General features: G+C 36.9%; 1 protein-coding gene and 1 pseudogene across 5 annotated transcripts; both read right to left on the bottom strand.

The window, feature by feature from the left end:
• Positions 1-1,031: 1,031 nt before the first annotated feature.
• SPAM1 (sperm adhesion molecule 1) lies at positions 1,032-47,205 on the bottom strand. 5 transcript variants are annotated; one of them, NM_003117.5, is made up of 7 exons: positions 47,094-47,205; positions 22,463-22,574; positions 17,922-19,081; positions 17,360-17,449; positions 12,522-12,962; positions 2,150-2,248; positions 1,032-1,439 (listed from the first exon to the last, which is right to left on the bottom strand). In NM_003117.5, exons 3-6 carry the CDS (start codon positions 18,873-18,875, stop codon positions 2,198-2,200), a joined length of 1,536 nt encoding a protein of 511 aa, NP_003108.2. In that variant the 5' UTR covers positions 18,876-19,081; positions 22,463-22,574; positions 47,094-47,205; the 3' UTR covers positions 1,032-1,439; positions 2,150-2,197. The 5 variants fall into 5 exon arrangements, with proteins under 5 accessions (NP_003108.2, NP_001167516.1, NP_001167515.1 ...); NM_001174045.2 differs by lacking the exons at positions 1,032-1,439; positions 2,150-2,248; positions 47,094-47,205 and adding exons at positions 24,658-24,742; positions 46,382-46,591 and having other exon boundaries at positions 12,400-12,962; NM_001174044.2 differs by lacking the exons at positions 1,032-1,439; positions 2,150-2,248 and having other exon boundaries at positions 12,400-12,962; positions 46,915-47,205.
• Positions 39,987-40,314, bottom strand: COX6A1P6 (COX6A1 pseudogene 6; annotated as a pseudogene).
• Positions 47,206-58,061: the final 10,856 nt, after the last annotated feature.

Genomic DNA, 58,061 nt, shown 5'->3' with positions numbered 1-58,061 from the left:
GCCTTCAAAGATGATTTCCTATTTAGCAAGTCCTTTTTGAAATTTAAAATCCATCAATATCTTTGGAATGTTGATAAGTTTCTGTTACATATAAGCCTCACTGGACACTTTGTGAACAAACAAAACACCTGTGGTGCAGAGTAGCACATCTTGGAGTTTCACAGTTTTAGAGGATGAAGTGTCTTTATGCAGTGTGATCTGACTCACTGCTTTCTATGGTCCTGCTTGTCTATAGCAAAGTGTCAACTAATGCTAGGACCTTGAATCATTGCCTTTTGAATATGTTTTCACAGAAAATGAAAGCAGAATATGAACTTTTTTTTTAACAAATCCGTGATATAGAAATATGCAGACAACCCTCAGCATAACTCTTTTTAAAGTACTTCTGCTCAGACAACCCTTAAATTGAAACATGGGCTCTTAATCCTTACTTTGCTGACATCAACAACCTCCCCTTGCTGAAGATGAAACTCAGTGATGTGAAGCCAATGATAGTCTTGAAATATTTTGTTGTTCCCTTGTCACAAGCCCATTGTCTCATCTGTGAGCTTGAACTGATTCTATTTGCTACAACATGCTGTTGTGAGCACAGCTTTTTAGAATGTTACCATCAAAACAGAAAGTCTACAGGAAAGTGAACATACTGCCATCTCAAAAACCATTCTCCAATTTCAGATTTCATTCAAAATAAGGAAGAGGCTGGGTGTGGTGGCTCATACCTGTAATCCCAGCACTTTGGGAGGCCAAGGCGGGTGGATCACTTAAGGTCAGGAGTTCAGGACCAGCCTGGACAACATGGTGAAGCCCCATATCTACTAAAAATACAAAAATTAGCTGGGCGTGGTGGTGCACGCCCCTAATCCCAGCTACTTGGGGTGCTAAGGCAGGAGAATTGCTTGAATCTAGGAGACAGAGGTTGCAGTGAGCCAAGATCATGCCATTGCACTCCAGCCTGGTCAACAAGAGTGAAACTCCATCTCCAAAAAAAAGAAGAAAAAAAAAGATAAGGAAGAGATGCTTTCCCATTGAAATTTATTTTTGAGCAAAACCAAAATTTATTTTTATTTACACGATATGGATTTCTTTTGTCTTCCCCCAATTTTTAAGCATATTGCCTGAAATTATTTTTCCATGCTAAAATTGATGGAAAAGGCATAATTCTTTATAAATGGCATTTTGATCCAATGCAATAAAATAAGCTGTGTACATAATTTTTCTTATAATCTTATATAAATATCTTCTGGAAGAAAATTGATAGGCTTCATCAGATTCCCAAAGCCTCCATGATGTCAAAAAGGTTAAGGATAATACCATGAAAATCTGATTATCTTGAGGGAAGGTCTATCTTTGTAACTTGCCTTCTCCCCACAGCATCTAGGAGAGTGACTGCACTTAATACCCAAGGATGTTGGTGATGATAGTCATGGTTTTTTCATTTCCTAAAGGATATTGATCATGAGACAGAGTTAGCTGAGTAAACAGAAACATATATGGATTTTAATTTTAAAACTGAGTTCAAAACTGTATTCCTTAAAAAGTGAAGGAAGAAAACCTCTTTATTTAATATCTTATGAATTGGAAAAGGAATACCAGACTGGGAGGACGTAGAACAAAAATGTATTTCCTTTGTTTGCTACCACAAAATTATGGAATAGAATATGTTTCTTTACTTGTAATGCATGCATTCATATACTGGATTCATCTAAGTTAAAGTCTTTATTAATTAAAATAAACATTCTAAGGGTACTGATTTTGTTATGGACTGAACTGTGTTCTTTCAAAATTCATATGTTGAAGTTCTTAAACCCTAGTGCCTTACTATAATAATAATAATAATTATTATTATTATTATTTGTAGAGATGGGATCTCACTGTGTTGTCCAGGCTGGCCTTAAACTCCTGGTCTTGAGCAATCCTCCTGTCTTGTCCTCCCAAACTCTGGGATAACAAGCATTAGCCACTGCACCCAGCCTTAAACTCTAGTATCTTAGAATGTGACCTTATTTGAAGACAGGATCTTTAAGAGGTAATTAAGTGAAAATGAGGTCTTTAGAGTATTCTCCAATCCAACATGACTGGTGTCCTTATAAGGGGAAGAAACAAGGTCACAGACAGAAACATATGGAAGACACAAGGAGAAGATAGTCACCTGTAAGCCAAGGGAAGAGGCCTGAAACACATTTTTCCCTCATGACTCTCAGAAGAAACCAATTCTGCTAATACCTTGATCCCAGACTTCCAGCCTCCACTGTAAGAAAACCATAAGAAAATTAATTTCTGTTGTTTAAGCCACCTAGTCTGTGGCACTTTGTTATAGCATCACTAGCAAACTAATGGAGATATACAGAATAAATACCAGGAGACTCCATGTAAAGAAAGTGAACCCGGACTAAAGGACTTAAGGAAACACTAAGCTGGGGCATAGAAGAAGATATAATTTATTAATTCCTACGACCACCACTCTAGGAAAAAGAGAAACCTCTCTTAAAATACAGAGCTAGCTCTGAGGTTCCAAGTTTTCAGTGCCTTCACCATACATCAAAGCTATTAGATATACTATCCAAAACAATCTACAGATTTGATGCAATCCCTATCAAAATACCAATGTCATTTTTCACATAAGTAGAAGAAAAAATCTTAAAATCTGGGTGAGTCAAAAAAAAAAAAGAGCCCAAATAGCCAAAACAATCCTGAGCAAAAGGAACAAAGCTGGAGGCATCACACTACCTGACTTCAAAATACACTACAAGGTTATAGTAACCAAAAGAGAGAGCATGGTATTGGTATAAAAACAGACACATAGACCAACAAAACAGGACAGAGAACCCAGAAATAAATCCATGTTTCTATGGCCAACTGATTTTTGACAAAGGTGCCAAGAACATATATTGGGGAAAAGACACCCTTTTCAATAAATGGTGCTGGGAGAACTGGATACCCATATGCAGAAGAACGAGAATGTACCCCTATCTCTCAACATATACAAAAATCAACTCAAGATATATTAAAGACTCAAACATAAGACCCCAAACTATAAAAATACTAGCATAAAACATAGGGGAAATGCTTCACTACATTGGCCTGGGTACAGAATTTATGGCTAAGACCTCAAAAACACAAGCAACAAAACCAAAAATAGACAAATGGGACTACGTTAAATGAAAGTCTTCTGTACAGCAAAGTCAACAACCAACAGAGTGAAGAGATAACCTGCTGAGTGAGAGAAAATATTTGTAAACAGTTCATCTGGCTAGGGACTAATATCCAGAATATATAAGGAACTCAAACAACTCAACAGTAAAAAACCAAATAATCCCATTTTAAAAATGGGCACTCCAACCTTGGTTTGCATCTTGACCCTAGCCTTTGTTTTCTAGTGGTTTACTTTGGGAAAGTTGGTCAGAGTAAGGTCTCAGTTTCTTCAGATAATAACAGTGTCACCATCACAGGGTATTATGGAGATTAAATGAGAAAATGCCTATAATTTCTTAACACAGGCCTGGCCCAGAGCAAGTAATCAAAAAATATGAGCTGAAATAAAAATAACAACAATGTTAGCATATGGTGCTTACTATGTACCAAGTACTGATCAAAGAGCTTACACATATGAATTCATTTCATTCTCACACAGATGAGGAAACAAAGGCACGGACAAGTTATGTAACCTGCTCAAGCTTACACAGCCAATGAATGATGGGCCTAGAAGTCAAACTCAGGTAGTCTGGCTCTAGAAACCATATTTTCAAACTATTAGACATACTATCTCTCTCTATTATTATCCATTGTTAAAGACACTGCCCTTATCTTTTTCTTGAGCTTTGAAATAACATGGCTTTGAAAAAAAAAATTGTCAAGATACCCTACAGGCACCTCAAATACAACATGCTCAAAACCTAATCCCCCAAACCTGCTTCTCCACCTGTGCTCCTTTCTCAAGACTCGATGACATTGTCCTAACAAGGAACTTAGTGTCAGATTGAGGTTAGGAGGCAAGACTTTACTCCAGACCAGACTGAAGATTGGCTGAAACATGAAAGAGGCACCAAAAGCAATTCTCCATAAGACACGCCTGCCAGCGTCATGACAGTTTTCAATTGCCATGGCAACACCTGGAAGTTGCCTTCTCTTTCCATGCCAATAGCTCAGACGTTACCACCCCTTTTCTAGAAATTTCTGAATAACCTGCTCTCAGTTTGCGTATAATTATAAGTGGGTGTATATATGACTGCAGAACTGCCCCTCAGCAGCTACTCTCAAGCCCTGCTCTGCAGCAGCAGTCATGAAGCTCTAACACTGCCACCTCAGTAAAGCTATTTTCTTCTGCCTCTGGGTCACTCTTGAATTCTTTCCTGAGCAAAGCCAAGAACCTTCCTAGGCTAAGCCCCAATTTTGGGGCTTATCTTCCCTGCAAAAAATTAGGTTCCTTGCTTTCCCTTGACCCTCCCACATCCAATCATCCAAGTATTGATTTCTAATTCTATCCTTTTCTCTCTATCCCTAATACTTTCCTAATTCAAGACTTTATCCTCCCTGGCCTAGATAATGGCAATAGCCTTCTAACTAGTTTTCCTGCCTCCAGACTCAAAGACCCAATTTCTCCACAATGTACTTTCTCTGCAGATTTAAAATACAAATCTGACCATTTCAATCCAGGCTAAAGGATTAACTGCTGTTTCACTAACATCACCCAGAAGACACTTCATATCTGACACCTACCTTTCCAGCCCCAAATCCCATCTCCCACCACATCCCCCTTCCTTCTTGCATTTTAGCAGTCTCCAGAGGCTCTCACACTCTCCCCATCTCTCTCACACACACATGCATACACCCACACATGTGCACACATGCACACACACACGCACATACACCATGCTGTTTCACAAATACTATATTGGAGTCTACTTTTTAAAATTATCAGCATACCTACTAAGAATATATAAAACAATCACAGGGAATATCTAATCACTTAATTTCCTACCCTACCATTTCCCTCACTGACAAAATAACCACAAAATTAATTTACTTGTAGAAAAAAAGTTTAAATCAGTTTTATAAGTACATTTTTAAAATTATCTTTCAAGGACACAGAAGAACTTGCAGACAATCACAAAACAGCAACATTATGCATATAGTGATTTTAGCATTGTAATACCAGATTTATCTGAAATATAAGCTGACTGATTTCCTTCAGGATACGTACTGTGACTAGCACTGTGACTAGCTATTATTTCTGTTTGCTGAAACAAAAAGGCTTCAAGGACACAGAAATGTTACTGTTGAAGAAGCACAGGGGACTTGATGCCATTATCTTACTGCCCCCTGCTGCCATTATTGTATGTTATAAACGAGGCCCAGGAAATTCTAAAGTGATGCAAACTTCTAATAACCTAAGCTTCCTCTTTTCTCAATTGCCAGTGTCTCCTTTAATCCATAAAAGCCATATTGAAAGTATATAAATAATTAACAGACGGCCCTTGATAACCTATTCCCTACGATATAGCACTCAGAAAAAAATTGTATTTTTTTTGCTTCAACCTTCCAGTTCCAGGGTATATGTGCAGGATGTGCAGTTTTGTTACATAGGTAGATGTGTGCCATGGTTGTTTGCTGCACAGATCAATCCATCACCTGGGTATTAAGTCCAGCATCCATTAGCTATTCTTCTTAATGCTCTCCCCCTATACAGGCCCAGTGTGTGTTGTTTTTCCCAGTGTGTCCATGTGTTCTCATTGTTCAGCTCCCATTTGTAAGAAGAACATGTGGTGTTTGGTTTTCTGTTACTGTGTTAGTTTGCTGAGGATAACAGCTTCCAGCTCCATCCATGTCCCTGCAAAGGACATAATCTCATTCTTTTTTATAGCTTCATAGTATTCCATGGTGTATATGTACCACATTTTCTTTATCTAGTCTATCATTGATAGGCATTTAGGTTGATTACGTCTTTGCTATTGTGAATAAGGCTGCAATGAACGTACATGTGCATGTGTCTTTATAATAGAATGATTTATATTCCTTTGGATATATACCCAGTAATGGGATTGCTGGGTCAAATATTATTTCTGTTTCTAGATCTTTGAGGAATAGCCACATTGTCTTTCGCAGTGGTTGAACTAATTTGCACACTCCCCAACAGTGTAAACATGTTCCTTTTTCTCTGCAACCTCACCAGCATCTGTTGTTTCTTGACTTTTTAATAATTGCCATTCTGACTGGTGTGAGCTGGTATCTCATTGTGGTTTTGATTTTCGTTTCTCTAATGATCAGTGATGTTGAGCTTTTTTTCATTTGTTTGTTGGCCACATGAATGTCTTCTTTCAAGAAATATCTGTTCATATCCTTTGCCCACTTCTTAATGGGGTTGTTTGTTTTTTTCTTGTGTATTTGTGTAAGTTCCTTGTAGACTACAGATATTAGATCTTTGTCAGATGGTCAGATTACAAAACTTTTCTCCCATTCTGCTAGGTTGTTCCTTTGATGATAGTTTCTTTTGCTGTTCAGAAGCTCTTTAGTTTAATTAGATCGCACTTGTCAATATTGTTAAAATGGCCATATCGCCCAAAGTAATTTATAGATGCAATGTTATTCCCATTAAACTATCATTGACATTTGTCACAGAATTAGAAAAAACTATTTTAAAATTCACAAGGAATGGAAAAAGAGCCCAAACAGGCAAGACAATCCTAAACAAAAAGAGCGAAGCTGGAGGCAATACCCTATCTGATTTCAAACTATACAACAAGGCTACAGTAACCAAAATAGCATTGCACTGGTACAAAATAAACACATAGATCAATGGAACGGAATAGAGAACTCAGAAATAAGACCACGCATCTGCAGCCATCTGATCTTCAACAAACCTGACAAAAATTAGCAATGGGGAAAGGATTCCCTATTTCATAAATGGTACTGGGAGAACTGGGTAGCCATATGCAGAAAATTGAAACTGGACCCCCTTCCTTATACTTTATACAAAAATTAACTTAAGATGAATTAAAGACTTACATGTAAAACCCAAAACTATAAAAACCCTAGAAGAAAATCTAGACAATACCATTCAGGGCATAGGCAAGGGCAAAGATATCATGACGAAAATGCCAAAAGCGATTGCAACAAAAGAAAAATTCTTCATGATGGATGGATACCCATGGTCAGAAGCTATTCTGAAGCCTGGAGTGAAAAGGAATAGGAACTAGTTCCCTTGTGTTATAATGTTACTTGACTTCACATCCTTGCAGGAGCAGTATTGTATAATGGTGGAATACACAGGCTTGGGAGTCAAAGCCACCCACTCCGATCTTCTTTCAGCCTCTAGGACTTATTAGCTGTCTGACCCAGGGCAAGTCACTTATCTAAGGTGTAGTTATTTCAACTGGAAAAAAAATAATTAAATCAGAAGTTGTATGTAAAGCATATGATTGTTGTATAATAAACAGAAGCTCTTCTTATTTATGAAGAATTGTGAAGTGGTGATTAACAATTTCAGTCAGACTAATTGTCAGCATCATGTGGAAACAGAACATCACTAAAAGTATTTGTCACTAAAGTCAACTCTAACTATTCAAGGATTAAGGTTTCCTACAGGATACAAAAATTATATATTTATTTTTGGCTGCTCAGCCCTTAAAAACATTTGTATAATACATATTACAGTTTTAACAGTTTTTCCTGCTTTTACAAAGTGATAAGCACAGTATATTAAACCCAGAAATGTCTTTACCTCCAGTCTTTAATTAAAACCTAGTAGTGCCGCATGTGGTGGGTCACACTTGTGGTCACACCTGCACTTTCAGCTACTAAGGAGGCTGAGGTGGGAGGATCAGTTGAACTCAGGAGTTTAAGGTTACAATGAGCTATCACCATGCTAGTGCATCCCAGCCTAAGCAACAGAGTCAAATGGCAAGATACCTTGTCTCTTAAAAACTAAAAATTTTTAAAAAGTCAAAAATTTAAAACCTAGCAGAGAAAAATAAAATTATTTATAATGATATAGTCTAAAAATTACATAATTGTATATTTATCCTTTTCCTTATATCTATTATCTAGGATTAGCAAATTAGAATAAAAGAAGTGATATGTGATACATAATAAAAATTATGTATTCCACCTACTACTTTGAGGTTTATTATTAAATATATCCTGTATTGAAATGATTAGAAACCAAATAAATGAGCAAAGTTATATTAGCATAATGTTTTAAACATTTATAGAGTCTAATTACAGATGTAATGCATCAGTGATAATATAAAGACCTTCATGGAGGTCCCAATATTTTTCTGATAATTGACATGTACATCTAATATAGTATTTTTAAAAAATGGCACATAGTGCTTAAATTAGATAATTTGTAGTTTTCAGTCAAATTAAAGATGTTATAAATACATTTTACTTAATATACTGTCTTATAAAATAAAAATATTAAGTCAATTTTATATTTCAAATATAAACCTTAAATCATTTAATAGAGGAAAAATTTTGGAAAATAGATACATTCTCCAAATAAATAATCATTGCTATGTATTGAGCACCTACCATTCTTATAACAAGCACTGTACTAGCTAACTTTTGTTTACTTTCTCTAGTCTTCTAAACAATTGACCTTCTATTTGAGGAAATAAACTCAGAGAGGTTAAGTAAGTTTCCCAAAGTCAGCAGCTTACAAATTGCTAAACTGGGATTAGCTTGCTCTTCTCCCTATATCCTGCTACAAGAATTGGGCTTCCCATGAAAAACTTTTGAATTGGGCTCATGAACTTTTGAATTTTATTTAAATGATATTTCTTATAAAAAAGTAATTTGCCAAAACTTTGTATAGCCTTATGCCCTTATAAAAGCAATGAGAGTCAGCAGATAGATGAATTTGTAATTCCTTGTAACTGATGTACTTTAAAAATATAATGATGATTATCATAGACAAATGCCACATATAAAATATAAAGAGATAAAAAATATCCTTTTTAATGCTAATCTTTGGTTCCTCTTTTCACACTATAATCTATTGGTATCTAAAAAGCCATATCTTAAATTTTAGAAATGGCAACAGTCTACTAAAATCGAATTTAAGTATAAATGAGAAAACAAAGTTTACTCTGAAAAAAAATAAAAGATACCCATAATAAACTATGAAAAAAATGTCAACATTACTGATTAGAAACCAAGTTAAAACAAGATGTCATTTTCACCTATCAGGTGAACAATGACTGCAGAATTGTATAAAGACCAGTGTTGTTCATCTCTATTAGTGAGATCATTAATTGGAACAAAATTTTTTGAAAGATAATTTTGCAATATCTATCTAAATTAAAATGTATATACCCTTCACATCAGCAATTCCATTTCATCCTGGCAAAAGTATGCCAAGGTATATATGTACATGATATTAACTATAAAATTTTTGGTCGAGAAAAAAGTTTCCATAAAATAAATATTCACTAACAAGAACTTTCCTTTAAAATTGTCATATAGTGGTATCATGGCATGATGTGGTCAGTACAAAAATGTACTGATATGGACAAACACCCAAAATATATTGCTATATGGAAAGCAAGTTATCAAAAATTATGGCACCAGAGCCCAATGTGTTATTTGTGTATATATACACACACATTTGCTTCCATATTATTAGCAAATTTACAGAATTATGTACAAAAAAACTGAAACCAGAAGTTGCCACTTGTAGAAGGAAGACACAAGGAAACTTCTAGTTTTCCACTTAGTATTATTTCATAATGAGCAGCAATGACTTTATAGAATAAAAAAAAATTTTACAACTCAAAATTGATCAAAGACTTAAATGTTAAGACCTGAAGCTATAAAACTACTGGAAGAAAATATTGAGAAAACATTACAGGACATTGGTCAAGGCAAAGATTTTATGGGTAAAACTATGAAAGTACAGGTAACAAAAACAAAAATAGGCAAATGGGACTATAACAAACTAAAAAGCTTCTGCATGGCAAAGGAAAAGCAATGAACAGAGTAAAGCAAAAATCTGTAGAATGGGAGAAAATATTTGGAAACTATGCATCTGACAATTGATTAATATATAAAATATACAAGGAACTCAAACAATTCAACAGCAAAAAACAACCTAATCAAAAAATTGCTGAAGGATCTGAGTAGACAGCTGTCAAAACATACAAGTGACCAAGGGGTCTATGAAAAAAATACTCATCTTTACTAATCATCAGGGAAACGCAAATCAAAACCACAATAAGATATCCTTCACCCCAGTTAGAATTGCTGTTATCAAAAGACAAAAAACAGCAAGCACTGGCAAGGATGTGGGAAAAGGGAACTCTTGGTGAGAATGTAAATTAGTCCAGCCATTATGAAAAACAGTATGGAGGTTTCTTAGAAAACTAAAAATAGAACTACCATAGTGATATGCTTTGGCTGTGAGCCCACTCAAATCTCATCTTGATTTGTAGCTCCCATAATTCCCACGTGTTGTGGGAGGGATCGAGTGGGAGATAATTGAATCACGGTGACAGATTTCCCCCCTACTGTTCTCGTGGTAGTGAATAAGTCTCTCAAGACCTGATGATTTCATAAGGGGTTTCCCCTTTCCCTTGTCTCTCATTGTCTCTTGCTGCTACCATGTAAGAAGTGGCTTTCGCCTTTCACCATGATTGTGAGACCTCCCCAGCCATGCGGAACTAAGAATCCATTAAACTTCTTTTCCTTTATAAATTACCTAGTCTTGGATATGTCTTAATCAGCAGCGTGAAAATGGACTAATACACATAGGATACAGCAATACATATAGGATACAGCAAAGGAAAAAAATCAGTATATATCAAAGAGATATCTGCATCCCGTGTTTATTGCAGCACTATTCACAATGGCCAAGGTATGGAGTCAGTCTAAATGTCCATCAACAGATGAATGGATTAAAAAAATGTGGTGTATATACACAACGGAATACTACTCAGTCATAAGAAAAATGGAGTCATTTTGTTTGTTGCAACAACATGGATGGAACTAGAGGCCATTATCTTATGGGAAATAAGGCAAGCACAGAAAGACAAGCATCTCATGTTCTCACTCATATGTGAGAGCTAAAAAAATTGAAATCACAGAGAGAGGAATTATTGTTATGATTATTAGAGAGTAGGAAGGATGGGAGGAGAGAAGGATAGGGAGAGGCCAGATAATGGGTACAATACAGCTAAAGGGGAGGAATAAATCCTAGTGTTCTATAGCACTGGGGGGTGACTATAATTAGCAATAACATTGCATATGTTCAAAAAGCTAGAAGAGAGAATCTTACATGTTCCCAACACAAAGAAATGTTTGAGGTACTGGTTATCCTTATTACCATGATCATTACACATTGTATGCATGTATCAAAATATTACTCTCTACCCCATAAATATGTACAATTAGTACATGTCAACTAAAATTAAAAGAGAAAAAAATAAAAAAGATTTTAAGATAACATAATGTAAAAGACTATACAAGTGGTTCAATTTTAAAAACTTCAACCTTAAAAATGTATAATAATTTTTTTAATTTTTAAAAAATGCATAATAATAATTTGAATTATTTTTATTGCTTTTTAGAGCTCAGTCTCATTTCAGATATTAAACAAAGCTTAAACATAAAGAAATGAGATCTGTAACAAGTAAAACATTTTCCTTTTTTTTCACGGAAAATGTAATGCCGCAAAAAAATTAAGATCCTAATGACTTGTGCCATAATTTGAGAGTACCTAGCCGAATGGATTTGGAATATGTGGTTTCATCTCTTTTTGTTTCTAGGGGGGTATGGGGAAAGGAAGGAGGCGGTAGTAATATTTGTACAGGTCAGACTAGGTAAGGAATTTAGGTACAACTGCTCTGCGCTTTAAAAGAGAGTCGAAGGTTAATTGTATACACTGAAAGTATTCCTTTCGATCCTGTGCAAATTAGAGTCTTCAGTGGCACCAGAGAAAGCAAAAAAATACTAATTCTTTTCCCTTATCTCTTCCCTCCTTTTGTTTTCTTCTTTTCCACCCAAACTTTTTCCTTCTCCCTCTCTCTCTTGATTCTGAGCAGAGGAGAAATAGAAATATCCAAGCACTCTACATGTTACTGATGGCTTGTATTGAAAGGGTTTTCACTTTCGAGTTCTTAAACATTCTATATCAAGTTTTATTTTATCAAAATGTCAGTATCTTGTGCAGAATGATAGTGTTAAAACAATCCTGGCAGTTTTGCAAGTGAAACAGATAATATGAGTTTCTGTACTCTAAACTGCAGAATTTACATAAGCTATTGACTCCTGGAATACAAATCCCTGAACTCATGGTTGAGAATTCATACAATATAGCAGTGTTTGTCAAGTTCAAAGAAAATCGTCATTTCCTAGGTATAGTTATTCAGAAAGAACTTTCCAAAAATGATCTTTCAACAAGAGCTGTTCTTTTCAAAGATTTAATTAGTCGAAAAAGCACACTTTAAGATGGACATATTGTTCATTTCAGCTAACCTGCGCAATTACAAACTCGCTACAGAAGAAATGATAAGAAACAAAATACTAACAATGAACATTGTGGCAGATAGTGTGGAGGGTGAAGCATTGTAGAAAATTTGAGGTTCTTCTGTCTCCATGGGAGGTTTTAGAAAAGCATCTATACAGACACCATCAGCAATACACACATCAACAGCATCAGTGTCTTTTACATCAGCTTTCTCCTTACAACTCAAGGTGCTATAACAGCTGCAATAAAATTTTTCAGAAAATTGCTCCAGGTCTTCAAGTGTCGGTTTTCCACGTACTGTGAACTTTCCACCTTTCTCAAGTTGAATAGCAAAATTATCTGGGTTGAGGTGAAGATAGTCACTTGAATTCCAGTTTTTCCTTATACACACTCCTTGCTCCTGGCAAAGCACTTGGCTACACATTTTGGCTGCTAGTGTGACGTTGATTATGTAAGGATTCAGTATAGTCTCCATGTAATTGTCTAGGAGCAAGCAAGATTTCTGTAAAATTATTATAAGACAGTCAGAATATCAAAGGACAAGTTAGTTCAAATGCGAATTAATTTAGTGTATTAAGCAATTTTTTTACAGAAGAATGAAAACCAGAGATAGCAAGAAGTAGAAGATAATTTCTTTTTTACCTTAACCAACAAGATTATTCCAACTGCTTTTTGTAAGACTTATAAGTTTCACATGCCACTTCATTCCACTGAATAATTGACTAATTGAGGCTTAGTATTCCTTACCCTTGCTCGTCCTCTGTAATTCATAACATAATCAGGGGATAGAATGCTACAGCTGTTAAAGTGTGTTAGAGTATGTTCTCTAGGACATTTGCCCTGATTGGAGTCCCAGTTCCATTGGTGACTAGCTGTAGGAACTTGGGAATTTCTTAAGCTTTCTAAGTCTTAGTTTCCTATCTGGGTGACTTTGGGCAAATTGATTAACTTGATTATGCTTCAGCTTTACCATCTGGAAAATAAGGATAATTATGATGCCTACCTCATAAAGTTGTTATAAAAATAGATAAAAAAGAAAAATACATATAAATGTGCTTAACACAGGGGCCTACCATATCTTCAGTTGACCCTCAATAAATTATAAATAAATGTAAGAAGCACCACATTTGTCAGACAATTTTTTTTTTTTTCCTGAGACAAAGTCTTACTCTGTTGCCCAGGCTGGAGTACAGTGGTGCAGTCTTGGCTCACTGCACCTTTGATCTCCTGGGTTCAAGCAATCCTCCTGCCTTGGCCCCCTGAGTAGCTGGAACTATAGGCACATGCCACGAGATCTGTCTAATTTTGGTTTTCTTTTGTGGTAGAAGTGAGGTCTTACTATGTTGCCCAGGCTGGTCTTGAACTCTTGGGCTCAAGCAATCCTCCCACCCCATCCTTCCACAGTGTTGGGATTACAGGCATGATCCACCATGCCTCACCTGCCAGACAAGTTTAAATAGCATGGAAAAGGATGGCTTATAAATTGCTGGCTCGAATACATTAAACGGGTTCAACTGACTATACTTTCTATTAAATGTTATATATAGTCAAGTTATGGGTAAATAATGACAACTCTTTTACAAATTTGGCAGAGTATGAGCGATGACTAACTAAAATGATTCATCTTCATCTTGAGACTGGTATGTTCTAAACCCTGGACACTGTCCTTTGAGAAATATTGAAGTTGATCACTTTTTTTCATAATCAACAGTTCCATTGAGTGAGGTGGTTGTGCTAATACTTTATCAGGCCAAAGGAAGTGGCAGTGGTAGATATGCAGGCATGTGAAGGAATCTTGGCAGCTTCCATCTGAATATATTTCTTTTCATCTTCCTTGAGATGATGCCATCTATTGTTGGCAGAATAACTGATACCCAAAAATGTCTGCATCCTAATTCCCTGGAACCTGTGACAATGTGAACTTATGTGACAAAAGAGACTTTGCAGATGTGATTAAGGAATGGATCTTCAGAAGGGGAGATTATCCTGAATTATCAAGATGGACTCAATGTAATTACATGAGTCCTTGAAAGTATAGAAACTTTTCAAGCAGGGTTAGAAAGATAAACTGAAGGAAGGAGAGATTCAAAGTGTAAGAGAGATTCAACCCACCTTGGCTGACTTTAAGAAAGAAGAGGGCCATGAGCTAAGGAATGTACTGGCCTCTAAAAGCTGGAAATAGCCATTTGCCAGTAGCCAGCCAGATAATGGGGATCTCATTGCTATAAGCACAAGAAAGTGAATCTGCCAACAACCCAAATGAGAAAGTATCTTCTCCTAGAAAGGAATTCAGCCCTGCTGTCACTTTGATTTTATTCCATTGAAACCCATATTGGACTTCTTCTGATCTGAGAACTACAAGATAACAAATTTCTTCTGTTTTTTTAACCCACTAAGTCTGTTGTAATTTTTATGAAAGCAATAGAAAACTAATACACCATCCATCTTCGTAACAATCCAATATTTTTGAATGGTGTTTTGAATGAAATTCAACTTCTTCTCTTGACTTGTGCACAGTGTGACATTGTATAACCCTTGCTTCCTCTTGTACAACCTTCCCACATCCATTCTACCTTAGATATAGTAGCTATTTCACTAGCACGGCAGGTTCATTTCAAACTGCATTTACTGTTCCCACTGCTTGGAATGGTCTTTCCTCTAATTTTTAACACAATTGACTTCATCTTGTCATTCTGATGGCAGCTTTAAATTAGACAATGCCCTTCTCTGATAACTTCCTTGTTAAACTCTCCATATCTCTGTTTAAATTCTCTGTATAGCACTTACCATATCAAATATGTCTCTTACTTGTGTACTTTTTAAGTACTCATAAGTTCCAAGAGTACATAGACTTTGTCAATATTCTTCAACACTATGTTCCCAATATAAGGGACATGAGAATTTATACCAAGTTCAAATAACATTGCAGTTGCTTTCTCAACTCCACAGAGACAAGGGTTACACAAAGAGTAGTAAAAGGATGAGAATGGCTTGAGAATCATTAACCTGCATACTTTGTAGTCTATGGAAATACATTAAAATTGGCTCTCTAATAGGTAAGACCTGGTTCTTATCATTTGTATATATATCCATAGTGTAAATACTCCTGCCATGGCCAATTTCAAGCTACCTCCCAAACATTACTGAATGCAGATCTGGGAATCAAGTACACCACCATTACACATTATGGTACCATGGTGTGAAGTAGCACATTATTACATAGTATTTCCATTTATAAAGATGCAAAAGATGTAAATAATCTCAAGAGCATGGATCATGGTAAAATGAGGTAAAATAATTGGTATATTGAAATGTGTCACCTGTTTTTAACATAATTTTTTATTGTAAGTTTTTATCATTTAATTTTTAATAATGGCAGTGATTAACAACTGGTTCACAAAATCCCTGAATATTTAACAATTAGGTCTCAGCTGGGAGCAGTAGGGCTGGCTCTGTCACACCACCAGATATAATAAAATGGAACGAAAAGAAATGGCTCATTTGCATTTGTTTTATGTCAGTTCCAGTAACTGCAAGTAAACTTGCAATTATCGGTTTCTTAAGTTGTCAATGAATCAGAGAAAACATAACATGTAATCCATGACTATTGATTACAAATGGCATAGAAAAAAGGGGAAGTAATGATAGATCTATTATTTAAAATGATCAGAAGTTGAGAAAGATAGCAGAAATATATACAACAGAGTCTATAGGGAACAATTTTGGGACAATGCCATTAAGGAGAAAATAATCATATAAAAGTTGAAGGACTGTCTCTGGTATGGATAATACTGAAGATGATTTGAGAGACATAGTAGTAGAATTTGAATCTAAGCTTAAAGTGCCATTAAAAAACAAGCATGACACTTAAATAGTATGTCATGTCAACCTATTCATTGAGGAATGCCTGATTCACTCCTCCTCAGAGTAAGAGTGGAGCTTTCAGTTTTTTTAAAAAGAAAAGAAAATAGTATGGAGAATTTATAAATATTTATAAGTTTTTAAATAATAGGACATTTGAGAAGGGAGTTTATGGATTTGGGGAAACAACTAATAAAAATTAAGAATTTACTAAAGAAAATTATCATTTTACAATGATTTTCTGACACATAAAATACTTTACCAAGGGCCATATACCTTCTTCTGAACTTATATTTTTTGTTATTTCTTTATATTAGAGATCAAATTAAAGACAAAAGAGTTATGCAAAATAGGCAGATGGGCTCAGATTACCTTAAAAAATTCTCATAAATGTAACTGCTGTTGAGTATTTTTAAATAAAGACTATGTCATGTCTATTCTATCCAAAGAATAAGAGATGAATATAATGCTTCTCAAAGGCTTTCTTAGACTACTAGAGTATAGACTATTCGCTGAGGTCCTGAGATAGGACCCTTGGGCCATGAGCTTCATCTGGCATTCTTCATGGCATGTTCATCATTGGTATTTCCACAACCACCAGAGAAGAAAAAATTCAGCTTCAACTCAGCAATGTCCATACAACAGCTTTCCTATTGAGTCAACAAGGTTGATGAGGTGGGGGATAAAGATCTGATATAGAGAATTAAACAAGAGTAAAGGAACAAGGACCTATCTTCTGACACAAAACACCATGCCATAAAATTGAGATTGTAGTCCTGTTTTTGCTTCTTAATAGTCATGTAGCCTAGAGAAATTCAATTATTCACTAAATTTCTATTTCCCCACTGGAAAATGGGTATACTATTTTCTGCCTTACAACCACCACACAAATGTATTTTGATTCAGCCAGTATTAATTGAGCACCTATTACTACATGCCAAGCATAGTACTACTTATTTTCTTATTTAATACCAAAACAATCCCCAAAAACATTAAACATAGAAATATTTTCACCTATTTTCTACCAATTCAACTTACCATACTTCGCATTATACTGAGGGTTCCCCATATTACAATTCCAGAAGCACCCAGAGCAACAGTTTCGCCAAATGTATACACAAGTTCATCCTGGAAAATGTGACAGAAAGAGTTAGCAGATAAAAATGAAATGAAAGTGCTATACATAGGACAGCAACGCAAAAGCTAAGCATGCTGACCCAATAATAATAATTTTAATATTTCCCCACTATTTCTATCTCTTACACAGCCATTGCCTTACTATAAAACAAATAAGATACTATTATTGTTTCAATCACTTCTATTGAAAAGAGACGAGGCCTAAGAAAGAAAAAAAAAAGAAACTGAGTTCATACACTGTCTATACTACCTAATTCTCCCGGCTTACTAAGAGATAAAGAGATTACATTAAAGATTAAGCGTATTCTTGTTTTGCATTCATATAATAATGTTGATCTACTTGTGTACACATTCCTGACTAATATTAAAAGCTAGATTTCACTCCCTTCAAAAATAATATTAAATTTCAATCAACATCTTTTGTGAATTTCATTTCCTAGCCCTCATACCCTGATTTACTTACTTGAGAAAGGAATTTCAAAACTTGATCAGTAAAAACTATGCGGGTATATGCAAAAACCGGAAGTGGACTTTTTGCATCAGGTATTTTGGAAACTCTGATGGCTTCCCGAACTCGATTGCGCACATAGAGTGTAGCAGCTACAGGAGACTGCTGAGTGTTCAAATAAATGGATGGGTAAAGAGCAGTGCTTTCATTCCACAACCAGCTGAGATCATCATTTCTTTTTATTTCTACATTGAAGCAACTTCCATTGTAACCGGGTTTCTTATAGTGATGGTTGTAACAATCCGGAAAAAGATAATAACCCCACAAGTGATTTGGCCGAAGTAATTTTCCCAATTTTATAGTCTCTACCAGGAAATCCTTCCCTGCCTTTTCAAATTCTTGTTTTGCTTTCTCAGTGGCCTCTGTGAGACTAAGTTGTACATTTTGTTGCTGAACCAATTCAATAGACCTATTCTTGTAAACATCTTTAGGTTTCCAGTTTCTTGCCCAAGTGGGTCTCCATTCTTCCCAGTCAATAACAGCCATTCCCAAATTGTCTACTGGCATATAAAATGTAATGTCTTTCTTAGCTTTGTCCAGATGGTCTTGTAAGGAAATCTTCTGGGGGATTCCTCCATTCACAGTTACTCCTGTGATTGAATCTATGTAAGGATAGTAGCCAAGTCTATCAACATAAAATATTGTAACACCTTGCCCGGTGGCGTTTATTCGGGGGCTTCCTATGAAAGAGAAGAGGCTCATATCTAGTGGCTCATCAAATTTTCCAAGACAAAATTCACTTGGGGCATTCCAGGCCCAGAGGAAAGGCACATTTGGAATAACAGGAGGTGCTCTGAAATTCAGAGTCAAGCAACATGGAATCAGAAGGAAGGTGAAAACTATCTGGGATACTCCACTTGATTTAACAAAGCTTCTGAAAAAGATGTGCTTGAATTTTAGCACTCCCATTGTAAAGAGTAATGACTATGAAAACATTTATTTCTTCCTACACACTTTGGTTTACCCAATATCTGATGCAAAGTATGAGCACAGATGAAAGGGAATGGAATGAATTCACTTTGATGGATAAAGAGGTATAATGATTAAGTTACATTTAAATATTATTATTCTTGTTTCATGTTTCAGGATTGTTTTTCAAGTTGCATCACCTATAACTGAAAAAGAAATACAGAATACATTGTTATGATGCATTTCATAATAAAGAATGTAAGCTTCACCAAGTTCTCAACTTTAAGTGCAGGGGGTTTAATTTCATTTTAGAAGATGGAGGATCTACTCCTGTGTTTGAATCTATGAAATTATTTCCTCTCATGTATGATACAAACTCTATACTAGTTAACATTTTTCTCATCTTCCCAAATCACTACTGGGCCTACAGAGAGGAGAATGTAGCTATTTTCCTTTTGCCTTTCTGGTTGTACAGAATGCTGTACCAAGCAATGCCTTAGCAAAATCCCATTGAAGGAAAATAAATTCCAAGTTGATCCTCTCATTCTGTTTCTTGCTTCTTGAAAGACCACTTTCTAGCGGTCTGCCATATACTAAAACAACCTTTCATAGAATTGTGAAATTTCATTTTTCTCTTTCTTTCTTTTTTTCTCTTTTTTCACTTTTTTTTTTTTTTTCAAAGGGGAGCAAACTCACTTCTGCCAGAAGTAGTAAATCAACAGTTTGGTTGAATTTATTGAATCAACCAAAAACTTCTACCAAACAAGCTGAAAGGCTCCTTGGTACGCTGCTCGATCACATCTTACAATAATGTACTCCCATGCCTAAAGTTAATAAAACATTTTACTACTTTGTATTTTCTACTAAAAGGATCAGTTCTAGCCTAACTTAAGAAAAGCAATATGTAGATTTTCATCTTTTTATAGCATTTGATAAGTAAGATTGTGTTGTGATTCTGATTGTGACAAAGTGAAGTGTTGTAGCACATACTTTAGCTGTATTAAACCACAAAAGTGGTACAATAAAATGGTCTGGGCAAAGGTCAAGAAATTAAATTATGTATATACTCAGCATTTAGTATTTGCAAAAATTACCTGCAAGAAGATATAGTTAAATGTTCTGTGATTCTAGGAGGGAATTGGAAACTTTCTTTTTAATTAGATTAGTAGTACACTGCTATATGAAATTATAACAAGAATTATACTATTCTTCCCAGGAACATGTGTCCTTACCATAGCAAATTATCCAGTCATTCCCATTGCTGAAAAATAAATGACTCTAAAGAGATCACCATAGTCAGAATAAAATAAAATCATAAGGACTATTATAGTCTCATGTTTTGAAGATAATGAATTTTCCCTCATGTTTAGAACATATAAAGTAGCTAAATATTCTTGTAGTTTAAATATTTATAAACTTCTTTATTCAGGACCTAGATAATCTTCACCTAAAATAATATTAGGGGGAAAAACTAATTGCTTTTAAATACCAACCATCAATACTAATGCCTGAATGGCAGGGACAGGGAAAAGGAAATGGAATAAAGGATTAGCTTTCCCTGTATCTCAGGGAAGGAGTAAGCTAACCTTATTGAAATTAACATTTAAATCTATTTCCACGTGTTCATTTTATGTAAGAAAAAGATGGGGAGCTGGGCATGATGGCTCATGCCTGTAATCCGAGCACTTTGGAAGGCCAAGGCAGGTGGATCACCTGAGGTCAGGAGTTTGAGACCAGCCTGACCAACGTGGTGAAACCTCATCTCCACTAGAAATACAAAAATTAGCCAAGCATGGTGGTAGGCTTCTGTAATCCCAGCTACTCAGGAGCCTGAGGCAGGAGAATCACTTGAACCTGGGAGGCAGAGGTTGCAGGGAGCTGAGATAGCACCACTGTACTTCAGCCTTGGTGACAGAATGAGACTCTGTCTCAAGAAAGAAAGGAAAAAGAAAAAGAAAAACATGGGGCAGAATGAGCCTATTGAGAACGTCTCTACCCATAGAAGTCTTCAAAAAAGAATGGACACTTCTATGCTTGAAATTTTACTCAATGAAATATTTTTCCTCAGCATAAATCTAATGCAAAGCCTTGGAACAGAGAATTGGCACAAAATTGAGGATTAGACCTAGAAGTTAGCATCAAGAATAACGTCTTCTTTTTGTTTGAAGTATCTAATAGAGAACTTTACCTGTTTACAGAGAAAAGCTGACATTTGCCTAGACAGACTAAGTTATTAGACAGACTAATTTATGACTAAGACCCCAAAAGCAAATGCAACAAAAACAAAAATGGAACAAACTGGACTTTATTAAACTAAAAAGCATCTGCACAGCAAAAGAGATCATCAACAGAGTAAACAGACAACCTACAGAATGGGACAAAATGTTTGCTAATTGTGCCTATGACAAAGGATTAATACCCAGAATCTATGAGGAACTCAAACGAAATTGAAGAAGAAAACAAACAACCCAATTAAAAAGTGGGCAAAGGACACTAACAGGCATTTTTCAAAAGAAGACATACAAGAGGCCAATAAATGTATGAGAAAATGCTCAACATCACTAACTACCAGAGAAATGCAAGTCTAAACTGCAATGAGATATCATCTTACACCAGTCAGAATGGCTATTACTAAAAAGTCAAAAAAAATGTTGTCATGGATGCAGAAAAAAGGACACACTTATACACTTCTGGTGGAAATGTAAATTAGTACAACCTCTAGGGAAAACAGCATGGAGATTTCCCAAAGGACTAAAAATAGAACTACCAATCATCCTCGCAATCCCACTATTGGCTATCTACTCAAAGGAAAAGAAATCGTTATATAAAAAAGACAGCTTCACTCAAATCTTCATTGTAGCACTATTCACAAGAGCAAAGTCATGGAATCAACCTAAGTGTTCCTCATTGGTGGATTGGAAAAAGAAAATTTGGTATATATACACTATGGAATACTATGCAGCCATAAAAAAATAATAAAATCATGCCCTTTGAAGCAACATGGATAGAGCTGGAGGTCATTATCCTAAATGAACTAACTCAGACACAGAAAAATACTGCATGTTCTCACTTTTAAATGAGAACTAAACAATGAGTACTCATGGACATAAAGATGGAAGCAGTAGACACTGGGCACTCTGAAAGGGAGCAGGTTGGGAGGGGGATGAGGATTGAAAAATTACCTATTGGGTACATTGGTCACAATCTGGGTGATGGGTACACTAGAAGCCCAAACCCTACCATTATGCAATATATTCATGTTACACACTTGAACATGTAACCCTTAATCTAAAATAAAATTAAATTTAAATGTCTTTTAATGAAAAAGATACTATTACAAAATAAAAAATAAATACATAGGTACCCTAATAGAGAACCTTATCCTCCCGGAAAATCTTAACTAATTTAACCCCAGGTAATAATGCCTGACCTTATCTCTCCACTAGTATTCCTAAGCTCTATATTCAATTTACACCTATTAAAGTTGCATTTTTAAGTGTCTTCCTTGCTCATTGTGCAGATAATTCCTTCTTAAAGCACTTCTGCTAAGTCTTTGCTATCCCCCAAACCCAAACAATGACACTTACCCAGAAGTCTGCTTTCAAAATCCAGCCACCCAATGTCTCTTCAGTAGTTATCAAGGCAAGAAGTTGGCTGGTCTCAATGTCTTCCTAGAGCATTGGCTAGTCATTAGCATCCCTTTGAAAAAAAAAAAAGATTATTTTCTCTCAAAATAGATTTAGAAACTTAAAATTCTGAATATATCTAAAATTCTACTTAAGCTCTTATTCCTGTTGTAAAGGCGTTTTATCACTGGAACACATGCTAGCTAAATCCTTTGAACTAGGAATCCCTTGTCTAAGGATAAGTTCAAAATGATTTTGTAATAAAAATTATGTAGCTACGTGTAGATATTCACATGTGTAGTATTCACCACTATGTATTGTAGCATCTATGAAATGAAAAAAAATAAAAAGCAAATTCAATACCCAATTGATAAGCAATACCAATGATAAGAAATGCTTAAATACGGTATTTCATCCTGAAAGAATGTATGCAGATATCAGAACTAGTTACAAAGATAATGATGCAACATGTAAATAAGTTTGCCTAAAATACAAAGTGAAATAAAATACAAAAATACACACAGTTGAAGTATACAAAAACATGTAAGTGCATGCTTAAGGAATTAAAAATATTCAAAAATATGAAAGAATATTTGTATTTTCTGAGTGTCCATTATGTATTTCTGATCTTCTAATTTTCTTTCATCCAACTATCATACTGTTTCTCAAATAAAAAGTGGAAACAAATACAATTTTAATGTTAGAAAATAGTTTGCCAGAACAAACTTGAATCTCAGCTTCCCTTCAGTGAGGAAAGACAAATAACCATAAACCTCTCCACACATTATCTACCAGGATGCTTGTACAGGGGATTCTTGTTCTTGTACAAGGAAGAGGAGTTGATGATTGAGAAATTTTTTTTCAAATAAATTTTACTGAGTATATTTAAGGTATACAACATGATGTTATGGGAAGATTAGGATTTTTGAGGTAAGGAGAGGAGAGTATCAGACAGGAAAAAAAAAAAAAAAGAGCCAAATTTCTTGGCTTAGTCCTCAGCTCTTCTTTTCCACAACAAACGCTTTATTTCCATGATAAATGCTTTCTCTCTAGAGAATCATAACAGATATAGAAGTCAGTCAAGACACTGCCTTCAGAATCTACCTTTTGGAATTCCCATTTCCTGTGAGTTTATGTATATATTATCTCAATGGAATTAAGAACTGAATTTAGATACAATCCTCTTACCATTAAAATTGTTATAGATTTTGAATATAAATTATTATCATAAATATTTTTAAAAATTCAGAAATATGGACAAATATTGAAAAAGGCAAGACTATAACTTTGGTGAAAGCAAACCATAACATTACCAAAGGGGGAGGACCAAAGGGAGTCCCAAATCTAAGTCATTCACAAGGCACCTCCTCAGTCTCCATTTCTCTACAGACCTCACTCAAAACTACTAAACTTTGTTACAATACTGAAAATGGCCTCCAGCCTCAGGAAGCCTCAGGATACTGAGATAATTTTAGTGTTCTAAATTACTTCTGTACATAATGTGGGAATCATTCTTTAACATGAAAAATGAAAAGCAAATTTCCACATGAGCGGTAGGCCCCAAGTTGATTGCCCTCGTATCCTCATCACATTTGGTAGGTTGTGTGGCATTTCCAAGGTACATAGTTCATAAGTCCAACCCAAAGGCTGACTAATACCTCCAGTTACAAGTAACAGTGACTCCAAGCTAAGAATTTTAAGGAAACTTTTAAGAGACCAGCGTAATATCCCTGAAAGCACATATTTTCTCCTAAAGCAAAAATATTTACAAGTATTTTCACGAATGAAAGGAGCTTTTGTGTAAGATTTTTTTTCTAAGAAACTTCTTAAACTATTGTTTTTTATAAATATATTGACCAGAAATAGATAACTTGATTCAACAAGATAAGTTAATCCCATTTTAGGTGAAATTTCATCAACTCTTTTTTCCTTCCCCTTTATTATTATTGTCAAATTATTCCTCTCCTTTGGTTCTTTCCAGCCTCGTCTTAACTTTCCCAGTGTCACCCAGATATGTTTTGAACAAGCCAGAGATTCTTGAGGCTGAAGAAACTGCTCAAAATGTGGCACATTACAGAACTTTTTATCTTTTTTTACAAAACAGTACCTGCTTTTTCCTACTAAGCTATGCAGTAGAAAGAACAAAGGCAACTTACTTTTAAAGTAAAAACTGAAAAGTTTTCCTTTAAGATGTGACTAGGTCAGAAGTCACTCCAATCTATTAGCTCTGCAGTATTTAACCTGTTGGGTGAGAAAAGACAGCCCTTTGCCCAGTCAATTAAAGGAAGATTTAATCTTTTGAAATGTTAGTGTGTGAACCTGTCTGTGTGTGTGTGTGTGTGTGTGTGTGTGTGTGTGTGTGTGTGGTGTTTTAATCTCAGCAAATTCAATCTTTGAGACACAATCTCAGTCTGTTGCCTAGGCTGGAGTGCAGTGGCACCATCTTAGCTCACTACAACCTCCAACTCCCAAGCTCAAGTGATCCTCCCACTTCAGCCTCCCAAGTAGTTGGGACTACAGGCGCACACCACCAAACCTGGATAATTTTTAAAATTTTTTATAGAGATGGGGTTTTGTTATGACATCCAGGCTGGTCTGGAACTCCTGGGCTGAAGTGATCTCGCCACGTCGACCTCCCAAACTGCTGGGATTACAGGCTTGAGCCATGCACCTGGACTTATTGCTCAGCATTTGGTTAAATTAATAACATATTTCTCTAGTGTAATACAAATGAAGCATATACTTCATGGAACAGTTTTCAAGAAAATACAGCATTTATTATAAAAGAAAAATAATTTCTCCTTTAAAAATTAACAAAACAAATTAAAATTAACATTTTCAAAATGATAAAACAGGTTGGATATTTTTTATGATAGAAAAATACTACTTTTATGAGTTTTCAAAGGAAAATAAATCTTGAGACCACAAAATCACTAAGCCAAGGGAAACGTCAACCTAGAAACTATGTCAGGCAAACCTGCTTCCCATTTTATTCCTAAATAAGCTAGCTACAAATTCAAAAAAGCTACACACCTACCAAACAATTTGCCCACAAGGAAATGCCTCCTGGACAAAGGACAGACAGAACTCAAAGTCATCCCACTGAGGCTCACCTGAGACATGCGTATCTGATTGCTTCCTCTACCTTATTGTTTATATAAAAATGCAGATTCACTGAACCAGACTAAATTTTGTATGCAGTGGAAGGCTGATCAAGGACTCAAAAGAAGGCAACCTTTTGTCTCTTATCTACTTATAATTTGGAAGCCCCCCACCTCAAGTTGTCCTGCCCTGCTGGACCAAACCAATGTATATCTTACACATACTGACTGATGTCTCATGTCTCTCTCAAATGCATAAAAGCAAGCTGTACCCTAACCTACTTGAGGACATTTGTCAGGACCTCATGAAGCTGTGTCACAGGCACGTCCTTAACCTTGGCAAAATAAACTTTCTAAATGTATTAAGACATATCTCAGATACCTTTTGGTTTACAATTTGGTGACCAATGGAAGGGACTCTGCATGGAGGTAGCTCCTGGACCTTTGACAGATCTCCAACTGGGCTTGGTACCAGCTTGAGCTTCTATGGCCCAAACCAACAGGACGATTTGCTGAGGCCTGGAAGCTTCCCTCCCTCCAGAGAATCCCCAATCACCCAAAATTTGGTTGAGATCTAACGTTTATTTTGCTGTGCAACTCTTTTTCTGAGTTTTACTTGCTTCCAACAAGGAAGGCAAGTTTTTCTGCTTTCATGACAATGGAAGGCAGGTAAATCCTCTCTGTAATTTGAGCTCACTTCCAACAGGGAATTCCAGTTTGAATTTTTTCCTGCTTCTAGGATGGTAGAGAGCTGTCTTCAGCCTGAGACCCACTCCTTGGTAAGTAGCTGAATTGGGATTTTGTCTTGGATAAAGTTGTGATTAACAGTCAGCTGGTCTTAATTCTCCTTACCATTAGAGTGTTCAGTAATCATACTGTTGGGGTTTTTTGTTGTTTGTTCTGGTCTTTCTCTCTGGTCCCAGAGTTGACCAACTCTACCTGACTTGGTCAAATCTGAATAAGAATTACAAATTATGGGGAACAAGGTCTGTCTGAATTAGCTGAAATTCCTCATAGCTACAAAAGAAAGGGGAAAAAAAAAACAGGGGCTTGGTTTCTGTGTTTGCTTTCTGTCTTAAAAAACAACTGTTCTTTCATTTACTTTTCTTCACCCTATTCCTTCCTCCCCTTTCACCATCTTCAATACCAGGGAAAATCTAAAGAGGCTTCTAATGACTCAAACCCCCTAAAGAACTCAGAACACAGGCACCTCTTGCCCCTTTTTGGGGTGTTCTGTTTTCTTTGTAGAGTTTCAAGAGTGATGGGCAGATTCTTCTTAGGTCTAAAGGTCTGCTCTCCTGTATTTGCATAACCTGACCTCTTTGGCTTTAGAGGGTACCAAAGATTACCTTGTACTGAGAGAGGATTTGACCTTGGCATGTGTAATGGTGGACAAAAACTAACAAAGTTAAAGCTGGCTGAGGACAGTTACTGGAAGTGTTCTTCACTTTTTTTTTTCCTCCTAGGAAGCTGTTGTTTAGTATCCTAATTCTAATTCAGAGGTGCATTCTGAAGAATCTTCTTCATTGCCTTTCCTCCCAAAATTAACCTCCCAAAATGTTAAAAGAAGAATACTTTTTGTCTAATTCAAACTTTTTTAAAGGTTATGTATAAAACAAGGTAAGAGTAACCTGGAAATAAGAGAGATGTAAAGAAAGTTATAGAAATAAAGAGGTATTTTTGGTAAGAAAGCTTAAAGAAAAATAATTTTACATGCAAAAGAATCTTATATGGTAAATTTTTGTCCTAAAATAAAATGACTGGTTGTTAAAGAAAGAGGGATGTTCAGGACAACCATGCCCAATGTCTGTGTAAGTCATAATAAGAAGGTTTATGAAAAGAAAAAAAAATTTTATATGATCAAGTTGTCTATATTTAATATTTTTAAAACCCCACTTATACACTAAATAATTGGTTAGAATAATGAGATTTTCTTAAGGTATTGCTTTACTCTTAATAAAATTACAGGACTTTATAATTTTTTTATGCAAAGTTCAACTTTTACTGTGTCTCATTGTTTTCAGGTTTCTCTCCCCTTTTAAAAGGACTGAAATTATAGCTCTGTCCTTCAATTCATTTTCAGCTACTGTAAGTTTTTTCTTTGGGTCATAATTGTTTTGGCCTGATGCTAATAATGTTTTATCTTGAAGGTCTAAAGGAAATGTTTTCTTCCAACATAATATTCTGTGCTCTTGGCTTTAAATTGCTCAGGAAGCACCTCCTATGGCTAATTAATTCAAGTGCCATTCTCATTAGGTCTGACGTGAGGATTATCTAAATGAACTTCCCACAGGGAGCAGCAGTCACATTGCAGAAGTTCTTTTCTTTTGCCTTTTGGTAACTGGGCCTAACAAACAGATTTTACATTTTATCAAAATAATTTCTGTGTCATTATTACTAAGTTTGGGTTTGCTTAGGAAAAAAACTGAGATTAAATTTTTATTTAATTAAGGTTATTACATCCGTGTAACTTTCTGCAGGTGCTTTTACAGTCCTTGTGTCATTGAGTACAGGGCTTTGACTTCTGAGTCTAAAAAGGACCCCAAATCTTGCTAAATCTTAAAAACCGACAGCAGTTAAAGCCTCATTTTCAGACCCAGTAGAAGATGCCAATCAAAATAAACTGTGTTCATGAGATACAGGGCCAGAAACTAAAACTATTCAATTCAAGGCCCAGGGACTATAGCAGAAGAGCTAGGCATGTGAGATCATAAGGGCTGATTTTGAGAAAAAATAAGTTCAGTTTCTCTATAAATTAACCATTAATGTTGAAGGCACGCTGAAGCAAGACCAGAATATGGACTCCTGTGTTAGATTAACAAGGTTTTCTTGGAGAATTAACCCACTTCTTAATAAAAGGTTATAAAGGTTATAAAAAGGCTTATGGAAATTATATCTTATGGTCAAGATAATTAAAGTTTTACAGGCAGTTTATAAGATTTGAGAGACATATTTAACTGACTTCATTCTGTCTTTATTAAGGCTTATTGTTTGGTCTCCTCTCTCAAAGATAAAGGTTTCTGCTTTCGTTTTTTTAATCTTTGAGTTATCACTTTGGCTAAATAAATGACTTACTTTACAATGACTGTAATCCTATTTTGTGATATCAAGGGTTCTAAACATTTTATATTTGAAACACTTTCCAAAATCAAATTCTAATTTTGGTCCTCATAAATTTATTGATATTAGTTCCCTAAAGTTTATAAGAGATATTTGGTTTATTTGATATAATAAAATCATACAGGAAGTATTGTCAAATATGAAAAAATGTTTAACCTTCTTTGAATTATATTTACATAAATGTGTAATTAGTTTGTGTTCCAAAATTGTATGAAATTCCTGTGCTTCTAATACATCTTAGCATATGTTATCAGTAATAATTATGATTATTATGTGAAATTGTTGTATGCCACAGAAGTAACCAATTTTCTTGTAAATTGTGTATTTAACTATGACTGTTCTAAGACTTTTGTCATCTGCAGTTTTATTTTTATCCTTTTCAAAAGGTGGCATTATAACCAGCATAGGATTCTGACGGGTGCACTTGAAGGCAGGTTTCTGATAACTTTGGAGATTGTGACACTAGAATAGAGGGAAAACTTCCAAGATTCTTAAAGAGAGCTGAAATGTTCATGAATATCAAGCAGAACAGGAGTTAACTGCATAGACTAAACCGCATGGAAGACTGAAATAAATCCTTTTATTACTTTTTGCTTAAAATGTTGCTGATCCTTTGTTTATCAGAGGTAAGAAAAACTTTTCTTTTGAAATATTTACAGCTTTTAATAATTGAGTAAAGTATACTCCTACAAACAAAATTTGGAGCATATTTCTCTCTACATGATTTCTCCAAAATTTGGAAACTAGTTGCAAGTATGCTTAACTTATAGCAATATAGTTATTTGCATAAGTGTAATAAGAATTTGTTTTCTTTTGTAACAGGACATAATTGTAGACACTAGTTATTTTACCAAGGTTTTTTACTGGAATGGAATTCTTTCAGATACAGACTCCTTTAAGGAATCAAAGTTGAATTAAAGAGGCAATAAAAGCCCCTTCAGAAAGCTGATCTTATATCTTGTCTACACAGTCCCTGCACAGGTTGCTGACCTGTGGTAAGTAAAGAATGTCACTTTCTGACAGTCCCAGGAGCCCCAAGGTTCCTTGGGACCTTGAGGTGAGGAATTCACTCCATTAATACAGGTATCTGCAGGCACAGGCTGGGCTTAAGGCATTAAAGTCAAATCTGAGAATCCTTATGGAATAAAGTTTCAGCAAAGCCAATTTTTTAAAAAAGAAACAATTATTCTTGCTGATTTTATGCATATACTATGGCCAAGTATAATAAGACTAAAACTTATTTTGCAGCTGAATTTGTCCTTTGACTTGTCTTTAGTGAAAATAGGACTGGAGAAAGAAAAAATGTGTTTCAAACTATCTCAGAGACCTTTGTTTTAAGCTACAGTTTAGAAAAAAGGTCTCTGAGGCAGTAAATAACTGTAGTACACCTGTTGTTAGATTCTAGTCTTGCCGAATATTTTTCAATTTTTATTATTTGGACTGAACTTATAGTTTGGACTGAATTCTAAAATTTTTCCTGACTACCAGTCTACAAAATAATCTATTAAATTTTTTCTTCTATTCCTCTTTTTCCCCATTTTTCCTGATTTGAAATCACTAAAAATTAAGCTGTGCTTTTTTAAAGTCCTGCAAACTGAAGCTAGACAACTTAAACTTTAGAAGAAAATAACAGCAACCTATTTACATACATAAACCACTTTCATACCAGCCTACTGATTCATAGACTTCAGAGTAATAGTGCCTATATCAATTTTCCAGTATTGCTCACTTCTTCGTTTGTTGTTGTTTTTCTCCCTTCCTCTCCCTATTTTCTTTCTGTAGAATGTGAGATTTCACAACCTGCTAAAAATGAGCTTTACTAATAATGTGGGACCTACCTGTCTAGGAATAAACTGCCCTAGCCACAAGGGATGAGACAAAACCTGACACCAGGGACCCATTTTCTTCTAAAATGCTTTTCCTGAAAGACTTTTAAAAGAAAAGGGGAGAATGTGAAAGAAAAATAAACCTTAGGACGCCCAAATCACTAAGCCAAGGAAAAAGTCAACCTGGGAACTATGTCAGGCAAACCTGCTTCCCATTTTATTCCTAAATGAGCTAGATACAAAGGTAAAAAGCTACATACCTCCCGCACAATTTGCCCACAAGGGAATTCCTTGTGAACAAAGGACAGACAGAACTCAAAGTCAGCCCACTGAGGCTCACCTGAGACATGCATATCTGATTGCTTCCTCTGTCCTATTGTTTATGTAAAAATGCAGATTTACTGAGCCAGACTAAATTGTATATTCAATGGAAAGCTGATCAAGGACTCAGAAGAATGCCACCTTTTGTCTCTTATCTACTTATGACCTGGTAGCTCCCACCTCAAGTTGTCCCGCCCTGCCACACCAAACCAATGTACATCTTACACATATTGATTAATGTCTCACATCTCCTTAAAATGTATAAAAGCAAGCTGCACCCCGACCAACTTGGGAACACATTGTCAGGACCTCCTGAGGCTGTGTCACAGGTGTGTCCATAGCCTTAGCAAAATAAATTTTCTAAATGTTTTGAGACCTGTCTCAGATACCTTTTGGTTTACAGAATCCTGCTTTTTAAGATGGGAAGAGAGAGAGGAGGGAGAAAAAGAAGAGCCAAATAAATAATGAAATCCTTCAAGAGCAGTTCCCAAAATAAAATTTTATTTAATTACTCTTTTGAAACATAGAGATATAACTCACACATGTCCAATTTGTACAGTAAACTTGTCCTATTGTAATGGTGTAATTAGGAATTAATATATGTAAGAGACTAGAAAATCACAATCATTAAACATGAATTGGAAATATTGAATCCTTCAGCATTGACTCAATATTTAACATGAATTGGAAATATTGAATTCTTCAGCATTGACTCAATATTTACATTGATGTGTTATAAGAAATATTAGTACTTTCACATTTTAAAAATGCATTATAGGTTCAAGCACCACCATAGCTCATGGCTGTAATTCCAGAGATTTGAGATGCCAACGTGGAAGGATCACTTGAGGCCAGGAGTTTGAGGCCAGTCTGGGCAACATAGGAAGACCCCCATGTTTAAAAAAATAGAAAATAAAAAAGTTAGCTGGGCATGGTGGTATGAGCTTGTAGTACCAGCTACTGGGGAGGTTATGGTTGGAGAATCATTCTAAGCCAGGAATTTAAAGCTGCAGTGAGCTGTGACTGCACCACCACACCCCAGCCCGGATGACAAAGTGAGGCCCCATCTCTTAAAATTAAAAAAAAAAAAAAGCATGGTAAGTCAATACTAATTATGTTGTATTAAAAATAAGAAAATAATTCATCTTATTCTTGGAAGATAATTCCTTTGGGGAAAAAAATGTGAATAACATTTTATGTCCAAAATATCTTTGTAGGTCTCAGAGCTTATTAAAGAATGCATATAATACACCTTTAATTTTAGGATTAGTTTATTGTTCAATTTTCAGAGCCACTCATCAATTGGTACCCAATTGATGCATGCTAAGTGAGTTAATTAGTAAATTATATAAATGAACTTGATATACTTTAAATTTCACTAAACTCAAAATTATGACCAATGGTGACACTTTAAAATGAAGATGTTCAAACACAAACTAAATCCACCAATCAGAAGCCACAGTGCAGTCAAAAAAAAAAGAAGTAAGCAGTAATTACAGCAGTGAAAACAGATTTAATTCAGAAAAAAACAATTGCAATAGGGGAAACAAAACCTCAGTATAATACTGGGCTCAATTCCAAAAACAACAAGGAAAAGTGATAATTTGTAGCCAACGGCAGGGTGGGGATCAGCAGGATAGAAAATTACTAAGAGGAAAGATCTCAGGTAAGGCAGGTTCTGGTGAAAACAACCTAACAGTACTCTTACTGAAGGCTGGCCGGGGTGATCAGACATCTCCTGGGGGGTGACGGAGGATGAGGAACCCCCAAGAGTAATCTGAAATAGAAGATGGGGAATTCTTGCTAAACTGACTTGCAGGTTCTTGCTAGAACTGGACTCTGAAAGGAAGGACACCCAAGCCCAGAGTCTGAAACTTAGACAAAAATAATGCACAAATGAGCCTGATTAGAGTTTGATTAGCAGAAAATCTTTGTCTCTCCTCTTGTGCATGCTAAATTAGTTAATTAGTTAATTAACTAAACGAATTTGATGTCCTTTGAGTTTAAGTAAACTCAAAATTATGGCTGATGATGAAACTTAAAGTCAAAATATTCAAAGAAAAACCAAGCATGTCATCCAGAAGCCACAGAACACAAGCATTATTCAGAAGACTAGTATGTCTTTCGTAGGCAAGCGTAAGGCTGACGCACCCAGATATGATTGAAATGAAGTAATTGAATAAAGACTTGAGGCCGGACACAGTGGCTCACGCCTGTAATCCGAGCACTTTAGGAAGGCCGAGGCGGGCAGATCACGAGGTCAGGAGTTGGAGACCATCCTGGCTAACATGGTGAAACCCCGTCTCTACTAAAAATACAAAAAATTAGCCGGGCATGATGGCGGGCGCCTGTAGTCCCAGGTACTCGGGAGGCTGAGGCAGGAGAATGGCGTGAACCCGGGAGGCGGAGCTTGCAGTGAGCCGAGATCGCACCACTGCACTCCAGCCTGGGCGACAGAGCAAGACCCTGTCTCAAAAAAAAAAAAAAAAAAGACTTGAAGATCATCTAAATGCGAGATGCTAATTAAAAACATAATAGCTTTGCTGAGGATGCTCTCTTCAAATGTCTCTTTTTAAACCCCAGGCTGAGATCAGTGATAATTGATTTTCAGTCAATCCAACATCCCACTATAAAAAAAAACCTAGGACCAATCCCGGTTCTGCGATTACAGTGGTTCAGCTGCCTAGCACTAAGGCAAAGGGCTCAGTACCAAGTTAGGCTGAAGTTTAAGAAGAATGACAAACACCTTTATTATTACTGGTGCATTACGTAATGAAGTTCACAAAAGTATAATAACCATAATGAGGGCTATGGGTTTGCAATTAACCGTCTATTAGCAATAACCAGTGTTTCTCTTCTCTCGACCAGTCAGATGACTTTTGGGTTTTATTTCTATGATTTGCCAAAGTCATAGTTACTAAATCTTCTACATATGGGATTGTATTAAAGATCCAAATAGCCACTACAGTCAAACACAAACAGAAAACACCTTTGTCCAAAGGCAATAGGGACCCAATCACATCAATTGTAACTAAGCACATTAACCAATGCTGAAGATAAATGCCAATAAATATATATTAGCTCACCTTCAAAAGATAATGCAACAAGTATGTTTCCTCTTATCTATTTAAGGCATCTGATGCCTATAGAGATATCAAGCCTCTAAATGGAGCACTTAGGATGCAGACTGAATTTTTCCTTAGGATAGGTGACTTGTTTAAAAATCTTATCAGAGTGGTAAGTGGCTTATTATTTATCTTCCTAAAAAGCTATGTCTTGAAGTCTACCTTAAGAATACACATTTTCTACAGCCAGGCATGGTGGTATGTGTCTGTAGTCCCAGTTGCTTGGAAAGCTGAAGCCAGAGAATCACTTGAGGCCAGGAGTTTGAGACTGCACTGTGCCCATATCATGCCTGTGAACAGCCACTGTACTCTAGCCTGGGCAACACAGTGAGACTCCATCTCTTTAAGGAAAAAAAAAAAAAAAGCACATTTTGTGACAGCAAAACTATAACTAAAGTCTTAGGCAATCAAACATCTTCCCAGCACCAACTGCCACCATTCTTTCTAACTAATGTGATATGGTACAAGATTTGAATATACTTGTGCCACAAAACAACACTAGAAACATTTATTAATGTCTTTCTTGACAATGACTTTTTTTCTGTCTTCTCACATTCACTTTTTACCTTTTACTTTCTATCCTTACTGTCTTCCATCTGCCCATGGGAGGTGGAAGCTGATGAAACACATGTCTAAAAAGACTAAGGAACTCAGATCCAGAAAAGAATTGAGGCTTTATTTCCATTTGTAGTTCTATTATACCAAAGCTGGAAGATCCAAATTATTCAATCTTTAAGCATCACTTAACTCTTTAAAAATACATCAGTAATTCCTAAATCTATCTAAATTCCACGAATGCTGGGATAATGAGTAAAATGATACCTATGAAGCGTCTTTTTTTTTTTTTTTTTTTTTGAGATGGAGTCTCTGTTGCCCAGGCTGGAGTGCAGTGGCGCGATCTCGGCTCACTGCAAGCTCCGCCTCCCGGGTTCAATCCATTCTCCTGCCTCAGCCTCCCGAGTAGCTGGGACTACAGGCGCCCGCCACCATGCCCGGCTAATTTTTTGTATTTTTAGTAGAGACGGGATTTCACCATGTTATCCAGGATGGTCTCGATCTCCTGACTTTGTGATCCGCCCGCCTTGGCCTCCCAAAATGCTGGGATTACAGGCGTGAGCCACCGCGCCCGGCCTGAAGTGTTTTTTTAAGAAGCTATGTGACTCTAAAGTGTAGAGTTATTTCCCCTGGACTACCAACATTATTAAATATTGCTTATTATGGCTCATTTGAATTTATTCCGAACTATGAGAAAGGTAACTGTAATAGGTGTGGAGAGGATTCCTTTTGACATTTTGGGAGCCATAAAAGCCAATGTATGCAATTAGATTAGGGGTATCTCTATAAAAATTTAGAGATTGTAAACCCCTAGCCTAAGAACATTAAAGAAATATTTGCCATGGATACTGATTTAGACAATACAGAGATGCTTGGGGGTAATAACAATAATCTAAGTCTTCTGTAAAGAATGTGGTTAATAAGAAAGGTGAGGTGGGAGGAGGAAGAGTTATACATAGCAAAATTCATTTCAAATTGTAGAAACTCAGAGCAAGTTGTATTTACAATTGTCCCTTTATCTCCACCAATAAACTGAGACACTGCTGGTGTTTTGCCTCCATAGAGATCACATGCTTCTCATTAAAAGGGAAATTGGAGAGCTAAAACAACACTTCTGCAGCAGAATTCAGTCAGCCCCTCCACTCTGAGACCATCTCTAGCTAAAATCTATTTAGAAAGAGCATTACAGAGTGAAACCATTCCCATAAACTTTATAGAATTTATCAGGGAAGAAGGGAGGGGGAGAACTAAGATAAACCAAGCCTGCAGCACACTCAGCATTAAACATTAGGTTAGCTTGCTCTCTGACCCACTTCCTTATACTGTTTCCCTGTTGCTGCAGAATCACGTAGACTGCTATAAGATTGCAATTCCCCCTAACTGCTCTACATGACAACTTGAACATTACTAAATGTAAGTTTTCCCTTTGAGATGTTTTTTAAGTCCTGTGTACCAGTGAAACTACTGATACCAGCTGGTCTGAGGGACCCCATGAGGAGCTAACTCGTCTCCTTTTACCAAAGAATAAAATTTCCACATCCTAATGACTTCATCCCTCTTACCCCAACCAATCAATAACCCTAATCTTCCAGCCCGTTGTCCTCCACAATCCCCTTAAAAACCTCATCCCAGGAATCCTTGAAGAGATGGATTTGAGAGTCTCCTCCCATCCCCTAACCTGGCTGCCCTGCAATCAATAAACTCTTTCTCTGCTGCAAACACTGCTGTCTCAGTGCATTGCACTGTTACTGTGCAGCAGGCATATGAACTTGTTAGTCTTACAACAAAGCCACAACTAAATTTCACTTAAGTAGTCCAATTCATTTTAAGCACAACAGAGAGTAGTTGAGAACACAGTAATACAAGAAAATGATATTAAGTAAGCCTATACCTAGCATTTTTTTCCAGACTGAAGGTCACAACCTATAGTGAGTCATAAAGTAAATTTAATTGCTTGTAATAAGCCTTTAAAAAAAACCCATAAAATAGACTATAATAGTGTAGAATAGGATAGGATAAAATAGGTTAGGATAGAATAAGAAGTACCAGAGTGTCATTGCATGAATAAGGGTGAGTATTGTTTTATGAACCTTTTCTATCAGTTATATATTTGTATGTGTATGTCTACTGAGTAACAGCATAAAATGTATTTTTTAACTGTGGAATGGATTAAATCACTTGAATACCCAAAAACTTTGGAGGCTGACACACTTGGGTTTTAAATCCTAAGGGCAGCCACTTTCTAATTAACTAGCCTTAGTAAGTTACTTAATCTCTTTAATCTCTTCAGCAACAAGAATAGAATTCTTATCTGTCTGAGAATTCCTTAAGCAATGTCTGTAAATACCTAAACTACTGGACTAAGTAATTTAGTTTTCTAGATTAGGATCAACAGGCCTAGAATCTGGTTTCTCAATGTAGTAGCAATGTGATCTTGCCCAAACTATTTCACTTCACTGTGCTTTAGTTTTGTTTGTATTTTAAACTGTAAAATATGGGCAATAAAGCAACTATCTCATAGGTCCCTTGTGAAATTTTGATGAAATAATGTATATAAAACACTTAGCACAATGCTTATGAAAGGATTCAGGACATGCTACCCCAAAATATGCCACTTTGGCATATTAGTTATTTTGAGTTGAGAGTGATTGAAGATGCAAGAAGGGCACTCTGCTTTCTTCCTTCCTGCCGAAAACAAGACATAAAATTTCCCATGTACAGGCACCCTCCCTGTATTAGGAAGAAGACAACATTCTCTTTTTAAATCTTTAATTGACAAATAATAATTTTACCTATTTATAGGGTACGGTGTGTGTTTCAATACACGTATACAATGCATAATAACCAAATAAGGGTAATTAGCATATCTGTCATCTAATTCATCATTCATATTATGAACAATCAAAATCTTCTAGCTATTTGAAAGCATACAATAAATTATTGTTAACTATAGTCACAATAAATTGTTAATTATAATGCTATAAAACACTGGAACTTATTCCTCCTGTCATGCTGTAATTTTGTATCCATTTACCAACCTCTGCCTATTCCCCCTCCCTCCTCTTCCCAGCTTCTAGTAATCACTATTCTACTCTCTGCCTCTATAAGATCAACGTTTCCAGCTTCCACATATAAGTGAGAACATGTAGTATTTATCTTTCTGTGCTTAGCTTATTTCACTTAATGTCCTCCAGGCTCATCCATGTTGTAGCAAATGACAGGATTTTATCCTTTTTATGGCTGAATTGTATTCCATTAGGTTTATATACCATATTTTCTTTATCCATTCATCCACTGATGGATGCTTAGCTTAATTCCATATCTTAGCTGTTGTGAGTAGTGTCACAATAAACATGAGAGTGCAGATATCTCTTTAACACACTGATTTCCTTTCCTTTGGATATATAACCAGTAGTGGGAGTTCTGGGTAATATGATAGTTCCATTTTTTAGTTTTTCGAGGAAACTCCTACTGTTTTCCATAATGGCTATACTAATTTATATTCCCATCAACAAGGTGTGAGTTCTCTTTTCTCCATATCCTCACCAGCATTTGTTATTTTGTGTCTTTTTGATAATGGCCATTCTAACTGGAGTGAGATGATATCTAATTATGATTTTGATTTGCACTTTCCTGATGATTAGCAATGTTGAGCATTTTTTATATACAGTTATGCATCCCTTAATAACAAGGATATGTTATTTAAAATGCATTTGTAGGTTATTTCATCATTGTGGGAACATCATAGAGTGTACTTATACAAACCTAGATGATATAGCCTATTACACACCTAAACTATGTGGTATAACTTATTGTTCCTAGATTATACATCTGTACAACATGTTATTGTACTGAATACTGTAGGGAATTGTAACACAATGGTAGGTATTCATGTGTCTAAACAAACATACCTAAACATAGAAAAGAAGTAATGTGTTGCACTATGACAGTACAATGACTATAACATCATTAGATGATAGGAATTTTGCAGCTCCACTATAATCGTATGGGACCACCATGGTATATATATATATGGTCTATCATTGACCAAAACATTATTATACAGAGTATGACTGTACTTCTTGGCCATTTGTATGTCTTCTTTTGAGAAATGTCTATTCAGATTCTTTGCCCACTTTTTAATCAAATGATGTATGTATTTATTTTTCATTGATGAGTTGTTTGAGTTCCTTGTATATTCCAGATGTTAATCCCTTGTTGGGTGAATAGTTTGCAAACCCTTTCTCATAAGAAGAGAACATTCTTATGAAGACTGGGAGTCAGTGCTCAAATGGATCTGTACAAACAATCCTATTAAATAATTCTTATCTTCCATTAGTTCCCCAATACATTTCCTAGTCATTTTCCACAAATTACTACTCCTAGAAGGTTAAACCCCTTTCCCATTTTGTCACTTCTCCACAATTTAACATTTTTGTTTTAAAAGTATGTAAGCTTGCTATCCTAATTGTTTCTTTGGGTTTTCATTTTTGTCTATGAAGGCTTCAATGTGCATGTAAAAATAATAAATAAAAATTGTTTGCTAGTCTCAATAACACAGGAACAGAAAACAAAACACCCCATGTTCTCGCTTATAAGTGGGAGTTGAACAATGAGAACACATGGTCACAGGGAGGGGAACATCACACACCAGGGCCTGTCAGGGGTCGGGGGCAAGGAGGGGGAGAGCAATAGGACAAATACCTAATGCACGCGAGGCTTAAAACCTAGATAACAGGTTGATAGGTGAAGCAAACCGCCATGGCACATGTATACCTATGTAACAAACCTACACATTCTGCACATGTATCCTGGAACTTAAAGTAAATTTAAAAAAAAAAAAATAAAATAAATAATATTTTAAAAATTGTTTGCTATTCTCCTGTTAATCTATGTTTTTGTCACTTCAATTCATGAGCCTCAGCCACAGAACTTCAGGAAGTAGAGGAAGGTTACTTTTCTTTCCCTACAGTTCTGGCAATGAGATTGGGATATCATTGGCTGGGACACCCTGCGCACTCCAGAGGTTACCATTGAGATCTTGGGAGCACCCAGCAAAGTTAGCCAAAGGTAAACATTTTTACCACATCAACCTCCTAATCTCTGCCTGTAGCATCTGGTCAAATGAAAATGGCAAGAGACTATCCTTGTCTTTCCCTTTTCAAATTCAGATTAGCAGGAGAAACCATTTGTGTGAACGAGTTCTTTGGGTATAGATACTCATTATTTTTTGCATATGACCAATCAGAGTTTAATTTCTTTAAGCTACATTTTGCCACAAGCAAAGAGATGGCAAATCAGTTTACTGTTCATCATTTTATACAAGTAAAGAAGGTGAGATTAGGGTCTTGTACACTTTTTCTGGTCCATGTGCAGAGTAATGGTTCAACCAGCTCTGTGGTTCCCAGTAGATTTGTAATGGTTCACGTTCTCTTTATTCATCTTCATAGGCAGTTAGAAACAGATTCACATGAAGGTTATGAAATACAGTATGGTTACCATCTCCTCAAGGAAAAGATTTGGATCTAATGCAGAGATGGGGGTAAGGAATCAACTCAGGTCTCCTGTGCTCTCCACGATGCAACTTCAAGAAAACAATTATCATGCTCACTCCCACCCGAGGAAGCACAACAAAATAGGTGAGGGTCTTCCACATACTAGCTGAGCCCTCCTAGCCATAGATACCACTTGACGTGGCTGCTCCAATTTGGGATTGGACTGACCCCACAGCCGAGGAACCCAGAATGCAGCTGCCACTGCCATTTTCAACCTGGACTCCTTGTGATTTTTATTTGAAGTACTCTTGGTTTTAATTCGTCCTTTCTCTCCCAGAGATGGTCATTGTTTTCCTATGTCTCTGTCTTTTGTGTCATTTTTCATATGGAAGGGAATCACAGGGTAGCACACAGGCATATGTCCTATAGGCATGTTGTTAAAACTGGCTTTATAGACTGATGGGTTTACTGTCCTCATTGGGCTGGAGTTTGGACAAACTTTGCTGTGGGTCATCAATTTTTTAAAAAAGATGAGATTCTCCTTTCATCGCTTTTTATGTTCTGAGATCTCGGCTTGTAACCAGTGAGGATATGTTCTTTGATTTCTGTCAGCTGAGGGGTACAGGTTGTCAGGGATGCATCAAGTGGCTACCATAAGGCTAGGAACACTAGACATTGGAGGGTATGCTGAAAAATCAATTGGAAAAAAGCAGACTAATTGGAAAAAAAGGCATGCAAGTCTATTCAATGTGTATATACAGGAGCCTTCAGAATGAAGTCCCAAAGACAGAGGGGAAATTGTCTATTTTTACGCTTCAGTTCAGCAAAGTATGAAGAGCCATATGGAAATATGACTGGACAAAAAGGGTAGGATCTAATGCTAATAGCCTGAGGGAAAGAAATCCAGTCAGGCCTACCTGTCTAAATTCTTCTTGGCCTCTCTGTGCATGCATTCCTTCCTTCTAGGTATGGGACAGGAACCTCTCTGGAATGGGGGTCTTACGACCTACAGTCAAACAAGGTAGGTCACATAATTTCTTTATGGCCTGTTTTTATATAGAAAGGCAGAGGGAAAGTTAGAGTAATATTTTTAGGTTTTATGGCTGACTTTTGGAAAAAAGGGGTTCTGGTATCTATGACCTGCCCAGGGGAAAAGAAATTCTAGTTTTTATGGCTAGCCTTGGAGGCAAATGGGACTGAGAGGCAGGAGGGCAGAAGAAGGTCAGATAAAAACTTTTGCTTCTGAGGCCTTCATTATGGGGTATTACTTTCTAGGCCCCAACAACATGAAGTGTGCAAGCAGCATCCTCATTGTCCAACCTTGCCAGCTTTCAGGGGAGTTTGTTTTAATGAGGGGTCAGTATGGCAGACGCAGTTGAGAGTAGTGACTTAAGAACACCCTGACAATGACCCTGTGGTGTAAGAATCCAGGAGTGGCCAACCCAGAGTTTCACTCCTTAGCTACGAAGGACATCTGAACCCCTGACCCATCCCTTAGAATATAGGCCATACAGGGGATCGAGTCCCTTTGTTTTGGGTTAGATGGAGCTTGCTAGGTGGTGGGTGCTAAGTAAAAATGTTATCTAATCTGCATGCTTTTTACAAATGGGAGCAGTTCTCCCGTCCAGTTCTCCACGACCAGACCATCCTTGTATGTAAGTTCCCCCAGTAAATCCTATGTCTCATTTGCTCTCAAGGTCCCAGTCTATAAGGAGTCTTTGTTTTCTCTACCCTTGTTGCTTTGCCAGTGCTGGGAAGTCCCATCCAGTTTCACCTGTCCAATATCACAGATTAGAGAGTCTGTAATTGGGTGCATCTCACTTGTGTATGACACCAGAGACATTAATTTTCACAATCATTATTCTTACAATGTTTGTGAAATGAGAGTCTTTTCATGTGTGACAATGAGAGTCTTTGCTTTCTTAGGATATTTTTGGGAGTGGCTTTTTGGATCATGGGAGCTGCATCTTCTGCACCTCTTTGGCGATACCTCTTGAACTCATGATAAAAATGTATTCTAAGCCTGGAAAGTTACCTCCAGGTTTTTTCATGAAAAGATTTATTGGATTGAGTTACTGTTAGAATGGATATATGCTTGGAGATCCTACTTACAATGGCCAAATGATGAATCCATGGATTTGGAAAAACTTTTATATTTGAAAAGATTTTTAGAGAACTCTCATCCTGAACAAATGGCTTTTTGGTACCTATGGGGAGATGAAATTGGAAGTAGGACAAAAAAAGAGCATTTTGGCTAGGCTTAGGGATTCCCTCAAGATTAAGAATAGAAATCAGACTTATAACAAAAGTTAAAAATCCACATCTACTGTACATGTCCCTTTCCCCTTTACTCTCAATTCCAAACTATCCCTGACCTTCCAGAAGATATTTTGAATCTCCAGACCCTGACTTACGTTTCTCTCCCTGAAATCCAGCCCAGCCTCCTAAGCAAATTCCTTTAATCCCTGAAGCTCCTCTGACTCCTCAAAAAAAAAAAAAAAAAAAATCCCTAAACACCCAGCTTCCTTCTTTAAATTCTTTTTCCCTGCAAGAATGGCAGAAAGCACTCTGGCCTAATCTCCAGGCCAAGGAATACAAGTTACTTATGTAAATGCTGATAGTCAGAAAATAACTTTGTCAGAGGCCCCAGGGATACACAGCAGGGCTCATTTCAATGTCCCTTATAATTCCATCTACTTTCTTGGTCGATATAATCAGACCCCATCAGCTGCAAGTCTTCCCATGAAATTCCTTTTGTGGATGTATCCTTAATACCCACAACAAAGAATTCATGTCCTCTGGACAACAGCAGATCTTTTAAAATAAAAAAGCCCTTTTACACCCCACCCCACCCCCAAAACACACACCTTTCAGAAGATCCTATTAAACTTAGAGAGAAGTTAGAAAAGTTAGTGACAATATACAACTCCCCTCATAGTGATTTTGATTGGCTCTTCCTACCCAGGGTGATACTGTAGTTACCAGACAAGCCAGACAACCCCCTAGGAACAACTACCTCTCCCAGGTAACAAACACACATAAAGAAAACAGGTAGCCAGAACTTCTCCCAGGCCTTCCTGCAAATGACCAGGAAATGACTCAGCTGGCAGCTGATATTTAGGGCCTCATAAAAGTGATAGTAGAGACCTTTCCTACCAAGGTGAATTGGTCTAAGGTTGAAAAGTACACTCAGAAAGAAGGGGATGCCAAGGTTTTTGTGGAATGCTGTATACAGACTTTCCAAAGGCATGCTGCATTAACCTCAAAGCCCCAGAATATAAAAATCTTATTATTTCCACCTTTATTGGAAATCCTGTCTAGAATACGGAAGCAAATCCAAAGTAGCTTTTTTGTCTGGGCAGGACAGTCTCTTCAACATTATGATTGAAGCTTCTACCCAATTCTTTGAAAAAAGGCTCGCAGGAAAACAGGAGGGGGAAAAATTAACATCAATTGTCCTTGCTTTGCAAATTTAGTCTTTATAAAAACACACCTATGACTCTAGGGTTAATTCAAATCCCACCCATTTCTCTTACCAACCACAAAGCCTCCCCTATTCATTTCAAGATGTTTGCAGTCACTATATACAAACCTAGACATTGAAAAAAACAATTGTCCTGCACTTGAAAGAAAGGAAAGCTTAAACAATCTCTCCAGACCCCAACTTCCTCAGAGGACCCATTTTCCTCTTTGTGAGAGAGGAAGTATATCCTCCATCCTTAAAATAGAAGATCAAGAACTGGATTTTTCAGTTGACACTGATGTGACTTTCTCTACTTCTGGCTCAAAGTATTCATCTCTATCATCTCTAATTCTATTCAGCTGTTGGAATTCCAGGGAAGCCTGTTTCGTCGCCTACATCTTAGGCCACCCCAATATTTGTGGGCCCTCTTAACATCCATCATGCCTTTCTAGTTTCTGACTTCTTACTGGCAAACCTTTTAGGCAGAGGTTTGTTATGTAAATTTAATGCCACCATAGAGTATAATTATAAAGATGTTTTTTATTTTCCTACCTTCAGACCAAACCTCAAGCTTCCTACCTTCCCTAATGGAAACCCATATCAATCTAAAATCTTCTGAAGAGGATGCAGTCTTAAAAGACATCCCAATTAGTATCTGGGCCTCACATATAAATGAGATTGGATAGCTACTGAGTGCACAGTCAATGGGCGTTACCTGGAAAAGTAATTAGCCTTTCCTGTAAGTAGCGCAGTACTCTCAAGATGAAAAATAAGGAATTGAACCTACAATAAACTATTTTATAGCAGGGTTTTTTTATACCTTCTTACCCTGCAATACCCTAATCTTGCCAATAATAAAAGTAAAATTTGATTTAGATGGGAATCAAATCCATAGATCTGTACAAGGTCTAAGAGCCATGAACTCTTACAATGCGCCGTCACCCCATAATTCCTAATCCAGCCACTATTCTGACCTCAATTCCTGCTGATGCAGTCTGGTTTATAGTAATTAACCTCTGGTCAGCTTTCTTTTTAATTCCATTACTCTGGGACTCAAAATTTATCTTTGCATTTATGTTTAGAGGAAGACAATCAACATAGATGCATACCTCATAGATATTATGCGTTCCCTTCAATATTTTTCTAAGTCTGTAAAACCAATTTCGACCCTGTAGCTTTTACTCAAGGCTTCACTCTTGTTCAATACATTAATAACCTCTTTCTTTATAACCAAACTAAACAGGGTGCTCTTATAGACTCCCTCGTTCTCCTAAAAGAACTAGCTGAATGAGGCCTTAAATCCTTCATATCTAAACATCAGTGGATGCAAACGACTGTTACCTGCTAAGAACATGAGATATCTCAGGGCACTAAAAACAGCACAAAATGCTTTGAATCAGCCTTGCCCATCTTTCTCCCAAAACCAAAAAGCAGCTGCATAAATTCCTAGGGACAGCTAGCTATTGTCATCAATGAGTTCCTACTTTTGCTGCCCATGCTAAATCGCTATAGATGCCCTCCTTCCGATGCTACTTCAGAGTTCATTTCCTAGCTCTTGGAGCCATTGAACTCCTGCAAAGCCTTAAAATGAGCACTTCTCACATAGCCAGCTCTTGGCTTACCCAACTTTGGCAAACCTTTTCACCTATATTGCCATGAAAAGAATAGGATTGTTTTGGGTATTCAAAACAACCTCTTGCCTCTTGGATATGAGGACTAAGCTCTGATTTTTTATCTTACCCAAATTCCTACCTAAGAGGTCTAGGGAGTCATGCCCTACAAACAATAAATTCTCATCAGATGGGTTTTATTGGACCCTACATATTGTGGCTTACTTTTCAATCTGACTGGCATAATATTATGAGACAAGGAAAAAAATATTTAACCCCAAGATCTATTTCCTTGCCATACCTTAAAATTGCCCTGCAGTGTCTCATGGGAAGAATCCACATCCTATAGAGAATCCCCTTCCCCTTTGTTTTCTTTCCTTCCTTCCCAGATCCAGAAGATAATCAACTAAGAGCCAGGCACACTTTTAAGTCCTATAAAAAAACTATTTACAACCTGGTCTCTCTAAAATCTCCTATCTAAGAGCTTCCTCTGCACAATAAAACTTGGTCTCCATAATCCTTTATCTTTAACCTGAACATTCCTTTCTATCGATCCCAGGTCTTCAGACAACCTCAACCAATTGTCAGCCAGAAAATCTTTAAACTTATCTATAAGCTAGAAGCCCCCACTCTGAGTTGTCCCGCCTTTCTAAACCAAACCAATGTATTTCTTAAACGTATTTGACTAATGTCTCATGCCTTCCTAAAACACATAAAACCAAACTGTACCCCGACCACCTTGGACACATGTTCTCAGGACCTCCTAAGGGCTGTGTCACGGGGCCATAATCACTCATATTTGGCTCAGAATAATTCTCTTCAAATATTTTACAGAGTTTGACTCTTTTCATCAACAGGTATGTCCTATACTATATTTCTGGTAAACCAAAAAGTATCAGAGACAGGTCTCAATCAATTTAGAAGTTTATTTTGCCAAAGTTAAGGATAAGCCCAGAACAAATAAACATGGAGTCACAGAAACAGTCTGTGGTCCGTGCCTTTTTCTAAAAATGAATTTGAGGGCCTCGGTATTTAAAGGGGAAAAGCAGGCCGGCGGGGAAAGAAGGAGGGTATGATAATCCACATGTTGCAAGGGAAAAGAAGTAGGTAGGGGAATAGTCAATTATGTATTCATCCAGTGCTCAGTAAATCTGCACTTTACATAAGATAAGGTGAACACAGAGTAACTACCTGTGGAGTTAACATTTTATCTCTAGCTATCTGCTTAGGAACAAGAGAAAAGGCAGTTTCTTGCACAACTCACATTTCAGCTTAATTTTTTTTTCCTTTTGGCATGATGAATTGGGGTTCTGAGTTTTTATTTTCCTTTCACATTCTCAAGTCAATTAGACCCTATGGCATCAGGCATGTCCCCATTCCTGTATGAAGTAGTCACAGCTGGTGCCTTAATTGGCAAATTCAGTATTCTTACATTAGGTTCCCTCCTTTACCTCCACGTTCCCCATTCTCCCATTCTGTGTCCATTCTCTTATGACTTAATAAGACACAGCACCTCGCAACACAGTAGCAGACCACCTATACACAGGTCTTATTAACCAATCCCTCCATTGTAATGCCTTTTTTTTTTTTTTTGTGACAGAGTCTCACTCTGTCACCCAGGATGGAGTGTAGTGGCATGATCTCGGCTCACTAAAACCGCCATCTGCCAGGTTCATGCAACACCATGATAGTGGTAAAGAAATTAACGACTGAGGTTATTCCTCATTTTGGCATTTCTTTATAGATTGAATCAGACCAAGGAACTCATTTTTTAGTAGAAATAAACCACTCACTCACAAAATCTCTGGATTACTCATTAAAACTTCTTACTTCATACCATCCTCAATCATCAGGTCAAGTGGAACATAAAAATCTAGACATAAAAAGAACTTATAGGAAAAAATCCATCAAGCCAACTCTTTCAACCAGGAGATCAGGTATACATCAAGATTTTTAGAAAAAGCTTGTACTGTTACCTTGCTAGGAAGGACCTTATGAGGTGCTGCTAACCACCTACACTGCTATCATACTTTCTGAATTTATGTGAGCCACATCAAGGTGGAGCCAGTCATCACTCTCAGGACAACTGGAAGACCATCCCTACAGGTGACCTCATAGTAAGGATTTCAGAGCCAAGGCTCTAGAAGCAAGATGACACCACAAAGCAAACAGCTTTCCTCAAGATCACAGATAAAAAACTTTGCTTTCATCTATTTTCCCCCTTTAAGTTTCTTTCCTCCCTGGTGTGGGGAGGGGAGTAGAGGGGGGATCTTTTTCAACAAAACCTCCCATTTATTGAGAAGCTGACTGGAGATTACTTGTCTCAATCTATCCTATTCTCTCTCTGATCCTCCACTGTGGGCTTTCTTTCAAATGCTGCCTCTTTCATATTAACCTCACTCTTTTCTTCATAGGTTAAACACAAACCTGACACCACCCTTGCACCAGTTTCCCAAACCTTGGTCATGTCAGCTAAACAATATAATTATTGCTTATGTCAACATCTGATAGCATGAACAAACCTGAATTAGTTTTTATTCCTGTCCATGGGGTACCAGGTGGACCAACTATGGAAGATAAATGAATGAAAGAGTATGGTATCCATGGTCAGAAAAACAATGTCACTCTACTTTTCCTTCTGGTGAGTTCACTGGGCAAGGAAAAACCTCTATGTAAGCTCAAGAATTGTCCCTTGCTCAAATAAAGACATTGGAAGAAAAAGACTTTTCCAATTAAAAACAAATATGGTACTGATCTCTTCCCAAGTAACAATCCAAGACAATATTGCAATCAAACCCTGTAGTTTGACTCCATACACCACATCCTCAAACCCATCATGGAGGTCATAATGAGGCAGGAGAATAGGGTTGGGAGACAGGGAGCCTGAGGACAAATTGGCTGACTTCTTGGAATTGGACCAAAAGGAAAACCCCACCTCTCCATGCCCAGGTGAAAAGGGACCAGAGTTCCTGACCTCTACAAAACCCTCCTCCCCTACCTCACGAACGAGAAATGCCTCTGACTGGTTGTGGCCCAAGCCTCCACTTCAGCCTCTGATTGGTTGCAGGCCAACCTCCACTTCAGCTTCTGATTGGTCACAGGCCAAGCCTCCACTTCAGCCTCTGATTGGTCTCAAACCAAGCCTCCACTTCAGTGTCTGATTGGTCACAGGTCAATCCTTCATTTGCGTAGGGTGTAACCAATTGGAGGTCTCTAAAGGGTACCTAGGGGTGTTAACCAAATTCTTTTAGTTTAATTTAAAACCCTGAAGAACATTGCAGTCAGGCTCTTGAGCCACTTGCTCAAGCTTGCTCCTACTCTGTGGAGGCTACTTTCACTTCAATAAATCTGTGCTTTTGTTGCTTCGTTCTTTTGTTGCTTTGTTTGTGCGTTTTGTTCAATTCTTTGTTCAACACTCCAAGAACCTGGAAAACTCACAGTCAGGACTTTCTATCCGGTGACAATAAGTGATTCTAGAACTACCTTTTATAGCACAAACTTTTGCCAAATCACCAAATGTGTTGGCTGGTTCATAGGCCACTCTTGCACAACCTGGGTGGGATAGCTCGGCTGCTCTCCTGATTAGGCTCCTTAGCACCAGAAATTGTATATAAATAGATCAAAAATCTGGATTAACTTGGTCAGGTGACAAAATCAAGCCTTTTAGCTGCCAAAGCCAGATTGCAGTTCTCCTATGTCAAATGTTTCACAACATTTTCTGCTTCTACAAACTGACAGAGGCACGTGAAAATGAAGGTGTGGAGACATCAATATGACCAATAACAAAAGTTGTGGAACACACTAGATCTTGGGAATTACAGGTTCCACTTTTTGTTCATGAACAACACTGGTCATTCTATCTTGTGTGGTTGATGAAAATGCTGCCTCTTTGTGAATCAGTTGGGACAAACGTTATCTGATTTATACCTTTGAACAAAAAAGATTAATATTCTCCATAAGATAATGAGGCTCAACCATTTGATTAGACTGACCTATTCCCAGAGTTGGGAGATTGGTTTAATGGGATATGGAGAAATGTGCTTAGATTTGCACTTTTCTGCTTATTTATTCTCATTCTGATCTACATATTCTTCTTTTGAAGATCTATCACTCAGCTGCTAAACTGATTCTTCTCTCCACAGCCACTAATTCAGATTTTATTATGAGAAACTTATGGTAAAGTTTCAGATGGGGGAAATGAAGGAATTCAAAATATGCTACCCCAAAATATGCTACTTTGGCATGTTGATTATTTTTATTATTTTACTTTATTTTTTGAGACAGAGTCTTACTTTATTGCGCAGGCTGGAGTGCAGTGGTGCAATCTTGGCTCACCACAACCTCCACGTCCTGGATTCAAGCGATTCTCCTGCCTCAAGCTCCCAGGTAGCTGGGATTACAGGCAGGCACCACTGGACCCAGCTAAATTTTGTATTCTTAGTAGAGACGGGGTTTCGCCATGTTGGCCAGGCTTGTCTTGAACTCCTGACCTCAGGTGATCCACCCGCCTAGGCCTCCCAAAGTGCTGGGATTACAGGCGTGAGCCACTGTGCCCAGCCCAGCATGTTGATTATTTTAGGCTGAAGGTGATTGAGCAACAGCAGAGGCAGGAAGGACTCTCTGACTTTCCTCTTTCTGCCTCAGGTATGACATAAAATTTTCCATGTGAAAGAGGCTCTCCCTGTTTTAGGAAGAGAACATTCTTATCACTGGAGACTGGGGGTCAATACTGAAATGGATCGGTACAAACAAAACTACTAAAATCTTCCTTATCTTCCATTAGATTTCCCTGTGTATTTTCTAGTCACTTTCCCACAAATTACTGCCTCTAGAAGCTTAAACTCTTTTCCTTTGTTTTATCATTTCCCCACAATTTAGCTTTCTTTGTTTAAAACGTATATAAGCCCTTGGCCTGAGTTGCTTCTTTGGCTTTTCATTTTTCTTATAAAGGCTTCAATGTGCAGTAAAAATATTAAATATAATGTATATGCTTTTATTTTCTTAATCTGTCTTTTGTCAGCTCAATTCATGGGCCCCAGCCCCAGAACTTAGAGAGTAATTTGTTGTCTTTATACCTGGCAAAAAGAAGGTATTCCATAAATGTAAGTTGTTCCTGTTATTATTATTAATAATATTGTCCCTTGCGACCATCCACTCCCGTATGAAAGGCAGTAAAAATTATCAAAAAAGAAGGGCCACGCCCAGGACCATTTAATGATTCACAGAACTGCTAACATTAAAACTTTCCCAAGAAGTTAAGAGACAAAAAGTAACCAAAATATGCGAGCTATGAAGGAATTGTTCTGGTGGAAATGAAGCACTCATCAAATTTATACTGCAGTGGAGTCAGATCTGATGATGGTGCTGTGCCTCAGTGATGGTGAGTATCACTACATATGTGCTTCTGAGAAGGAACCTACTCAAGAAAGTCTTCATGGATCTTGATTCTATCAGCATGTCAGACTGACTCAAGCCTTAGTGTACATTGCATTATTTTGACTACCTCTTTGCAACTTTGTGAAGGAGTCAACTAAACATACACTCCATTCAAACTCAGACGTCAAGCTTTCTTCCCTCAACCCAGTTGAAATATTTTTCTGACTTATAAAGTGTGACTTACCTGGAAAGTTTTCAGTCTTTTAAATTGAATTAATGGAATAAGTACATAACATTTAAATAAGTGACATTCAAAACAAATAGTGGCAAAACACATTATTAATATAGAATCCAGATATTTTTGCAGTTTTTGGTAGTTATACATTAGTCTGACCAAACAGGCTGATTGTACTTTCATTGCACAAAAGGGGAGGAAGAACAGTTACCAAAAATCAAACAAGCAATAATTAACAAGATTACTTCTCAGTACCAAACTCAAACCAACTTACTTTAGCTATTAACATGTTTGTTACGTCAACAAGTTACGAGCAACATTAATAACCAATATTGCTTTTATTGCTATTATTAAATAATACATCTAGCATATAACGCATATCATAAATGTATGGCACATGTCCTCCAAAAAGAAAATTAACTGCAACTTCAGCTTTTTAATGACATTATAAAGATGTATTAATATTTGTACTTCTCTCTGCCCCCCTACACCATCCCATGATAACCTAAGCATATTAACACTTATGAATGAGAAGACCAGGTAATTGTGTTTGCCTCCTCACCAAGAACAGAGGAAAATAGGAGTGCTCTATGATTCTCACCTGAGACAAGAGAAACAGGAACTCAATGCTAAAGCAACAGGTGACTGAGCATCTGGGTAGTTGATGACAAGGTAGGAGTGTCCCTGAGACTCATCAACTAGGAAAAGGCACAGGAAAAGAAGGAACTTTGAGGGAAATCAGCTATAAATGATACCCAATAAGGCCAGGCATGGTGGTGGCTCACACCTGTAATCCCAGCACTTTGGGAGGCTGAGGCAGGAGGATCACTTGAGGTCAGTAGTTCGAGACCAGCTTGGCCAACATTGTGAAACCCCATGTAAGAACTTAGAAGTTCTTACAAATACAAAAATTAGACAGTCATGGTGGCACATGCCTGTAATCTCAGCTATTCAGGAAGCTGAGGCAGGAGAATCTCTTGAACCAGGGAGGTGGAGGTTGCAGTGAGGTGAGATCTCACCACTGTGCTCCAGCCTGGGCAACAGTGCAAGACTCTGTCTTAAAAAACAAATGAACAAACGAAAAGAACCTAAGAATATTTATTAGGATTGGGGGCTGTTCCACTTCAGAATTTTTGAAGAGTTTGGACCAAACATGAGGTTGGGAGATGGAGACAAGTTCTTTATAAAATCTACCCTTTTGCTTAAAAACAAAACAAAAGAACCAGAGCAAATAGCAAAATAACTTTAGAGGGTTAAACAGAAACTTCAAAAGGCACATACTCAGTTGTAAAGATAATTATAGAGCAGTGAGTCTCCCAAGGTTGCATGTAATTAGTACTTTAGCTACTTAATGACTGTTTATGGCTGACAAAAAATATTGTTGTTATTCACTTGTGTGTGGCTTATTTGCTCTTAACATGCAACAGCTACAATTTCAAAAACTTAAGCTGCAAGTAATATTTATTGATGGCCTAAACTGTTTTAACCAAACATGTGATATTTGTTATAATTTTAAATGTTAAAATCAAAACAGCAAGACTTTCATTAAAATTTCATTGAGACAGGTTAACATTAAAGCAATTTCTACCAAATCTCTAAAATCAGCCAATCAACAACTGATTTTGAAGTGATCTACCAATTTTCCATAGAATTAAGCAATTAATTATTGCATTTAAACATTGCAGCAACACTCTGGGGTAAGAATTATCATACTCATTTGTGAAATGAGAAAATAAGCATTAGAAAAAATTTGATAACTTGCCCACCAGTCCAAAGCTACAAAACCCAGTTCTAGCTAATTCTAAGGTTGCTCTTTACCCTGTCCTCTAGTGGACAAATTACCATCTTATAAAGATAAAAATATTAAGCAAACACAGACATTTTCTAGAGAAGGGAGAAAATATTTTAATTGTCTGATACAGTACGCAGATAATGGAAATCTTTCTGCTTGTATAATTAACCATCATATTTTGCTGATAGAATCAACCTCACTTTTTCAAAAAAGGAATTAAAGCTCACAGTCTAAATATCTTCAAAGTTAAACATTCAGTTAGATCCCAGTGTAGTACTGTTTTCTCAAAACCAGTGATTGAGATAACTTTAACAAAATGGTTGCCTCATTTCTTAATTTTTTTCACTCAACCATTGTTTTTTGTTCATTTACTCCAAATAATTAGAGGTGTCAGTCTGGCAATTATGTTTCATGTTTTGACTTAATTTACTCAATTTTGATCAGGAAAATGTAAGTGCTGTATTCATATTTACTAACTTCTCACATCATGGGATGGAAGAACTTAGAAGTCCTTTAAACTAAGAAACAAACGTTTTACCTAAGTTAAAGCTGAATTTGAATTATTTATGAGATCTTTTATCACCTGGTTATAGTACTTTCTAACCTGGCCAAGTGATTAACTGAAGGCCAGACTTGTTATAAAACTTCCTCAGAAAAACACAATGAAGAGTGGGTGACGTCTGCCTCCACTCATACTGGCCTACAAATTGTGATATAAAGCACAAATGAGGGGGCCGGGCTAGGTGGCTCACACCTGTAATCCCAGCACTTTGGGAGGCCAAGGTGGGTGGATCACAAGGTCAGGAGTTTGAGACCAGCCTGGCCAACATGGTGAAACCCTGTCTCTACTGAAAATACAAAAAATTAGCCGGGCGTGGTGGTGCATGCCTGTAGTCCCAGCTACTCAGGAGGTTGAGGCAGGAGAATCGCTTGTACCCTGGAGGCAGAGGTTGGGGAGATCACACCATTGTCCAGCCTGGGTGACAGAGCAAGACTCCATCTCAAAAAGCAAGACTCCGTCTCAAAAAAAAAAAAAAAAAAAAAGCACAAATGAGTAACCAGGACAAAGGGCACTAGCTTTGATCTAGTTGGAGTCCTAAATCTAAAGAGAGAGTTGAATAGTCACCACCATTTTTACTTTTCTTTCTTTCCTTCACTCTCTTATTTTTCTCCCTCTCACTCTACATATATCAACACATTTAATTCTAATACTACTCCATCAGGTAGGCACACCTATTATCCCCATTTAACAGATACCACTCAACTTTATACCCCCAGACCAAGCAAGTTTCAGTCTCATCCCTTGGATTCAGATTTCAGAGCCATATCTACTCCATTGGCAAAGCCCTAGAGGGCGTTAGTTCAGCGGTTCAGATGAGGAAAATAAACCAGTGGGGGTGAGGCCACGTGAGTTCTTCAGTTCAAGAAATGTGTTCCATCGAAATGCTGGCTTGAGAGATGTTTCTGGCCATCTTCAAAGAGATAAAGTTTCAGAATCTGAGGGAGAGAAAATTCTAGAAAGTGCCACAAGGGGTGTGGCTGGAACCAAGGACTCAAACCGTAGGTTTGGCTAAAACCAATCTGTGCCCAGGACCCTCGGTCTCCTGTGGCGTCGCCGTCCACAGTCAAGGGCAGCCCTGGCCGCCCCTGAGCAATGGAAAACGGTGTTACCAGAAGGAACGGAGGTTGGTTGTTACCCACCTCAACTCTGCCCCCTTCTATATTCCCAATGGCAACACTGGGGAATATCCATTATTTTTATCATATGTCTATTTAAATCTGCTGGTACCTCCATTGCCTCCCTTCCTCATCCGGCAATAATAATGCCGTGGACTTCCCATCGTCCCTCGTGCGCCTGCGCCGCAGGGTTTGCTGCAACCTGCTGCTTCTCAGTGCTCGGACTGTTCTGATGCCTTCAGTTCTCCTCTGTGTTTTCACTTCTCTGCTTTTTTGCTTCTCTGTAGTACACTTGCAAGTACTCGGCCTGCTTTGATTTTGATTCTGGTTTCGCCTCTGTACTTAAGAATCTTAATTTTAGGAATCTTCTTGACTATAATCTCTACAACCCACGTAAGACTCCTCACTCTATAGCCAAGGTCTAGCATCCATCCATTAAATTAAGTTAATTAATTAAATTACTTGTTAGCAATTAATTACATTCTACCAAATTATTCGATCTTTCCTGGCCCAAAACCGCAGTTAAAATGTACTTCTCTCTTGCTCCAGTTCCTTAGCTAATTTACTTCTATGCAGATTGTCATGCTGTAATAGCTTATATTACATATTTATACTTACATAAGCATATAAATATATTTATATTATATATTACCATAATCATGTTAATGCATTTTAATAGACTGTCTCTATATTTTCACTGATTGCCTAAGTGAGAATGTCAGATATTACAGAAGGATATTGAGGAAATGTTCTAGGGTCATGGAGCATCTCAACTTATGCCATAGGTGCCAACTACTTAATTTATTGATGTGGCAATTTAACAAATGTTAATGGAGAATTAATTCCATGCCAAACCCTGGGCATAAAGGATACTGTAATAAGCCACATGGAGCCAGTCCTGTTCTCATGGAGCCTGCGTTCTAGTGGGAGGAAACAGACAAACAAGTAATAAACAATTTCAGGGCGACAGCTGATATTGCAGAATTTTTTTTAATGACAGAGAAAGCAATCAGGGTTGAAAAGGTATATAAGGTCCATTTTATAGTGTAATAGATGATGCTGACTCTTAAAGAGATTGCATCCAGTTAGCACTTCCTTCAAAAATTGAGTACTTACTTTCTTACACTCAAGCAAACACTGTATTGCAATACTTTGTAAAGTCTTTGTCAACCAGAGTAATGTAAAAATGGTATCTCATTGTCATTTTAATCATAATTGATTTTCAGAAAATTTGAGTCATTCATATTGTCTTTGCTGATTTTCGGTCATTTTGAATTGGTTGCTTAAGAGCTCTTTATGTAACAGAAGAAATTATACTTTGTTACAGGTTCCAAATATGTTTTTCTAGTTTGTATTTGGATTTGCCCATGATACCATTTTCACGCAAAAGGTAACCTCCTTTATTTTTTATATACAATTTGTTTCTAAATATTTGGAGAGTAAATTGGACTTAGGTCAGTTTCCCCAAGAGCAGATCCTTCGATGAGATTTCATGTGCAAATGATTTATTAAGAAAGTTTTCTCAGGAAAAAATTCAAGAGAATGAGAAAAGTAGGACAGAGAAGGAGATGAAGCCAAGAAAGTGTGTAATTTTATGTAAAGGCCTTTAGAGGGCAGCTTTAACTTCATCATTCAGGGGATCCAATTAAGGACTGCAAGAGGCAAAACCACACTGAATGGGAGGGAGGGAGAAAGGGAAGCACCCTGAACCTGGGGAAAGGAATTTACAACAAACAATAAAAGAGGACTTCGGGGATCTGCCTGGGCACTAAAGTGTCCCTTAACAAGGGGTGGGGCAAGGGTCAATGAAAGGAAAGAATAGGGAAGTTCAAACTCAGCATTTGATTTTAATGTGGAAATCTCTTCTTACTTGTTTGTGCTTAATTATTAAACTACGTAGCAGAAGGAATCCACCCAGTCAGGAAAATTTAGTCCACCCTAACCTAGTCACTCATGATTAGTCAAGTATAATTGTTTCCTTCTCTCCCTCAACTCTTTCTGGATATTCATAGTCAGGTCTGAGGGTACCAAAGTAATTGAGAAAGTCAGTTTTCAGTAAGTTGAAGGCCAAGTCAGTAACTATAGATGTAGATCTTGGGGGCCTATGAAAAGAGGTAACAGATTGAAAAGAGAACACTTGGTTTTGGTTAAGGAACACAGAATTTAGTCTTGCACTATTAATAATAAAGGACATCCTTGCCCTATTTCTGGTGTAACTAGAAAATAATCCCTGATACTGACTCTTTAGCATCTCAGAGTATTACCTTCTTGGAGAATACATAGGTTCCACTAAATACATTTTTAATTTTATTTCTTTCTTAATCTTCTTGTGAAGTAAAATTTTTATCTTCTAAGGTAAATATCAAGCTGAAAAAATCAATTCAATACATGTTTTCTAACACTTGAAGAGACAGTTTGCACAGTCTGTGGGTTTCTAAAATCTTCCATGAAGGGTACATGGAGCTTATCCGGTCTGGTACTAGGGCAACTAGAAACAGTAATTGCTATGGCACTGTGGCTTCTATCAGCAGCATAAACACATCAGGTTACCAATGTCCAATGACGAAGGGTCATTTAGTATGAAAGGTAGCTTAGCTCAGTGACTTTTGGGTTGATGTTTTTCTTAACTGAAGTTTATGTATGTTCATGTGACTTTCATTGGACCTTCTCATGGAGAAGTTTTAAGCAATGACTTGGTAAATGCCAGTATCTTTCTAAGATAGTGTAGTCACATTGAAATTGTTATCCCCTGGGTTTGAAAAACGTAAGTCAAACGTAAGTCATATGGCTGAACTATTCACATCAGTTGGAGATTACCACCAAATGTTCCCTGACATCATATTTGTCAGACACTTTTAAAAGTCCATGCCAAGTCTATATTACTTTCTGATAAATCACAACTTAGTAAATAATATACTTGTGCCTGGCACCAGAAAGCAAAAAAAATTTTGTGGTCACTAGTTCTAGTTCACCACTGCTTATCACTTCATTTGAATTCAACAAATATTTAGAGAACACTAGATAGGAACATATTGGCAGGAGAATGGCATAACTGATTATATAATTATATGCAAAAATGTTATTATGAAACAGATATTGGTAGACTGATGTTCTAACATTTGAATTGTCAGAAGGTAATATTCTAAGACTATATATTTCTATGTGTAATTGTCATGGGACTGTTTTATCTTTTCTTTCAGGGATGTCAAATATATTAAAAAACCAAAATGAACTATCACATCATATCTGATTATCTAACTTTAATAATAAAAATACAATCATGTAAAACTTCACATGAAAACAACATGACCTACCATGGATTTTCCCTTCCATTTCTTTTCTTTTTTTCTTTTTTTTTTTTTTTTTTTGAGACAGAATCTCGCTCTGTCACCCAAGCTGGAGTGCAGTGGCACAATCTAGGCTCACTGCAACCTCTGCCTCCAGGGTTCAAGTGATTCTCCTGCCTCAGCCTCCTGAGTAGCTGGGATTACAGGCATGCACCACCACGCCGGCTAATTTTTGTATTTTTATTAGAGACGGGGTTTCACCATGTTGGTCAGGCTGGTCTCGAACTCCTGACCTCGTGATCCGCCCACCTCAGCCTCCCAAAATGCTGGGATTACAGGCGTGAGCCACTGCACCCAGCCCATTCCCTTCCATTTCCTATAAATCAGTTCCTAAACTTACATTTAAAAAAATTAATCACCCTTTCACCTCTGCTCACATTGTATTTCACTCATACTTCTTTTATAGAACTTGTCATAATACTCTACTTTGAATTACCTGCCTTTTTACATGATGATAGAATCCTTTAGAGAAGAAATCTTATTAATCATTGCAACCTTCACAGTACCAAATATATTC

This window comes from Homo sapiens, chromosome 7, assembly GCF_000001405.40.
Source record: "Homo sapiens chromosome 7, GRCh38.p14 Primary Assembly".
Taxonomy (NCBI): domain Eukaryota; kingdom Metazoa; phylum Chordata; class Mammalia; order Primates; family Hominidae; genus Homo; species Homo sapiens.
Note: the sequence above shows the minus strand (reverse complement) of the source record. Positions and strands in the feature narration are given on the sequence as shown.

Coding starts and splice junctions, on each gene's coding strand:
- SPAM1 (NM_003117.5), bottom strand. CDS start 18,875: ATGGGAGTGCTAAAATTCAAGCACATCTTTTTCAGAAGCTTTGTTAAA. Junction 12,963..17,359: donor TCAGTATAATGCGAAGTATG/GTAAGTTGAATT, acceptor ATAATTTTACAG/AAATCTTGCTTGCTCCTAGA. Junction 2,249..12,521: donor TATCTGCCACAATGTTCATT/GTTAGTATTTTG, acceptor GTTTTCTTACAG/TGGAGGCTGGAAGTCTGGGA.